This window comes from Pholcus phalangioides, unplaced genomic scaffold, assembly GCF_987345545.1.
Source record: "Pholcus phalangioides strain wild (caught in Gottingen) unplaced genomic scaffold, Ppha-v1.0 ptg000015l_1, whole genome shotgun sequence".
NCBI lineage: Eukaryota > Metazoa > Arthropoda > Arachnida > Araneae > Pholcidae > Pholcus > Pholcus phalangioides.
The window spans coordinates 53,650,044-53,710,991 of NW_028301608.1; the positions used below are offsets into that span (position 1 = coordinate 53,650,044).

The 60,948-nt window shown below is 34.6% G+C and overlaps 1 protein-coding gene across 3 annotated transcripts; it reads left to right on the plus strand.

Annotated features, from left to right (window-relative positions):
• The first annotated feature begins 10,947 nt into the window (after positions 1 to 10,947).
• On the plus strand, positions 10,948 to 59,774 carry LOC149076226 (carnitine O-palmitoyltransferase 1, liver isoform-like). Of its 3 annotated transcripts, none has more exons than XM_089243789.1 (22): positions 10,948 to 11,374; positions 39,294 to 39,464; positions 39,586 to 39,722; positions 40,628 to 40,802; positions 42,613 to 42,717; positions 42,951 to 43,088; positions 43,620 to 43,697; positions 43,799 to 43,903; positions 44,142 to 44,226; positions 46,190 to 46,304; positions 47,191 to 47,271; positions 47,383 to 47,458; positions 48,173 to 48,328; positions 48,845 to 48,870; positions 49,024 to 49,089; positions 51,571 to 51,655; positions 51,780 to 51,944; positions 53,353 to 53,487; positions 53,815 to 54,003; positions 54,949 to 55,026; positions 56,923 to 57,015; positions 58,755 to 59,774. In XM_089243789.1, the coding sequence occupies exons 2-22, from the start codon at positions 39,324 to 39,326 to the stop codon at positions 58,836 to 58,838; spliced, it is 2,313 nt and encodes a 770-aa protein (XP_089099915.1). In that variant the 5' UTR covers positions 10,948 to 11,374; positions 39,294 to 39,323; the 3' UTR covers positions 58,839 to 59,774. The 3 variants fall into 3 exon arrangements, with proteins under 3 accessions (XP_089099915.1, XP_089099913.1, XP_089099916.1); XM_089243787.1 differs by lacking the exon at positions 10,948 to 11,374 and adding an exon at positions 37,197 to 37,314 and having other exon boundaries at positions 58,755 to 59,773; XM_089243790.1 differs by lacking the exon at positions 10,948 to 11,374 and adding an exon at positions 37,235 to 37,260 and having other exon boundaries at positions 58,755 to 59,773.
• Positions 59,775 to 60,948: the final 1,174 nt, after the last annotated feature.

The following is a 60,948-nucleotide window of genomic DNA, read 5'->3' on the forward strand; positions in this document are numbered from 1 at the left end:
TCCTAAACACCAAACTAAACATCTTTGTTTACATAACGTAGTTTCTTTGTTACATTTACGTAAATGTTTAATATGGAATTACAATTTATTGGAATGAAAAAAACCGTTCATAATAGTACACTTACAGTGGACAATGAATTAATTGCAATGTTTTCTACGATAAATCAACTTATATATTGTGTCATACGGAAATAGATCTATATATATATATATGTAGATCTATTACAAACTATACATATATAGTTTGTTCGAGTTCATCAAGAACGTATTCATCAATATACAAGTCACATTTTGTATCAAACGCCCTTGGAGCAGCTTATATCGTTGCGAGGTTTCCGTCAGTTCTATAACCGTGTTTTATAGTGTCCTTCAGGGGATCGACATCATTTCATCCTTGAGAAATTCGATCAAAAGAAGGCAATGAAAATAGCCGTCTGTTTTGTTCCAGCAATAGATGATGATACTACTAAAGACTTTCTAGAAACTGTGATGAGAGAAAACGCGCACTTCTCTTTTTTTTGGGAAAGGTGGGTTGGAACATGGATGCTTTTAGAAGAGAGCAGCAAAAACAGGTCCAGCTTCTTCCACTATGAACCAGTTTTGTTTTTCTTATTAAAAAGACAAGTTCCAACTTACCTTCCCCGACAAAAAAGAATTTTCTAGAAAGTTTACAGTCACATACACGTACGTCATCCAGCGAGCTCTACCATCTTGTTTTCCCACTGGTTTAATTCAAGGGTTTTACCAATGTACTTTTTTTATGATACTCATAATTATAAAAGCAATGGAGTAACGATATTATGATTATCGTACGTGACGAAGAAAACAGCATAAACAGTGTCGTGTGAGTGTACGCAATTACTGGGAATTGATAAGACTCCTAATGGCAATCGAAGGATCAGTAGTGTATCGTGTTCTGGAAAACTTCAGCGTGACTATCAGCGGTAAATCCTCAAACTCTTATCATTACAAGATGAACTGAAACGTAAAATAAGTTTGGATTAGTTGGATTTAATCATCTTCGTGCTAATCAAATAATATATCGGCGTTTCTCAACTTATGGTCCGCGACGATGGCATAAGTGGTCAGGAAGCACACTTGATAAAATTATTCATTCGTTGTAATTGATATTAGTAATATTCACATGGGTTCAAATAAAATTTTACCTTCATACTCAGGTTAAATATCGTTGAAAAAATGGGACACAAATGTATAAAAAAAAAATACGAACAGCGAAAATTACACGAATGTCCCGTAATACGGGACACGAGTGGCCTGTCAAATTGTTTCAGACATTTCACTGGTCCTTGTTTTCAGAAAGATTGGGGAAACACTGATATAAATGACGTAGTGATAGCAAGATTATGTCCGTATTCCAAAAGAAATGTCCGAGTGTCACGAGACACTTTTTACTCTGTATTTTGATTTTTTTAATTAAGTATTGAAAATGTCTTATCGGAAAATTTCGACGCTACTACTAAGATATCCTACGGCAGCTTCCGAATAGGTCTGTAGTTGGTTTCTGCGGTTATCCAACTTCGAGGTGCGAATGAGAGCTGGTCTCCCGTTTTATTTGAAAAAAGTCAGCTGAATGAGAGAATTACTACACCGAGGTCTGTCCTCAAGACTATAACATCGGCTCAACCCTATGTCGAATCTACCTCGACATAGGATCGCATCAGGAAACAACGCTACTTCATTTATATAACGACCCCTTAAGATTAGGGAAGGCCGCGGTGTGTATTTCATAAGCTATACAAAAGAAGGGACTGACAGAGACCTTCCCAGTTGCGGGGGAGGTGCTATAAAGTACGAACTGCACCAACTAAGTGGCGAAAACCCCTCTTTTTTTAGGTTAAAGATGACCTATGGCAGGGAGACAATTTTTAAAAAAAATCTTTCCGCAGAGAGCAGGCAGACCTTCGACACGCGATACTTATATAACATGACAACACAATTCAATCATTCACCACCTTTACTTCAAAATGGGGAAGACAGATGACAGCAAATGCAACAACACGAATCAAGCACAATTTCAGCAACATAAATACGTTAAGGTCATTCATGCACTCGAAACACATTCCAACATGTATCGATTCGTAAGAAATTCCGCAGAGGAATGTGTACGAGATTCACGTGTGGTATGCAGTTAAGTAGCAGTTGTAGTAGAATTATCAATTATTGGAATCTAGTCTCTCCATAGCGACCAAGAGCAGACCCACAAACAACCAAATTTTTTTACAAACAGTATAATAGCGCATTTCTTGGCCTACGTACCACGCTCTTACATTTTAAAAACATAATTCTAGAGGCTTGGTGGTACCCACGTTAATTTTGTTTCATAAAACCTGTGATCTTCAAGGTAATAACTAGTAAAATTGTAGTATATAATACTTATCAAGAATATATAGATATATATCAATTGATATATATATAGATATATACAGCGCATTTCAAGTACGCGGAATCTGTTTCGAACATTGCCAAGAATTTTCTGCTGATAATTAGACTTAAATTAATTTGATATTCGACCGGCATCACAATATAAAAGTTTCATGAAAGTTCTTTTACAAAACTTGAAAATTCAACCAATTGGTTACATTCGAGCGAATTTAAGCAATAGGCTTATTGTTTGCTTTTCTTTCAATTTTTGTAAAACATTTTTATCAAACTTTTATAAAGTTTGAAAAATGCAACCAATAAGGTCACAGGTTGCATTTTCTAGAAAATAGCCAATAACCTTATTGGTTAGATTTTTCAAGTTTTATAAAAGAGATTTTATCAAACTTTTATAGTGTAATACCGGCCTTAGAGTAGAATACAAGGAAATAGGAATTATGAAATTTCATCCTGGAAAGGTGCGGCAGATACACAAACGTGGCGCTTACATTGAGAAGAATCTTTCCTCACCATTTCTTTCCCCACCCCTCGCAAATATATAATTTGAAGAATCGATAAATAGGATCATAATTATAAATATTTGTTCTATATTTTTTGATTGCAAGTAACTTGTAAGATCTAATGCTTTGCATTCGTATATAAAGGTGAAAATTAATGATCACCAAGTGGCGACTAAACGTTTTCAAATAGTGGAGACCGATACATTTTTTGCTCTAGTCGCCACTAATTTTCAACAGGTGAAAATCTACCAGAAAGAGCATCGTAATGAGCATAGAATTTTTTGAAATACATATATTTTAAAAGTCTATATTGGGCTAGAGAGTTCCAATAACTTTATTTGATAATCATAGACAGGGTAGGTAGCTACGTGGGATGTAGGGTAAATATAGTTAATGTTAATAATCAATAATTCGAGTTTGGATCGAATTTAATGAGTTAAAAAGCGCAGTGTCAGTACAAAATATCAGTCACAAGCGAATGCAACTGATAAAATTATTGGTTGCAATTGTCAAGTTTTATAAAAGAACTTTTATAAGTGTATACCGGTTTATAGTGTAACACCGGTTTAAGAACTGAAAAAATACCATTAATATATTTTGGAAAAGTAAAATCAGAATATGTAGAAAATTCACACACACACACACGCACGCGCGCGCACAAAGTTTTATTAATGAGGAGGTCATTGCGTCGGAATTAATTATTACGGCATCTAAATGTGTGTGTCTTTGTCTAAGGCTGGGATTACATTATAAAAGTTTCATACAAGTTCATTTATAAAACTCGAAAAATACAACCAATAAAATGATCGATTGCATTTGCTAGAATGTTACCAATGCTCTTATTGGTTACATTCGAGCAAATGTAACTAATGGTCTTATTGGTTGAATTTTTCAAGTTTTATAAAATAACTTTTTAAAAATTTTATAGTGTAATCTAGGCCTTAAACTAAGGTTACAGCTTAAAGTTTTTATGAAAGCCCTTTTACAAAACTTGAAAATTGCAACCAATTAATTTATCGGTTACATTCCCTTGAATGTAATCAATAACCTTATTGGTTGCATTTTTCAAGTTTTATAAAAGAACTTTCATAAAAATTTTATGCTGTAATGCCGTTGTAGACAGACACAGTAAGTATTTTTACATAGGCCGGGATTACACTATAAAAGTTTGATAAAAGTCGTTTTATAAAACTTGAAAAATGCTACCAATAAGATCATCGGTTGCATTTTCTAGAACGTAACCAATAACCTTATTAATGACATTTTTAAAGTTTTATAAAAGTACTTTTATTAAACTTTTATAGTGTAATCCCGGCCATACAGGTATAATACTATAAAAGTTTAATGAAAGATCTTTTACAAAACTTGAAAACCAACCAATAAACTATTGGTTAAATTCGCTAATGTAAAATATGAGCTTATTTTGCTTGCATTTTTCTAGTTTTATAAAAGAACTATTCTAAAACTTTCATAGTGCAATGCCGGTCATTAAGGCTACACTTTCATAAAAGTTTTATGAAACTGAAGACAACAGAAGTGATCTTTCGCAATTCGATGTTAGCAGACACGTGGGTTGAAATGGATTACAATACAATACAATAATAAAAGGGTTGAAATGGATTATCGTTTGGTGTAGCCAGAGTTACGAAGGTTGCTCGCATTGAAATTTGGTGGTTTCTCACGCAACGCATTATCGTAATAAACTTTAACTAAGCACTGTCTGTGTCGCATTTTATTCGTTATGTCGAGTTTCTGGTGATACAGCACCATCTGTGAGTGAAATTTTGAACTTTTTAAAATTCATCTAAAAAAAAAACTCGACCTAGGGTAGGCATTTTAGCTCAAACAGCACATTTTTATGTCAATTGGCAAATTTTTAATAACATTTTAAAAGTGCGTTCAGGAATTCTCGCCCACCCTACATAATTGCATCACTCACACATGATACATTGCCGCATAACATAAAAAAACTTGCATATACCTAAACGATTGTTACATTCCATAATTAGAGATGTAAATTTCGCAATAAAAAAAAGTTTTGAAATCGGTAATTTCGCATTTATTGGCAAAAAAACTTCAAATAACATACTTTGCATTATTTTCGCTAAAAACGGCACAATTTTTTTTTTCAAGTCCAATTATGGCTGTTTTTTAATTATGACATGTGTTTAATTTTAATTAACAGCTGCAACTTGAAAGTTTCAAGCATCAACATTTTTTTTTTACATTTGAAGTTTACTACTATTACTTAACCGCACCATGCAACTCGTAAACATTCCTCTGGGGAATTTCTAAATGAATTGGTACATGTAGGAACATGGTGTATGTGTGTCTATATGGGCGTTAATAACATTTATGTTGCCGAAGTTATGCATGTTTTCTGTTACATTGGTGGCATTTTAAGTTTGCATGACAAAGCAAAAAGTCTCTTGGTTTACCACTAGAAATAGCTGTCTGTTAACATGATCGTTTTCCAATTCCCGTGTCACGTTATTACAAAGCGTTCTTCAGAAAAGGAGTCCGGTAATAAATTTGTTTACGAAAACGAAGATGATGTTTTTTTTTAATTTTAAGCTTTGATTTTTTTTAATTTTAAGTGCTTTTTGCTTTTTTCAAGATTTTAAGCTTTGATTGTTTCAAGATTTTAAGTTTTTGTTTTTCAAGATTTTAAGCTTACTCCACAAATGGGAATGCACGAATGTGTAGTTTGATCGCTCCAAATTTGTCGAAAAGGCCACAAATTTCTGAACAGAGCTCAGAAGCGAAAGTCAATTGAGCTCGTATTTTATGAGCTAGAACTTCATTGCTTTTAAAAACTGGAGGAAGATTATTTAATCACAGGCGCATGCTTTTCAAAACAATCGCATGAAAAACAAAGCTATCTAGTTTATGCAAGAGACAATTCGCTTTGAAGCACAAAATAGGATGCAAGTACTGAGCAAAATTATCACCAATTTTTGCTTTTAAAACTGCAAATTATCGAGATTTCGCGAGAAAGTAGTAAAAAATCCAATTTTTGCATTTATCCGCCAAAATCCACAAATTTTGCATTTATCGCATCTATTCCATAAATATGAAATTCACGTATCCCCTATCCTTGACTAATGAAGACTTGACTCCTTCAATGGCCATTTTTAAATCCTCATCACTGAAATTGGGAACTGGTTACGTAATTTCGGAAAATAAAATGCGTATCAACAGGATATTAAGAAGAAAAAATATTCGCGAGCATAGGAAAATCTACATCCTAAATGACTTCGATCTTATCAGTCCAAATATAAAACATGCAATAGCCATAATTTAGTTTTTATGACATTCAAAATTTTCCTGTTGCATATTTCGTCGTCGTTAGATAAAACTAATTTTAATAAACAGCACAATTTTCCTGCTTTTAGGAAAGATTTCTTTGCAGCCATAAAAAAAATATGAATTATAAATCGATTACAATAATTGGAGTCAAAATACCAGATAACCATATTACAAAATAATTTTCCTCAATATAAATAAAAATTATCTTATTTATTTTCTTGTTTTTATTGTGACTGATTTCTTTTTGTTACAGGAATTTATTATCAAAACCATAGACATATTATCAAGGAAGTAATGAAAAACTGAACGAAATTTATTTTGAATTGGCTCAAAAAAAATAATTCAAATATTTATAAATTGATTTTTATTGATCAGAAAAAAATAGATTTTTAATAGGGAATATTAAAATTAAAATATTTAATTTATTTTGATTAATTATTAAAAATACAGATTTTTCAAATACAAAAATTATAATCAAAATATTTTTGTAATTGATTTTAATTAGTAGAAAAAATACAGATTTTGAATAGAGTATATCATAATTAAAGCATTAAATATTTTTAATTGCGTTTTATTGGATGGAAAGTAATTAAGATAGTAAATACATTAATATCGTAATTAAAACATTAAATATTTTTTTTAGTTGGCTAGAAAACATGTAGATTTTAAATACAGTGTAATACAGCGATACCTCGCCAAACTAATATAATTTGCTCTGGAATCACGCTCCTTAGCCGAGATCTTCGCTAGCCGAAACACGATTTCCTATAGCTTTCCATGGAAAATCGTTTCATTCGTTCCAGCTGCTGCACAAAATTTGAAGGAAAGTTTTTAAAACATCAAGAAGCTCTATAAAAAAAAACTGACCAAAGGCTAACATGAACCGCTTCAAAATTGGATAAACGAGAATTTACTGGAAATTACCATTTGCCATTTGGTCAGCTGATTTGTGTGTCCCATAGATGGAGATAGAAAAGATAAACTCCTAGAATCTACAGAATATTCAGTTCAATGCCAAGAGTCTTGCACTAAATGAGCACGTGCTTTGAAAACGTAGGCTCCTTTATTTTAATGCATTTTCAATTAGCTCAATCTTTCTGTTTACATGAAATAGTATAAAAAGTTTCAGAAAGAGAGTGATGATAGATCTGGAAAAATATTCCGAGGTAGACACACGAGTTAATCAGACTCAAGAGAAAAAGAGTGACAGTAATTCTTATGTATCGCTTCTCGGTCTTTTGGCTAAGATCAAAGTGTAGTCATTCTTATGTAATTATTTACGCAAAATTTCAGCTTATATATACACGACATGGCTGCTTTATGTAAACGCATGCATCCATATCAACGAAAATGATCGTTAGCCGAATCCGTATTCGTTATCCGAGGCTGAGAAATTCAAAAAAAAATTTCCGTCAGTCGAAAGCCGAGGTATCATTGTATAATAATTAACATTAATTTTTTAATTAATTTTGATTGGACAGTAAAAATACAGATTTTAAATAATGCATATTTATATCATAATTAAAATAATAAATATAAATTTTGATTGTTTAAATACTACCGCGCGTAAGCGCCGTTGAAAGTGCGGGAACATATATGGGACATTTTTATAAAATACAGTAGGGATGACCAAAATTTACGGAAAGTTGTGGATGACGCCATAGTTACTAATCACTCTTTTTTATTTTACATATTTCACAGATCTGTGATACATTCATATATATTATCTCTAAAATTTATTTTAGAAATAGTCCTTTGAAAGAGAAGGAAAATGAAAAATATCTAAATAAAAAGCATTTCATTCATACTATGAGTAAACACGTTCGTAAATACACACTCTGTGAATTATGATTGTAGTCACGCTACTTTCCCGAAATTTCTCCAACTTCAAATGCCATGCTCTTACCAATCTTAATATAATAATGTTGATTACTAAGACGAATACTATAATGATAAGTGACAATAACAATAGACAGATAAGTGACCGCAGGTTCGTATTTTTCCCCAATACATATTCGATTTCACGACGGAGTCGTAGTAGTGGATAATGGAGAGCGAAAAGAGTTTTACCGCCTCTGGATATATTTCTACACTTTTTTTTTAAATGACAAAATAAACACTACCACTATAAGAGCTTCGATAGTTATCTTTTTTTCCTCTCTCCGTTAAATAATGATGGTAATAACTAATAATGAACATATTCCATTGGCGTACTCACGTGTCTCTCCTAGGCATTTGTCTGTAATTTCTCAGTAAAGGTCGTTGCGGTTGATGTTTAAGGGCGGATAATATTTCAGAATGTGGCGCAATACTTCATGAAGTATTCAGAATAATGTTGAAGGGGAAGTTTTTTTTTTAACTCTGGGTTTTTTGTATAATTCGAAATAAATTAAAATATTTGTAAATCGAGTTATGTAGAAGTTATCATTAATTTACTTATTTTTTGTCTGGTGTTAGCGGAGGCTGATACTGTACGTCGAAATTCTTGTCTTCGAAATTGTAGCGTTTTCCCTGTGAAAGTCACCTCGTGAGTGTTTATGGAAACCTTTTCGCTTTCATTTCGGAAATTACTGTATTTCCTGGAGTTCGAGTTGATTTTCAAACTCGAAATTCCTATCTTCGCAACTGTAGTACCGAAACGGTTTCCCTCTTTTCATCGTCGATTGGAAACATCTTGTTAGGTTTCAGAAGTTCAAGCAGAATAACAAAAGATTCATACAGGAAATTTTAAGATTTCCCATCCGAAGACATACAACCGTCCTTACTCATCTTTCTCAGCACTCGAGGCACTTCAATAACGCTTCTTTTATTTTAGTTTAATAAGATCGACAAATCGAGCCGCCCCTTAGGGGTACATGGCAAGTGGGGTCGCACCGGGCCCCGCACTCACAGTTATTTGAGGCTTTCATCAATTCTGAAACTATTTCTTTCATTAATTCTGAAATTTGGTGCTTGAATTATTTCTTTCAATTATGTTTAATTCATCGTCTGAAATTTTAATTTTTTTTCCCCCCATTATTTCTCAATTTTCATCGATTCCGGAATTATCACTTCCATTAATTCCGAGTTTTCATCGATTCCGAAATTTTTTCTCCGTCAGTTCTGAATACAAATACAAATACAAATACGACGCCACAACAGGCAAATTGCCCAACGAGGTGGCTGACTTAAGAACATCATGGATCCCCGAGTTATTTTTTGGAGGCCCTACCTACTACTGCTACACCCCAAATGCACCCCCCCCCCGCGGAACACCCCAACGAATCGGTACATGCGGGAATGTGCGTGTACGTGTAGTGCAACCTGACGTAAAGTTTTGTTTCTGTGTAATGCTTGTTATGTGTAGTGCTGTCCCCAGTTTTTCAAACCATGAGTGAAGTGTTATGGTTGAATGATTTACCGTTGTAGGACTGTTGCTCTCTGTGGCGAGACTTTTTAACGGGGAGATCGGCTCGCATTTGCGCCTTGAAGTTGGGAACCACAGAAAACCAACTTCAGCCGACCACCACTGTGGGGTTCGGCTGAAGTTGGCATGAATACTGTATTCATGAATTCTGGAATCATTTCTTTCATTACGTACGGAATTATTTCTAATTCATCCAGTCTGAAATTTTCATTTTTTTCTACATCAATTCTGGAATTATCTTTTCATCAATTTTGGAATTATTATTTTCATAAATTCTGGAATTACCATTTTCATAAATTCTGGAATTACCATTTCCATTACTTCTGGAATTATTTTCATAAATTCTGAATTTTTCCATCGATTCTAGAATTTTTTTTCTTTCGTTAATTCTGAATGTTCAGGAATTCTGGGATCATTTCTTTCAAAAATTAACACCGGAATCATTTTTTTTCATTAATACTGAATTTTGATTTCTTCTCTGAATTTATTTCTTTCAATTATTTTCAATTCATCAAGTCTAAAATTTTCACTAGTTTCGGGAATTGTTTCACTCATTGATTTGAAATCAGTGTTGAATATTCTTCATTTTTTATGTGTTAAAAATTTTTCGTACTGATATTTCTCAGCGTTTCTCTGTTTATTCAAGAATAATTGTGATGTCGATTCTTCTCCTTCACAAAATATACAAAATCGAGACAAAGAAAGTCCTAAACATTTTTATTCCCAGAAATTGCTGACACGCACCTTCGCATCAAGCCCCGCGTCTCATAAGGGCGACCCTTGCGACAAAAATAAATACTTTAAGGATGATAAACTCATTGTAAATATAATGGCAACACAAATTTTGTTCCTCGATTAACCGAATTTCGGGTTATCTAAGGTACTTTTCATAAAATGCATTTTAAAAATTTGGTACATTAAAACGACGCGCAAAATGCCTATTTAGCACCGTGACAAAATTGTTCATACGGGAGCAGCTGGTTGGATACCTTATTTAACTATCTAAGTTTTGCCTGAAACTCGAATGTGTATCCTATTGAAACACATGTTGCAAAACATTTCAGGAAAATAACTTCCATAGAATAACATGAGTAGAGAGTATATATTCAAACGTCATTTCCCACGTTCTTTTTTTCCCAAGGACATTACACATTCGTGCTCCTGGAATGAGGGAGACGATATGTGTATGGCAAAATGTTATTTAGCCCTTGTCTTCCTTATTTCATCTCAGTTATCAGACATTAATTGCCCAATTTGATGATTCTTCCTCCTGTTAATCAATAGATATACATCGCTGCTGCAATTTTTTTTTTGCAGCTTTATAACTCTCTCGTGTTTTGGGTCACCGCCCCACTTACGCAAATTCAACTTCCTACTTCCTATCCCAAATAGTGATGATACCCCTGACATCTTGTAATGTTAGAACGAAGCCAAGTACAGAAAATAAAGAAGCCAATTTTCGCCAGACAAAGAAAATGTGGGCTCTGAACTGTATTAGTATTTTGTGTTTTTCCTTCAAAGTCTGAGAATTTTCTGAGTTAGTGTCTCTTTGGTCCTCCAGCTGTCTTCCATGTCTTGTATGTCTTGTTACTACTAACTATTCGGTTCTTTTTTTATATATAAGAAGGATAAGACATAGCTTTTGAGAGAGAAAGATTCAAAGCTTTATTTTTATCCCGAGAGAGGAAAATCAAAAAACTTCCCCGCCCCCCAAATCTAGACTTCCTACGTTCGTGACAGAGAAATAAAAGAGAAACAAGTAAGTAAACAAACTTGTTTATTATTATGGTGTTGTGTTTGTGCTAGCACATAAAGATGCTCTAAAACAGACACGAAATGCTTTTGGGTTTGAGACTTTTTTTTCCTTTAGAATAGAAATTGTAAATTGTGAAACTTTTTGAAATATGGCTATGTTTTATAAAACGAGGAGCAAAATACTACTAATCATATCCACTAATTTGAACAAAATTATTTTTCTTACTGTTAATGTTTCAAAATTAAGGTATCCGATTACGTTCAAAACGTCATTTTGTAAGAAAATTTCGATTTATATTTATTATGAAAAAACCCAATTTCTTATGATTCCAAAACAAGCATTGTTTTGTTTACATGCTGCTTAGAACCGATGTTACGTCCACTTCTGTGTTGGGTTTTTACACACAAGTAATCCGTGAATGAAATTTTTGAACGCGTTTTTACGAAGAATGCTGTATTTTTTACATTTTATTTGAGTTTGAAACATGATTTCTAAAAAATTATTCATTGTCTCATTACAAAATTTTAATATGATATTTTCATTATATTGTCAAGGTTTTGTGCCAAATTCTATCATATAATTATATTTGTCTAACTACAGCATTTTATACCCGATATGCGGATTGAATTTCAGAAAAATCACATGTACATCAACAGGTTAGGGCAGTGTTTCTGAAAGTGTGCTTCGCAGCCAGTTCGAGATATTGATTTATGTGCCTATTTATGCTTTGAAGTGGTTCTTTTATATGGAAAAATATCTTTTAAACTATTTTGGTGAGCCGCCGATGAACCATGAATTACGCAAGGGAACAGGTGACAAAAGTTTGAGAACCACTTTATCAGGGCGTATGAGCCTTTAAACTTTGCTACCAAACGTGCAGCATTACCAGCTTAATGCAATGTGAAAAAATAAAAAAAAGCATTTTATTTCACAATCGTGTTTCGAATATTGCACGAATTTTTCTTAAAATTTGACATAAAAACTACTTTTTCATGGGAAAGGACATATGTTGTCCAAGATTTAAAGTTAACTTCAGTACCATTTTATAAAAAAAGTGACAAGAAAGGTAAACATACCCTAAGGAGGCATTTCCAAATAAGACTTGGAAAAATATTGTTCTATAGGGATTTATCGTTATATTGAGTACCGTTGTAGTGAGGTTCCATTGTATATATTTTTTTAATGTTTACGTTCAGTGATCTGACAAAATATTCACGCGATTCTCTGTATTTTCAGATAGTCTTGTCTATGTTAAAATGCATTACCACACTGGTAGACTACAATATACAGGGTAATTACTTGATTCCCCTTGCCGCATTTTATGACGAACCGTTGATCCTAGAGGTACACTTCCAGTTAGAAAAAGTATCCAAATAAAGCGTAGAGCTCAAATACGTCATTCATATTGCTATTGAAATAAAATAAAAACAAACTTTTTTATACGACCACCCTGTCCTTAAAAACCAAATTAGAAAGTTGTTGCCCTGTCTCTCCTGAGGCCAAAAAAATCCACGTTTCCAAGTGAAGTATTCGCAGAGATATTTGAATTCAAAAAACGGAGAAAAGTTAGGAAAGAACAGCATAAATCGGGAAAGAAGCATTGTCCGTTCATTTCTTTTTTGTGCTGTTTTTTCCCTTCTTTCCGTCGATTATTTAATTTAAATACCTCTGCGAATATTGCACTTAGAAACGTGGAATTTTTTATGGCTTCAGGAAAGACAGGACAAAAACTTTCTAATTGAGTTTTTGAGGACAGGGTGCCGTATAATAAGCTAATTTTGTATTTTAATAATTATACAATCTGGGAATATTAAATTGCGTATCTGAGGTTCATACGTTATTTGGATTTTTTTTTTTCTAATTGGAAGTATATCTCTAGGATCAACAGTTCGCCAGTAATTTGCGGTGAGAGGAGTTAGTTATACACACTGTGTACTACTTGATTGCATCTGCTTATATTTCTCATACTTGAAAGTGACTTGAAAACATCAACCTCAGTTGTAACGACAGCTCCATAACTCGTATTTAAAATAATAAACAAAGGAAAGTAAATCTTAGGATAATTTTAGTAGCTGACGCGTTTGCAGAGAGGTTCCCATAAGTGATAAAAACTAAGCGTTCTCTATAATCTATGGAAACTACTATACGTGTAATGACAGTTAGTTATGTTTTCTCAGTTTTCACACAAGGGATTAACACCGTATTATAATCATTCAGCGTTAGTTTTCGAAAACGTGCTCGGGCATATTTAATGTTTTTAAAGTTTCTCTAACTCGAGCTTTTTTTAGATATTATTATTATATAATTTTTTTTAGATATTTTAAAAATGATCGATGTGCGTATTTCATATGCGATAATACTTAGTGATTTCGTTAAAAGAGATTTCAAGGAACCGAATATTTAGATAGTTTGAATGCTCGAAATATAAAAGTTTTGTCCACTCGTTGAGAATAATGAGTCAACACCAAAAAGTTAAACCGAAACAATAAGTGTGACAAAAAGTCTCGAAGCATGACGCACATAAGACTTTTATATATAATGGTGAATATTTCCACCCGGATCTTAATTGCCATCAGTTGAAACGCGCACCGATTTTATGATATCTACGGATCTATACATAAATTAGTGTCGCGAGATTTACGCAATGTCCGTGAAAACAATGGCGAGACGAAAGAAATAGAAGCCTATATTTACTTAAAATTTGTTTTTTTTCCTCTGTGACGAGCGAGATTCGGTGATGGCACGAGCCAAGCACTGGAAATCATGATATATACGAGGCATGACGAAAATTCGTTAAAAAAAATGATCTCACGTCGGATTAGAGTGCTTTTATTACCCGAATGTACAAACATTCTTATCACGAATACTTTTACTGCTTTCATATTTACTGGAGGAAATGATAGAAGTATCATTTCGTTCACTGAATTTCTGCAATGAATTTCAGTAGATTCTTCACTGCCGCTGTGGTGATCGAGTGGTTATAGTGACGGACTCGCATCACACGAGGACTCGGGTTCGAACTCCACCGGCGGCAGAGAGGTGGTCGGCTGAAGTTGGTTTTCCGTGGGTCTCAACTTTAAGACTTGAATGCGAGCTGATCTCACTATTAAGAAGTCTCGCCACAGAAAGCAATAGGTCAACAACAGTACGAATATTCAATCATTACACTTCACTTCAATTTGAAATATAGATGGCAGCTGTGAAAAAAAAATCAGGCACAACACTAGATACGCACTCAGATTGTTAGTTTCACATGCACACTTCCGCAGAGTTATTTTCGGTAGTAAATTTCCTATATCGATAGACCGGAGTTGTGCTCGGTTTGAAGGAAAGAAAGATTCTTTAGTTCAATTAATCGGGATCTTTCAATCACGGTTGCTCAACTGCTGTACAAAGAGTTTTGCGTGTGTCGTTCGAAATCACCCTGTATACACTTTTGTTCGTAAAATATGGCACCGAGACGACATCACACACACCATATGGCTGCTGTAAAAGTCCTATGTCAAGAGTATGTGGGAGAAAAGTTGTTCCGGTTGTTCTTAACCTTTTGTGTATCACGGACCCTTTTACAAAATAATGTTCAGTATATAATGTAAAAACATTAATTCAGTGGTTCGCAAAACTTTTGTCACACGCAGCTCAATTGCCCAATTCACGGTTCCCAAGAACAGTTCCATAGCAATTTTTCTATACAAAAAAAACGACAACTTCAAAGCATAAATAGGCACACAAATCAATATCTCCTGCTCGTGGCGACGCCCCTGAAAGCGGCGACGTACACTTTGAGAAATACTACATCAAGTTAATAGGTTTCTCCTCCAAGGTCAGAGACACGGAAATCCATCAAAGGACCCCTGGTTAAGAACTCCTTGAGCTATTCGGGACCATCTATAAACTGTAGTTGTCTTTTAATTATCCCTCGTTCACACAAAATGGCCAACATGCGGCGAAAATCATCAAATGCATATAAACACAAATTCATTTGGTACAAAAGCAGGCGAATTGCCGGACGATTTGGCTGATATAAATACATATAAAGGGTGCAAAATCATATCCTTATAACCTTTACCTTTTGAACAATTCGTTATACTAGAAACATACTTTTAATTGGAAAAAAAAACCATTCAAGTAATCTCATATTTTAGATTTTTCATTTATTTGATCTGGAGCCGTGTATGTACCGAGATACAAAATTTAATTTCTCGTACGGTTTCCCTCTGTCTTCTAGCCTCTAATTGGGGCCGCTGTGCGGTACTGTGGGCTGGACTCTCGTCCTGAGGATGCAGGTCCGAACCCCGTTGACGGCACAGTAGTGGCCGGCTGAAGTTGGTTTTCTGCGGTTTTCCGGCTTCGAGACGCGAATGCGCGCGAGCCGGTCTCCCATTTGATAAAGTCTCTCCGCAGACAGCAGGCCGCACCTACAACACGATACTGACATAACATGAAAATTCAAGCATTTCCATCTTTACATCAGAAAATGTTAGGCAGATGGCAGCATGGACACGAAACAACGACAACATAAATGAGTTAGGGCCACACACACCCAGAACACACATTCTCGAGCATTTGCCGATTCAAAAGAATTCCGTAGAGGAATGTGTACGAGGTGCATGTACGGTTAAGTAGTAGTAGTAGCCTCTAATTGGAAATATGTTGCCTTGTCTGTCCTGAGCACACCAAAAGAACAATTCGATGTTTCTAAGTGAAATATCAGTTGAGATATTGCTAATTAAACGTTAGGGGGGGGGGGAATCTCAGAATTTTGAAAAGTTTTAATAAATTGCGCCTTTACAGAATCTTTCGAATTTTCGCACTGTTTTTTCTCAAATTTGTCCGTTATTATATGTTGTTCTCTTTCACTTATTTTGTCTAGCCTGTGTTTACTACACTCAGAACATAATAAACACAAACATACTAATATAATAATAAACTTTCACTAATTTTGAACTCAAATATCTCGGAAAATATTGCACTTATAAATGAGTGTGGGTGAGTTTTTGAGAGAAGGAAAAACAATTTTTTTGATTGGAAGTTAGACGACAAGTGACTATACAAAAAATTAAATTTTTGTATCTCAACTACATATGATACTCTCTCTCTAATGGCTGTTGTGTTAAATAGTCCCTATTAGAAAGGAAAAAAAACGACATGTCTGAAATGAGCACATCATTTGAATTTTTTTTATAATTAAAAATACAAATTCGTACATTTTTTTCACTTGCTAACGGTTCAAAATATAAAATGTGTATATATAAGGATATGATTTTAATTTCAATTTGTTTTCGTACATGAAAATATTACAGTGGATTATAAAACTGGTATGAGATTATTGATACAAATGAAAGCATTAAACAATATAATAAAAAATTGTGCATGTACAGTCGAACCACGAGGAAAAGAGCATAGAAATGCCCTGACGAGCTCCGTGGCCGATAAGGAGGGTTGCCAAAAACAAGCAGGAAAATAAGATAAAAAAAAAAGTCGGAAAAAAAACAACATAAATTGATGCTATTATAATGAGGAAAAAAGAAAGAAACATACTAAATCTTCTCTCTAATGGTTGTTGTGTTAAATAGATTTTTAGACGGGTCTTAAACATGCTTAGGCCATTGATTTCTCTTAAAGCGGCAGGTAGCATATTCCAGCAGCGTGGGCCCGTAGTATTAATAATGTTGAAAAGCATATTAGTGCGAGCTGCAGCAGGGTAAAGTACATTACGTCTACGGTTATTATATTCGTGGTTAATAGAGAAGTCAGTTGTATAACATCTGAGAACATGTGTAGTTTTATTTCTCCTTGGAAATTGAAAGAAAATAATCGTGAAGTACATGAACAGGAAGGATCTTAAGTAGTGTGGAAGGGGGAATGATGAGCAATTGTTATCAGGAAGAATCTTTGGGTGGTAGATAGATTATTCAAGTTTTCGGACGATGTACGAGCCCATGTATATATATGTCGTAACAACTACATATGTTAAATGAGGAGCTTATTTTCAAAAGGATCCACTTTTTTTTTTGGAAATTAGCTTTTCAACGGTTTCTGAATCTTTGGGATGAGCTCTGTTGGATTATGCAACAGGGTTTATTCAAACGGGAATATTTTTGGTCGGAATCACAATGTAAAGTTGGTCGTTTCTACCAAAAGAGGGAATATATCCACCTTGTTCATCCGCTTCGGTATTTTTCAGTTACAAGTGAACATAATAAAGCGGTTATACTATTGGCGTTTAAGGGATTTTTTTTCAAAACGGCATATTTTTTTAGAAGCGCTTCCATAGTCGTATTCTGCAGTAGAACTTCTCGATAACGGATACCCATGAAACCGGAAATTTTGTCCGCTAACGAGGAGTGTCCGTTAAGGGATATTAAAATACACCGAATCCCGTCGATGTAATTCAAGAAAGTGTCCGTTAGTGGAGGTGTCCGCTATGGAAGGTTCCACTGTAGAATGATCGTGTTTTTTACGTTACTTCCAAGAGAGTAGTAAGGTAACTTCCTTGGCTGGGTGAATCTTGTGGTATCAACGGATGACGTTGAAGTTTTCAATTTTCTAATCTTAACCAGCTTCAGTTTTGATAAAAAAAAAAAGTAGCATTTCCACTGATTTTCCTTCAAAACGGAACATTTCCAAAATTTAAATGTGGGTAACTAACTCCCTTGAATATCGATCAAGAAACACAATATATAAATATTTTTATACCACTCCCATATACTGCCCGTTGAGCAATTTTCTATTTTTGTAAAGCAGTACATTCCGGTGAAAAAAGGTTTTTTACTTTTATTGCAAATTTAGTAATTATGGACACATGTTCCCTTTTGAAAATAATCTTCTCAAATATAATTATAGCAATGTCAAAATAGAAACAATAACTAAGGAACAAACGAATGAAGAAATGGTAACTGAAACTGGAAAAAGAACTATAAATAAAAAAAGAATATACACTGCCCATAAAAATATGTGCTCGATATATTATTTCCGTTTAATTTCACTAATATTTTTCCAGAAAATTCAAGACTAAACACTCATTTATAAGCACTTATTTTGCAGCGTTCATTCGCGTTATTAGGAGACAAAAAAAACAAAAAAAAATGCATTAATTTCATTCATTCTTAATCAAAATAAATAAATATATATTTGATTATAGATTATTGATCACTAATCATTTTTTTTTTATTTTACGTTCATCGAGAAGTTAAACTCGACACATCTTCACGATTTTTATACTGTAAATAATCATTTTCAGTATTTATGAATTATGCATCGGCATAGAAATACAGTTCTCGTTGGAAGTAATGTCGAAATTTCTAAATGATTAAATGCGCATTTAAAAGATATAAATCACTGTGAGTATGTCACTATTATGTGTATGATTATCCTAAATATAATAAAATTAAATTAACGATCGGAGCTTGGAAATTCAATAAAGCATACTTATTTTATGCTACGGAGATTATTCGAGGCTGAAATTATTACGTAATAATTTCCGGACTAGTCATGTCTCATAAAAGAAATTAACTACTCATTAAAAAAAGTAATTTCCCCGAAAAATTTAAAAAAAAAATTATTTTTTTTTTAAACGAGGAGTTAGTCACATTGAAAAAGAACTATCGCTGGAATTTTATATTTGTTCCCCGTCACGTTCTAGTTAACTTTACTCGTGAGGAATTGGATAGTAGTTTTTTTTTTTATATTTCATCAAAACCTCGTGTTTCGCCATCAAATTCACGCAAGGACGAGTACAGGTTGAAGTTCCATTAAAACCGTTAGTCACACATTTTTCTTGGTGAAATATTACCTTTTTTTTCAATACCCTGAGGAAAAGAAGGATTTGGCCAGTTTCCTACAATCACTCATCAACAACGAAGTAATGCTGTATCAACTCTGAAGATAACGTTGTTTCAAAGACATTAAAACAACCAAAAAAAAACACAAACGCCGAGCAACCCCAGAGATCTTGCTACAAATGCAGCAGCGTTGCGTGATCGATACTATTTTCTCAATAGTATTGATTCTGGATTCGATCATGTGGAAGTGGTGTTCTTTATGGTTGACTTATTATTATTTTCTTTTCTCTCATGTACTCTCTTCTGTTGTTTACCGTCTACACAAACTGCTGTGAAAGAACTTTCTTGACTTACTTTTTTTTATTTTGCTTTGCAAATGATGTATTTATTCATTTATTAACTATCAAAGAGAGTTCACATAGGAATCAGGATTCAACCAGGCATTAGTTCGCGTTAGCGAATTTATACAAAAAATCCGTAGACACTTGCTCATACAGACAGACCTGGTTTTTTTATGTATTCAGGGAAGGAATAAAATATTCCAAATTATACAATCGGTCCGATTAACGGATTGGTTTAAAAGTTTTGTTAATAGCAATTAAAAGTCTTAGTTGAATTAATCGCCTCGATTAATCCGACTAAAATTCGATTGAAATTTGCGTAAAAAGCTTGTAATTTAATATGATTTGTTTGGCAAAACCGATTAGATGTCTAAAATTATGCACCTATACAGTGCGGTTTTAAATTCGTGGGACAAACTTTAAGAGATGATATGACTCTTAAACAAGCATTTTTGGTCATAAAGTGCGTGGTCGAACGCAATAGCAAAGCCAATAAAGGGTGTTGTCAGAGATTGCACAACAGCTCTTCATCAAAAGCAAATATCATATTTTTCTGACAGATTTGCTTCGATAATCTGTCTTGAGTTTTTTCATTGTTGTGTTTGTTATTTATTTTTTTAATTAGTTTATTATCATCTACTATTCGTGTTTGAAAATTAACTCAATAATGATCGTGACCACCAGTATGGATCGACAACGATCCTTTGGATGGATTTTCTTCGTTTTGCGCAATGTAAGTTTGATGATGTGATGAATAAAATTGAATTGAATTGAATTAAATTGATAAGTGTAACTAACTATTCGAGGGTGCGGGGTATAGTAGTGTGGGAGGCCTGCTCACGGTGCACAACTTGGGCAACGCTAATTCTACCACAAATCATTTACCGCTTGGTCATCGTTTGTCGCAGGTCGCAGTATAACCTTGATGGTCCTTGCACCAATAAAAAACAAATCCCAATCCAGTCCGAAGGTGCATATACACTCTCGAATGATTGACAGCACATATCGCAGCAAATCTGTCGGAAAAATGTGATATTTATTTTTGGTGAAGTGCTGTTTAGCACTCTAAGAATACCCTCTACCGCTTTTGCTATTGCGTTTCGAACATACATTCTGTGACCAAAAATACTTATTTGAGGCTTAAATGTTAATTTTTAATAAGCATTTATTACCATAAATGTTTATTAAAAATTCTAACACATCTTAAAATTTGGCCCATGAATTTAGAATCACACTGTATAGGTGCATAATTTTAGACACTAATCGGTTTCATATATAATTTTCACATCTAATCCCCCTGTATACCGGATGTAAAGGGCAGGCACTACATCCATTTTCGTAAATATTGGGATAATTCTATTAATTTTCAATACTTTTCCCGTCAAACTACAAATAGGTATAGGGCACTCAGTATCCAGAGATGCTGCGAATACTGATTCGTGGAAATTCTGTGACGTGGAAATTTTACGTCATCTAATTTCAACGTCACCGAATTTCCACGAATCAGAATTCACAACGTCTATGGCGTGATGTGATTATCACGTCACGTTGGTGTAGTGTGTTTCGTCCTCAAATCCTGTATATATATATTTCAATAAAAATAACAGATATTCACTTTGTAAAACAAGCGAACTCCATAGAAAGACATGCTAAAAAAAGTTTTTGGACGGTTTTTCTATAAAATTTTTCTTTCGTGACATGGTGCTCTTAGACTCCAGCGCACAGATGTAACATTTTGGATAAGTACCATATTTAAAAATACAGCATTTGAATCAATATTTTGGTCAAATTTTTCGGCATGGAGAAATACGTACCAATTATTCAACAAAAACTGATTATTTCATTTTTGAAATGAGTTTGGTGAGAGTTTTAGCAGACAAGACCAAAATTAATTTTTTTTCCCCACTATGAACAGTAGTTTCTAGTATTGGTATTTTCTTGGAAGCGTAAGCTACTCTCTTCACCATTTGGTGGGGGGGGGGGGGGAGGGGAAGTGTTTCCAGGAAAATAAACAACAACGTGAACGAAAGTAGTTTCGAAAACAGTAACTAATCTAAAATAACCGATTTAAAAAATACAAAAAACGACGAGATCCAAGACGTGAATCTTGTCGTTTTTAGAGAAGTTCCATGTTTTGACAAAATACAAGGTATGTTCAGCATATTCAATTGCTTCAAGCGGGGAGTCTCAATCTATTTTTAATCTGTTCTTAATTTGTTTACACATTTGTCGAATTGGTGCGTGAGAAAACAAAGAGAGAGAGAATAAAATATATTTTTATATCATCAATATTATACATATAGTTACGAAAAATGTTCGATTAAATCAGTCGATTAATCAATCATGAATTTTTTATTAACCATGTAAATAAGAGAATTGCACCGAGCGTTCTGATTCAAACAACACGAAATTCGGATACTAGGCACTTCTGATAACGCGCTTACTGTTTCTTTACCCTTTCCACGGTTTTGTGAATACTTTACCGCACACCAACTCCGGTCACATGTGTACATACGGTAATTTCCAACCGGGGGGGGGGGGGAATAAAGGTGCCATCCATGGCCCCCACATCCTGAAGCAGGGCCCTTAGACTGGGATCTTTTACGGGCCCCCGACCAGACTTTCACGGGGCTCCTTTATGATGAATTTATAGTGTGAAAAAACAAAAAAATGATTAAAATCCTCCCGGGCCCCAGGGCTGGAGCCTTGTCAGCCCACCCCTTGTGGGGGCCATGGTGCCATCCATCGGTGGTCGTCCCAGACTCGGTAGGTAATGAACTTCTTTCAAATGATCTGTGTCCGGATTCGAACCCGCAGATCTTGTTATTTTTTGTTGAATAATCATATTCATTTTTTAAAAAAATCACAAACTATGATGTGCGTGAATAGTGTGCGGGGAAAGGTTTCAGTGGCGAATTGGGTGTACTCTGTTATACCAATACCATAAAACATTGTACTGTCCGAATCTTTGTTTCAGTAACGAGATAAAGTTACTTCAAGTTTGCGCTCTGTCTTGTCTAGCGAAGAATGGCGGATCATCTGAAGTGAAAGCGTTTTTTGATTAGCGAAAAAAACAGACAATTTTTCGACAGAATTTAGTAAAAAAATGTTGGAAGTACCAAACAAAATTCTATCACGCAAGCAATTTTTTCATGCAGCCCGAAATTTCGGTATTGGTCCACTTTATACCTTGATATCGTTCATGAACAGCCCTTACATAATGAAAAAATAAAAATGCGTTTGGTGCGCTATATTACGCTGTCGGATTGTAGAGCCTTCCTTTTTTTTTTTTAATTCCACTGTTGACGCCTAAGTATACACAGTCATCATTACTCAATTCATTTCACTGGTGAACAGAGATGAATGGTACTCCTGGTTTCAACAGGATAGTGCACCATGCCACACGTCACAAGAAAGTATATATACATGCTTCAACTGATTTTTTTGTCGATCGTAACATTACGCGTGGACTTAGGCCGCCTCTTTTACCGGACTTGTAACCCCAGGTTTTTTTTTCTTTGGGACCATCTTAAAAATGTGACGTACTGCAATAATATACAGCACAACAACTGCCACTAACGGGACCGTGAAAATGTGGCCGTTATTGGGAGTGGTGGTTTTATTTCTGGGAAAGAAAACAACTAAAATTTGAGATCTACATATATAGCATGTGAAATGACAATCCATTCTGTAGCTGATTACGATGTTATATAATTGATTATATTAAAATATATGATTATATTTTGGTAAATTGTAATAATTGTTTAATCGATCTCCAGCACTATTATGACACCCTAAAATTCCGGCCTGCAGTGCTCAGGTTTAGAACACAAGAGAGAAAAACTGATATGGACCAACAAACGGTGTACCCCCAAATAGTTCGTTGTTCACACTGGACCTTTAATTAGACCTTCTTTCCAGGGCCTTCCCAAGTCCAATCCAATATCTCAATTGCTGAAGACATAGGCGCTGACATACATTCTTGTTAAAAAAAAATTGACACATCCCTCTCAAAAAATTAATACCCTGGAAATTTCTAATCCTATTTGTGGCGCACCATTCTTAGGTACATTGATGTAGAAAGCATGCATCATCTTTTTTCCGCCCCATAAAGTTCGGGAAGCGAGAAAACTCACTTGAAAATAAGTTCGAAAATTATTTTTCTCATAGCTACAGTCGAATCCCGTTATAACGAACTCCAAGAGACCAGAGAAATCGCTTCATTGTAACGAAAAATTTCGTTATAAAGGAACTCCAGGTTTTTGCATTTTTTCTTACGTGAACTTATTTGAGGGATTACAAAAGTGTTCGTTAAAACGATATTTTCGCTATAACGGTATTCGTTAAAACGGGATTCGACTGCATATACGTATTTTTTTTCCCCCAACTCCATGTCCAAAGTGGATGTTGCTCGGAGGTAACGTTAAGTCTATGATAAGCGTTCGAAATGAAATTTGGCCATTACAAATACAAATACAACGCCACAACACGCAAAATGCCCAACGAGGTGGCTGAGAACATTGTTCGGAGGTGGCCGTTAGAGGAAGTTTTACCGCGAGGCGGTAAACTCAAGACAAAAATCATTAATGCAATAATATTAGATATTAATTCTCGCAGACTTCGTGAAGTTCCGAGCAATCTGGTAAAACGAATGTGCCTATGCGTCCGTACGAAAAAGGACAGCTTTTTCAACATTTATAGTAAAAAAAAAAATTCTGTTCTTTAAAACTTTTATTAAACGCAATGTTTATAAAAGGTATAAGTTAATTTATAAGTTTAGTCTGTTATTTTTGTTAAATAATCATATTCATTTTAAAAAAATTACAAACTATGATGTGCGTGAATTTAGAAACACCCCCGTAGCTTTTAAAATTTGCAGTTTCGAGTGCATTTATGCTCCTGATCAACTTGGCCCGATTTAAGGAATAAACTTGTGAGTTTCTTCCGATTTGTGTTAAATTGGAGTTCGACATTGCACACTTTAGCAAGATACCGAATGTTTTTGGCGGCATTAATCGTAAATTTTCTTCCCCTTTTAAGTACCTAATTAGTATCAGATTAACTAATTACTAACTTCAAGTTCGGGAGTTGCTGTCAGAGTTGCTCAAATAACTACGTACTTCCAGGAATAGGAAGCCTTGGTGGAAATTGGTATCGATTACATGTCAGATGTACAGTATATCGCTATCAAAGAATTTATATCGAGTGTGGATTCTCGTCTTTCGCTACTTTGAAGTATTATGTGGACAGAGCTGTCAGTAGCAGTATAAATCAATATTCTCTAAACTATTTCGGGAACTCCAGAGGATTTTGTTTAGTGAACGTCTGGTGGGAAATACCATTGAAATATGGAACATACAGTGTAAAACTCGGTTATAACCATATCGAAGATTCCCCGAAATGTTGTCGTTATAACCGAAGAGGATGTTTTCAAAGACATTTAAATGTGGAAAATATACTTTAATGCAATCAAATCGTTTGTGTGCATGAAGTTTCTTTATTATGATTGGGATGACCATATTTGATCGGGAAAAATAGGAGAAATTGAAATCACACTAATATAGGGCATCGCCTATTCTCGCTGAAAATTTTGTCAATCGTCTGTGAAATCACTAATTATTCTTTATAAATATTTCTTGGCGAGAAATGCAGTGCTACATAATAATTGAGGACCCGGATTCAAACCCCATTGCCGTCATAGTGTTGGTCGGCTGAAAGTGGTTTTCTGTGGTTACCAACTTGGAGACGCGAATGTCAGCCTATCTTTCCGTTAAACAGTCCCACCACAGAGAGCAACAGGCCTACAAGAGTACAAATCTTTAACCACAACACTTCACTCATATTTCTAAAAATAGATGGCAGCACTGTATCGAGCATTACACAGAAACATACGTCACATTAGGTTCACAACACGTGACACACATTTCAACATGTACCAATTCATTAGAAGTTCCGCAAAATAATATGGTCGAGTTGTTTGTGGGATTTAGTAGTAATAGTAGTGCTGCAGCGATAAAATCCGCAGCGATTTAAAATGTATGTCACAGAAAAAAGATTGAAAAACATGGCAAATGTCTGAGATTAATATTCATATTCATTGTCATAATTAGACAATGTAATTTATAAATTATGCAAATTATCTTCACCTTTTTCAATATATTTTTTAGTATTTTGGATTTTAGTAAGAATGAGCTTCTATTAGAAAACGGGACATTTTTATAATAAAAAAAAAGTCAAAGAGGGTGAAACTACAAAATGCTCCGTATTGTGTAATACTATCACCCCCCTAATTATGATAAATAATGCGTCATAACGACAAAAAATGTGTTGTTATATCCAAGATCGTTGCGTTTTCATTGACCGTCATAAGCAATGTTCACTAACAATATTCTCTGCGGGAATTAGTCGGACCCACCAATTATTCACGGTGTAACCAAGGTATCTTTACTACTGAGGTCGTTATAAGAGCGAATTCAACCAACACCAGCTATAGTACATATATCTACTATAGCTGGTATTGGTTCAACTTACACATGTAATATAACCAGTTAATCTGTTAATATTATAATAAATTAATCTTATGTCTACAGTTCAAGTACATTACATATCTAAGACGCATATTTAGGTAATTAGTCTTTTAAATAGCGACCCTTTGAAGTAAAAAAGAACTCGTATATGTTTACTATGGATAGTGGTTTTTTTTCTTTCCGTGTTGTTTTTTCTCTTTCTGGTTTTGGCAGCATTTCTGTTTCATCTCTCCCCATCATAATAATTGGTAGAATTACGCAAAACTCATGCCGAATGTTTGTTATGATCCTTCTGTTCTGTCAACGTCTTCCCCCCACCCCACCCACCCTGCTCCTTTGTTACGTACACGCTGTCATGACGTATTTAATTTTTCTTGAGTTAAACGTAGTTTGGCCTTGTTTCTTTTTCCTCGTCGCCTATGATGGGAATAATCTTTCACGACATGATAATTATCGTGCTGTAAATATTCAACGCTGGCGTCCATTCCCTCAGGCGTCAATACCGTAGTGACTGAATGAATTGTTCGTGATGACTATGCATATAACATCGGATAAAAAAATCTTTTCTCTACAGTATGCTTCGTATTGTCAGATTAACTAAAGATTTTTTTTTTCGCCCGAAATATATAGCTTCAATCAGATGGCGTATGAATGAAACTAATTTGGTTTTATGATTTTTTAATTCGATATACAATTTCCTTTAAATTTTAAAACAAAGGACAAACTGATAGAAAGGGAAAACGAAGTTTGAAAATACTATATCAATTATCTCAGTTCTATTTACACAGCTTCCTTTTGTTTTACATCGTGTTATATCATGACACTTAACCCATCAAGAAATCATTAAATATTGATAAAAATTTTCAAAAAAACAGTTTTTTCCCCTTCTTCAACGAAGTTCGATCCATTAGTTGATTGCTAACAGTCAGGATGCGTCTATGAAAAGTAAAAAAAAAACGAAAGAAATATACGGTCAAACTCGGTTATAAAGACACCTTGACCATATGGAATATTATATATCGGGTATATACTTTACAGATCATTTAAGCGGTCCATGGTACATTTAGAAATCACTTAAATGACATGTGGTGCAGTTTTAGAGCACTTCAGCTGCCCGCAAGGGCAGTTGTACTTCACTCAAGTTACCCGCGGCACATACCCAGATTACTTAAGTGATCCGCGGCATATTAATGGATCATTTGAGTGACGCGTCGCACCGCTCCAGAACACTTATGCAGCCCGCGACACATCTCTAGGGCACTTAGTGGCCGATCATTTGAAGGATCCGCGGAACATTTAGAACACTGAAGTGTCTCTATATAGAAGACTTATCAATAGGAGGAATGTCAGTTGACGTGACGTTCCCACAAACTAGGGAAAATTTTTCTTCGTTTTTTGGCACACTCAGTAAAGATGTCATTAAGAATATTTCATATTCCTTTTAAAGGGTGGTTGTAATTACGTAAGGATCGCAATAGATCTCTCCCCCCCCCCCCCCCGTCATCAAAGGTCAGCAAATCCGAAATCCCCCTCTACCTAGCGATGCTGACGTAATACTTGACTGACCCCTAAAAGAATAACTTCTTCGCAAACCGCGTTGAAATGTTTTCGCCAATTCCTGCACTTTTTATGAATTTTAAACTTAACCTATATTTACACAAACTTATGGGACACCCTGTACACAACGCAATATAACAGACATCACAAGTGAATAAGTGGCGCAACTCGTTGAGGAGGAAAAAAAAAACGTATTTATCTCTAACTTAAGTTTGAATTGGTTTAGATAGAGAGGGAGAAGAAAAAAAAATCAATTTTCGTAGACCGTTATATGTTTGTTTCGGTTCTCACAATGAACGGAAGTAAACACGGGCGGGCGATAAAAGCGATTCCGATACCGGTTGGTATTTCTTACTTTATCATTCATTCTCTTCCATTTGTTTTGGCCACACCCTTCACATGTGCTCATTTATTTACACGTGATCAAGTTGTATTGATAGTAAGGAGTAGTATTCTTTTTCCATCTTTGCTCTTTATTATTATAATATTCATTGTTTTTACGCCATCAAGCATCGAATTTATCAATGGATACAATCTATATGTATGTAAAATTTATTTTCTGTCTATCTGTGAGTTTTTGTTTGTTCTCTGTACGAATCTACAATTTTAGATCGATCGTCGCGAAATTTTGCATACATACCAAATGGGACCCAACTTCGATGGGCTACTTTAAAAGTTTGTCGGAGCTGGGCAAATGCCCGAAATGGTAAAAAAAACTGCCGGGCAACAATGGTTTTCCGAGCCTCGACAATAACTTTTAGAATGTTTACTTTGTTTACCGTGGTTCCTTAGTAATGCGTTTCAGGTATGCATATGCCTTTACAATGGTTTGTCACTTCTTCAATAGTTTACACCTTTATCAGGGCCGGAACTAGAGGGGGGGGGGCAACTGCACGGGTGTCAAAATTTAGGACGGTGGCAGTTTTAGGTGGGAACAAAGAACATCGTTATAAAACACTGTTATCCTCCCATTAATTGAAGAAAACACGCTTAATTGGTTGCATTTTCAGGTATTGTAAAAGATCTTTTACCAATATTTTATAGTGTAATTCCGGCCTTAGCCAGGGGTCCTAGTAAAAGTTTCTGGAGGTCCGTAAACTTGGATGAGAAAACAATCAACTTATCATTTTGACATTAATATGTGCTGAATCAGACGTCTTCAACCTGATGCACCATGGTGGTCCTTGAAGCACCCATATTGCTTATGTTTGTGTCAGATTTCTTTCCCTGAAGCACATGATGAACGTCCCAATTAAGCATCTTTTACAAATTGCATTCAAGGATTAAAATCATTATGATTTCATACTTTCGTATGTCAAACTGGCCGTAAGGGGGCTCTTCTTTCAATGATGGGAATAGTCGGTGCTCACACAACTAGAAGAAGATTGGAAACCTCTGTACTGAAGATATTCTGTAAAAGGATCCCTGGCCCTCATCTTATTGGCGCAAAGGATCTGTGAAACACAAAGCCTTAGAACTCCTGATTTTATTGAAAATGAGTATTTTTACTAATGATTCTACGATGTTTTTGCCCATAAAAACTGGATATTTGATTTAAAAAAATACCGCGAAAAACACACACAATGCATATATAAATTACTCATGTAGTAATATATTTTATATACGAGGGAGGGAGAGACAAAATTTCTTCCTTTTCAAAACGTAGCTTGTGATTCTGTTGCAAAAAATAATTGAAGGTGTTTTTCGTTTTGTTTTGTTTCACGCACACACAACAGCAATGCCCTGTTCCTTATCTTGTAACGGGAGCTTAATCGTTGGATATATTTATTTAATCTCATCGTCGAAAAATTTCCCACATCCACAGAAAAGAAAAATATTTTGAAGATGCTTTAGCCAGAGTTGACTCAGCGATTTTTCGATGGCCTCGCCTAAGCATTTTTTGGGGCCCTTTGAGCCCAATTTTCGCATACAAAAAAAAAAAAATCTTATACAGTGCACGACTGTTATTGTGATCACATCGGAACTCGAAGTTTCTAATAACGATAACCAATTAATATATTTATCCGAAGAAAATCGGAAAGCAAATAAGATGATCATACGTCCCGCTTGATCGAAAGGACGTATGAAAACGGGACAACTCAGTTCCCCCCCCCCCCCTTCATAAGTGATTTCAAAATATTCAACCGCGTGAAATTTCCCTTTTTCATTTTGTTCTGAAAGAGGGCATTTTTGCTTTAAGCTAGAATCCTTCTAATGAGCGGCGACTACCGTATATGTGTATCATGGGCGGAGATACGGGGGGGGGGGGGGCACTGTCCCTCCATCGTCAAAGGTGAAGTTGACTGATCTAATGTATATATGAATTCCAGACATAATGACCGTGCCGCCCCCTAATGCACAAATAATAATAAATAAGTATTCGACTCGGGAGCTTGAAAAGCAGCAAAACAAACTTTACATGAAGTCACACATTTCTTGCAAATCATATTGCTTCTTTTCTTCTTTGGTCATTGTGATTCAGAACGCACCGCTCCTGCATTTATCAATACGAATTGGTATATGTGATCCTACATCTGAACGACGCGATTTATTTTCGATCACAAGGCCGCCCATCAGGATTATTTCTCTTCTTTCGAAATCCATGTAAGGCTACGTAACCATCGAGTGTTTTGCTGTAAAGTGTGCATATCAATTACTTTCCTAAAACTGAACGGAACTGTAAATGACATGAGTTTCTAATGATTATGGGTTATAAATATACTTGTTTTCTGTTTGGTCTTTTTATAGAGCTTAATATAGGGCTCATGCATGGGGCAGATGCTTTTCGAGGAGCTAGAATCTATGCATGCAATGATAAAGGAATTACTACCTATAATATCTTTGCCATAACATTTGAACAAAATAAAAAACGCCAACGCTATTTATAAATTTATAAGGGTTACACATTCAATAATTCGAAAACAGCAAAAAAAAAATTCATAAATTATGACACATTGCTAACAAAAAAAAAAAAAGAAAGAAGAATGTAGAAATTAAGAATGTAGAATTAAAACTGCCATTATATTACTTTAAAACTCTCTTGTGAGCAAGGTTTCTGACGTCATCGAGAAATGTTTAACACCAAATTATACATTGAATCAGATTGAAACTGGTGACATATCTTTCAAATAAGTCACTGCTTTTGAATAAGGAAAATTTGAACTTTAACTCCACAGAACAACGACATCCAGCTAAGTACCGCTACCCAGTGAACCACTGGGAGATATATGTACATCCCACTTTCATGAAAAAACATTCATTGAAAGCAGGAAATGAATCTCATATGAATAAAATGCTTACGTCTATGAATCTCAACTTCATGTAAATTCACAAGAAAAAATAATAAATTTTAATAATGATTAACTTAATTTTTAGTGGTGAGAAATTATTATCCCAGAGACCTATAAAGGGTTAAGCGGCATTGACGAGATATCTCGCCTTCTTAAAGTCTTATTTAAGCATTGACAAGCCCAGATACAGGTTGGTTATAAATAAACTGACACTAGTCAGACATATGTAGTACCCATTATGATGGAGATATTTTGATGAAACTTGGTATATAGGATATACGGACCATGGGGGAAGAAAGATTCGATAAGAAGTCCAATTTTCAACCACAAGTGGAAAAAGTGGCGCTTTTTATCAAAGTTATCTTTTTGCCATGGTCCCGATAACGTACATATCAAGTTTCAATGAAATACGTCGACCACAACAGGCGCTACATAGGAAGGAGCGAGTTCACCAATACACATCTAGATGCGTGATTCATGCATCAAAATTCAATTTTACTTCCTCCGAATTTCGTTGAGGAGGGAAAATACTCCTCAATTAATCCTCCTAAATTTAAGATAATTTTTTGTAATAGAGTTATTTCTCACTAATAAAAAAAATGCCCCTCTACTTTTATAGAAAACTAGCTATAATAACCCGGCGCTGCCCGGGTTTTCTTCAATGAGGCTGTTTGGATCACGTGATACCTCCCTCTTTCTTTGAGGGACATGCAAACCGTGTCTAAGTTAACCAATATGACGACTTCCTGCGCGACTTCATGAAATAAACAAATCTAGATTTAAAGAAACATAGAAACGAATATATATATTTTTTCCTTTTTTTAAGGGGCGCTAGGTATTTTGATCCCCCCCCCCCGAACTTTGAGTTATCCATCTGCCTGTTTCAGCTTTCAAAAATGCTTAATTGAAGCTGTGGAATTTCTTCGATGTACTTTACGGGCCTATAATTAATTTTAAAACATCCTAAACTATGAATTTATGGAGTTGAATATCAAAGACAATACGGAGACATTAATTTTCATGCTTGAGAAGATATAAATAAAAAGTTGAAATCAATGTTATTACATGAATGTCCAACTCAAAAGTAGGTCCAGCTAATTACTTAATATTTAATTTCCCGGGCTTCGTATATCTCTAATCGAATTCAATATTTCAGAAATCTAGAATTCAATACAATTTTTAAAATTATTGATGTGACAGAAAACTCCACAAAATTTCAGCATTTCTACAGTAAAATCGTAAATTTTAACACTGATTTCTATGAGGATCACCCTTTTCTTGACCCTCAAAGCGATGCTGATGATGATTATGACGTCTATTCAAAAAGCCTCGTTACTGGCAGGATTGAAAATGTATCAAACCATTATAAAGGCATAAACTATTATACATATGCATATACTAACAGAATTAAAGAAGTGACAAACAGTTGTAAAGGCATACACACGTCTGAAACACATTGCTAGGGAACCACGGTAACCAAAGTAAATGTTCGGAAAGTGATTGTTGAGGCCCAAAAACCATTGTTGCCCGACAGTTTTTTGCCCGTTTGGGGTATTTGCCCTGCTCTGACGAAATTTTAAAATAGCCTATCGTTCAAGTCGGGTCCCATTTGGTATATATGCAAAATTTGGCGACGATTGATCTAAAATTGTAGATTTGTATAGAGAACATACACACAGACAGACAGACAGACAGAAAATCAGTTTTATGTATATAGATGTCCCTTACAATTTGGAGTGAAAAATTATTTCAAAATTACTTTTTTTCCGGAATTCAAGGCAAAGATTGAAATTAATTATTGTATAATGTTGAAAAAACACGAATTTAATCTTAAAAAATTCTTCGACGGTTTTATTTATACGTAAAAAGAGGAAGCTGAGTGAAAACACCGAACAAAAGAGGCATAGAGCCAGCCTAAGCTGGTTCAGCCTTGGCCTTGGCTGGAATTTTCCGCTTCGGATTCTCAAGGGAAGCGGAATTTCGCGTTATTCGCGCACAAGCTCTTTGGCGTTCCGTATACTACGTCACATACGTATGTCATGATAATAAACTTATTCGTATGGAAGTCTTTAATACAAAAGAACCGGTTGCATTCCTCTTTCTACTTTTTATTTTTTTCTATCGACCTGACAAGGACGGACTAAACGGTAAATAAAACTATAAAAGAAACTTTTTTCTAGAAAAAATAAGATACATAAGTATCCAATGTGTAATCGGGACGTATTTTAGAATTATGACCGTGATCATAATTAATGCTCGAATCATTCACTTGGTAATAAAGACGGGGGAAGAAAAGAAATATATAAAAAACCAGCGTGCGCTACAAGCATTACAATTACAAAGTTGAAAGACTGGAATGTCAACTTTGGATTGCACGACATCCCGTATGAACAGGATTGTCCCGTGCTTTTAAGATACTAATGTGATTTTAGGATTTTTCTGGGAATCGTTTGTCCTGTTGTCCAGTTTCTGGAGAAAGAAGCAACTTTTTTATTTTTAACACGCTAACTAGAGGGGGTTTTCGGCACACCAGTAAAGAGAAAAAAGTTCACTCGTGGGCTCTGGCCCAGGGGCGTAGCCAGAAATTTCGTCTTTTTTTCCCTTTTTCGGTCATTTTCTCACATTTCGGGGGGGGGGGGTAGTGTAATGATTCGTCATTCAGATTGCAAGAGGTTGTACAACTATTGAAATGAAAAAAATTACTTTTAATTTGATCATTCTGTCGTAAAAAACCCAAATGAAGAATCGTTGCCCTGTCTCTCCTGAGCTCAAAACAACCCCCCCCCCCGTTTTTAAGTGCAATTCTCTTGGATATTTGAATTCGAAAATCACTGTAAATGAGAGAAAAAAACAGCGTACGAAGCGCAGAATGAGCTTGTTTATCAGTCTATGTGGTTCTTTTCTTCATTTTCCAATTCAAATATCTCAGCGAATATAGCACTTGAAAGCATAAGGTTTTTCTTTCTTTTTTCTTTTTGCTAAAACAGGGCAACAGCTTTCTCTGATAAGGTATTTTAAGGCGGGGTGACCAAATAAAAAATTATTAATAACCTTACAACTCCTTGCAATATGTGAATGACGTATTAGAGGTCTACACGTTGTTAAGATACTTTTTTCCCAAATGGAAATGTGCTTCGCAAGTTAATGCATTGCAAGGGGTGCGAAAATATGTGGGTCCGCCACCTTTATCAGTTGGATATCAGTTCTATCGAAAATGCATCAGAGAGAGGATTAAGAAAAAATACATCAATCAAACAAATGAGATATCTGTATCGGTATTTCATCCGAGTATTATGATCTTCCCATGGATAAAATCTTTGTCATCGAGGCAAGCTCATAGTTCAAATGGCAATGCTTTGACCTTAGGGGCGTTTATCTTAAGATGCGTTTTTCTTTCGTCGGTTTGTATCTCCCTCCGTACTATCAAAACATTCTTACAGCTGATTATTCATCATTAATCACCGATTGAAAGTTTCTCCTCTTCTTCCCCCCCCCCCCCCCGTATAGCTTCTGTATAGACAGCCACAACTAGTACTCAGCTGATCAACCTTGATAAAACTCCTATGTAAACATTTGTTCTTTATCCGATCAAGAGTTCAACGTAAACTCTTTCAACTTCTATTTTATTTTTTCTTGAAAAATATACAAGAAATTAATATTTATATATTTTTTGCATGCAATTCAAACGTATATGAAAGGCTGGAAGTACCCCCCCCCCCCTCAGGTCATTAAATTGCCTGGCGGGATTTCATGATGTCCAGAGGTGTACACGGGGGGTGGGGAGAGGGGGCAAGTCAATGAAAAATCGAAAATATTTTTTCCAAAAAACGAATTAAAACATAAATGTGCTGTCACAATCGAATTCTGTCATTTTTAAATTGCTTTTTGAAGGTGGGAAACTCAAATTTCTCTAATTCTCAGATTTCCTTCCCCCCCCCCCCCCATAGGTTTATCCTGCGCTCATGCCCATGCTCCGATCTTATAGCCCCTGGGCAAAGATAGATGCTGTGGGACTTTTCACAACATAAAAAGTGACCTCAATTCCGTGTAGTATTAAAACATTATTACAGTACTCCTTTCGTTAACATGATCGGAGATACGGGTGGGGGGGGGGGGGGTAACAATGCCCATCCACTTAAGATAAAATATGTGTGCGTGTTTGAAATAATAAGTGTGAAATTTTTTTTTTCTGACGTAGTCATTGTCTCATTGTCGTGTATCACGGCCATAACTGAAATTTTTATGGGGGGGGGGGCGGACAAACGGACTGTCCACACCCCCGCCCCCGTAAAATTAGAAAATTTTATAATAGTATTTTTCACTGTCGGACGTGGGATTTTCTCGGGGGAGGGGGGGGGCAATTAGGTTTTTTCCCCTGCAAAATAACACAAAAATCTCGTCTCAATGGGAAGTGGGCTTATAGCCGCACCCCCATTCCATTTGCGTACGCCAATGGTGTTTTTTGTTCCTCCCTACAATTCGCGGTACTTTACCTTTTCAGACCCTCTGATCTGACTGATCTGACAAGACTCGCGCTCTGTCCCTTAAGGGATATAGGATCTAGGCCCTTTACCCTGTTGGGCTCCTTTTCAGACCTGGTGCCGCAAATGTATGGGTTGCTTTATTTCACTTCAGAATTTTTTCTTTTGACCTCAGGGAGTTAAACCGACATCCCTCCCCCCCACAAAGAAAGAGAAGAGGGAGAACACCCCTCTTTTTTAAGGGGTGTTGGTTAAACCCTGACTATGCGGATTGTGTAAGTTTGGAGTTAGAAATATGGTGAATATGAACTTTATATATAGAGAGAGGCTTTCATCAGTGGGCAGCACATAAAGTTGAACTTTCAGGGGTGGGATTTTAAGACGGCTTCCGGGACTCTTAAAAGCCTCCATTATGAACTTATAGTGTGAAAACAAAAATGATGAGAATATTCTCGGGCTCCGGGCTGGAGCTCTGCCAGCCCCATCCCCTTGCAGGGGACCACAATTGGTATTCTACGATAAAATCTGGCACAATGATTTATGACAATAAATATGTATATTAAGGATAGAGCCCCCCTACGCATGAGGGGGGGAAATAGGGGGACCGTGCCCCCCCCCCCCCTTCCCAAGCCGACCAAATATTAAAAAAGTTCAATATTTCGGTTAAAAAAATTAAAATATTTGAAAGAAAACACCTTTTAACTTTTAACCAATCTTCTTTTAATTTTAATGCTTTTTAAGGATAATAACCCAAACCTTTCAATGGTCGATCCTGATTATGCCCCTGATTAAGAGGTGGTGTAAGCCCTCTTTCATTATGCCTTTGGGCTATGATGCTGTTGAGACGGCAGAAGGGACAAACTTTTTTTGGATAAATATTCAAAAATTTGTTCCGCTGAACAGCCTCATTATCATCAAGGGTTCTGCGAGCAACTATACGTTGGAAACCCCTGCTCTAGGTCACACACCGACCAGGTAAATCATTCTACCGGCTCCCTCGATTTGTATATAGATCACTCCCATGCTCAAAACACACTCTCTAAATTTATTTTTCGATTACTCACATATACCTGCCTACTTCATTGGTCACTCTTTTGGCCGCTGATCAACCTGATCCTTCATACTCTAGATCACTTCTTTGGTAACTCACGCGCTCGCAAACTCTCTAGGTCTTTATTTTGGTCTCTCACTGACCTGGTCCCTCGCTAAGGTCACTCTTTCGGTCACTTACATGCTTGCAAATTCTATAGGTCACTCGTTTCGTCCATCACTGACTGCGTCCCTCAGCAGACGCGTATATTATGTAATTTTATACGGTTTCCTCTCCCCTCCAAATCTTTTGTGCTCCCCCTTCTAAGGCCGATCCTGCGCACACCCCCCTGTGTCCTCCTACCCCCTCCGTATTCCGCCTTCTAAATTAGACGAGAACAATCTATTTCTCAATTACTTCTTACAGATATCAAGAAAATTCAATATATTTTTTGTTTGTGATTATCTGTCACAGGCATTCCTATGTCCCCGAGAAGCATTGAAGCCTATACATGCCAATTCGTTTTTTTTTTGTATATGTAATAAACCTCTAGAATTTGTGTTTTTTTTTTAAATGTGCAAATAGCCTTGAACAAGACCGGAAAGTTCCTTTTTTTCCCCCATTTCTTCAGTAGTTTATGGCCTTGGATATACAGCCTTTCCTCCCTCTCCATTGGGATATTTATTATTATTTTTATAGCGTGTTATAACTTCTTTCCACCACGACAGCCATCGGAGGGCGTGTCCTAAAAGGCTTGTTCTGTAGGTGTGGCCGTGACGTCACGATCGACGTCATGCGCGGGGAAGACAAGATCGCGGTGAATGCATTGGCGCTGTTTTCTCTTGTCCATTGTCAAAACTGAGCATCACCCGATCCTTGGTAGGTGTGCGCTAAGAATCGATTGCCGGCACCGAATTTTCCAAGTCTCTATTAGTATGTATATAGATTAAGCTTATGAAAAATTTATTAATTTACCTAAATTATAAATTGTTATAAATGTCTTTATACTGATGTGAAAGTCCATTTGCTTTTTAAACGTTGTATTTGTTTGTTATTATTTTTTTTAATTGGGAACTCGTATAACATTGATCGATGTTTACAAATTTCTCGTGTTTTAAATTCCTTACTATGAAATTTAGTATATGATAAATTTATATCCTCCATATATATATGTGCTATAATTGGAAAAGTATCAATGGTGAAGGTGTGATATGTGCATGAGTATGACTATGCCCCCCACCCACATCCTGGAGCAGGGTCCCTAGGCTGGGATCTTGGGTGGGGGACAAGCTAAACATTTCGTGGCCCCTTCAGTTGTGAATTTATAACATGATAAAACATGAAATGATGGTGATTGCCCCGAAATACAGACCGGTTATATCCACCCTTTTGTGTGTGTGTGTGGGGGGGGGGGTGCATGACTGTAACCTACTACTAGGTTACTAGTATGACTATATTGGAAATTGGTAGTTCTAATAAAAGAGGTGGCATCTCCTAGGGGCATCTGAAAGGTTTAGAACTTGTGGGTGTCCATCGTGACCTTTACGTAGGAAATTTTGATTTTAGAATCAATTCATTGGCTATTCAGACCCATGGCAGAAATTAGTGATTGCTCTGGCACCACAGCCCTCTTTAGAGGTGGATTTATGGTTTTGTGGGCTGTATAAATTTTACCACTCTTTACATATTTTACTCTAATTTTTTCTTGACCGCTCATTTCTCAAATTTGCCGCCGTAGACTATAATCAGCTTAATCTTCCACTCCTTGAATATGCTTCTGTATCTAGGTCACGCTTTTGCTCATTCACATGCTTTCTCGCCCTCGTAGTCTCTTCATCTCTGGCTTTCTTTTAGTTCACTCACCATGCTTACTCTCTATAGGCTGAGATAGACTTGAAAGTCTTTCTCAGTCTTTGATTATGATGTTAAGTCATATGTACAAATATACATTAGATCAGTCAACTCCACCTTTGACGCTGGGGGGGGGGGGGAAGCAATGCCTCTCCATGGCCCCATATTTCCACCCATGTTGCTCTCTAGGTCACATGATTGCTCGCTGATGTGGTTTCTTGCTGTCTAGGTCGCCCCCATGCTCGCATCAGGACCATCTTAAGCACATGGGTCCCCCAACTGTCCATAAATGCCTGCTTACAATGTGATCGTAGGTTCGATTTTAATCCTGAAAAAAAACTTGTAAAATTAGAGGTATGATATAATTAAATAATTAAAATGACAAAGTCCATTGGATTTGTTGATGTGGGTGAGACAAATATGGAAGAAACTCTCAAATCCATCTCACAGAATCTCGCTAATGAGCGTCATTTGGATTTCCAATTAGGAACTTTAATAATAAAACTTTCATTGACTTCATAAGGAATATCCACAGCAACACTTAAATAAAAGACTACTTCAAATGTTTTCCAGAGCTGGGTAAATGTCCGATATGGTCAAGTTGAAGAAAACGAAAATTTATTTGCATTTTTAAAATCATGGGGGTCAAGAATTTGTGGAAAATCTCTCAAGTTGGTGAACTACAGAGAGTCTTGGTTCTAAGGTTGGCATGTACGTGTAGCCTAAATTGACAAGATTTATAAGTTTGAATAATTGATTTCATTCAAAAAAATTATTTTGCTTCTGGAAGTTGGGATTAATTTTTCTTAGCCTTCTAAAAAAATCCCTATTTCTATGTGTTATGCTTGTTAAATTTCATTCGTTATATGTGATTCTGTTTCTCACGATTATTTTGTGGAACCAACTAATCACATAAAGTGAAGGATGCCTGTATTTTAGCTTGTATTAAATAACTTTGATGTGACAAATTAAAAACATGTCATTAATTGTGTATGTTATGTTAATGTTTTTTATTATAAAATATGCTTTTGATTGATAGCGTTAATGTTAAATTTTCATAGGCAGCTGAGGTCTGCTTGGAGTGTCGAGGTATGGCTGAGGCTCACGTGGCTGTTGCATTCAGCTTTGCCATCACCCATGAAGGTGTCAACATAAACTATGATCACGAAGTCATAAAACTTGTTTGGGCAAGTGGTCTGCGTTCATACCGGAAGCGCTTCGCAAGATTTCTGGTATTTATGCATTTCATTTTTTCGATATTTGCACATTTTACATCAAATGTATAACAAATTTGATTTACAAGAATGTCTGAGAAATTGATGTTTAAAAAATGTGATTATTTGAAATTTTCAGAACAACGTGCATTGCGGGATATATCCGGCATCTCTTTCAAGTCTCTTCATTCTGATCTCTGTGTTGACAGCTCTTCAGTTTATGAAAATTGATGTTTCATTTGGAGCTATCAGTTATGTGGACAAACTCATTCCTGGGTGAGTATTGGTGCCAGTGAGCTATGAATTTTTGATATTTTTTAAATGTTGCAAATGCCTGGCAGTCAAATTGTTATGGCTTTCCAACTTTGAAGCCTGAATGCAAGCTGTTCTGTGATTTGAAAGCACATCTCCACAGAGAGCAGGCACTTACCCGATACTCACAAACATGGAAAATTCAGACATTTGTTACTTTCACTTCAAGATATGAAGTTATAGATGGCAGCAGCATAACACGAAACAAGCATAACTCTGACAACATAAATACAATAGAGCCAGGCATGTATATAATACATCATAACATGTTCCTGCTTATACCACTTTGTAAAAATTGCTTAGAGGAATGTTTATGAAATGCATGTGTGTATTCATCAAAAATCAGGTCTTGGCAAATACCAGGTGTTAGGTTGCCATGACAACTGGAAAATTGATATTGGCACCTAAAATTTTCTATGTGTGATTACTAAAAATTAGAGTCTGAGAACAGCACAAAAAAAAACTTCTGCAATTTTATCAGTATATCTGCCTACATGAAAGCGGGGTTCACTGTCAGGTGGCTCTTGGGTAGAGCAACCTGTGCAGCTGCACTGGGTGTAAAATTTGAGTTGAAAGTGCAAAAAAAGGCTTTGTTTACCAATGAAACATTATCGAGCGGGGGAGAGCCAAAAATGTTTCGGCATGGTTAGATTTTTTCTTGAGCCACTCTTGGTGGTCACCATGTCCTGGGTAAGTTGATAGAAACATTTTTAGACCTGTTTTTCTTGAGGAAAATTTTTGGCTCTTAAAAAATTGTTCTGACGCCTAGATTTTTTTGTGATTTGCCAAGCCGTGTCAGAAATATTTGTATGTAATTTCTTATCTTCATTCTTTTTCAGATAGTGATTGGTCTAATTTTTTTTTTCCAGTGAACGTTTCGCACCATTTACCGCTCTGTTGATGACATGTACTGTCTTTGGTTTCTGTGTGTGGATCGCTGTGATTTTGATGTTCCGTTATACCCTGAAACTGCTACTGATGTACAAAGGTTGGCTTTTTGAAGGAAGAGGTGCCTCAAAGTCTTGGAAAACTATGCTTTGGGCGGTAAGCATCAGATTATTTATAAACAGTATGTCTGTATGTGATGTGCATATGTGTGCTCGTTGTGAAAAGTGATATGAAAAGATGTGTGTAGGCAAAGAGTAGTTTAAATGACAGATTTAAAAGTTGCAAAAGTTAAGTTTTTTTTCTTCAAAATCTTGTGAAAACTTAGGATCTCTTATGAAAAAACCTAATGAAAGTGTCCTTGCAAAGCTCCTCAAAATAGCTGAACCAGGTATTTATTTTATGAGAGTTGAAAATTTAGTTAGTTTTACTGTGAGATTTATGTAGCTTATATCAGGGCTTGACAAATTGCTGTAGGTGACTAGAAAATTGGTTTCAGCACCTAAAATCTTTGATATTTAAACTGTGGATCTGATCGGTAGTTAAACTGTGGTCAAAAGACAAAATTTGCCGTCAAATTGTATCTAATATTAAAAGAGGGTCATAAAAAGTCCTAAAAAATCAAGAAAATTTTTATTCGGTACCTCTTTTTTTTTGAAGAAAAAAAAAAACATGTTTGGTGCTTCATTTTTTTATATGTCAAGCCCTGGCCTACATGTATGTTTGGTCTCCAAAATTTAGTTTTGTTGACAAAATCGTACAAAAGATAAGTGCAGTTTTGTGGATGAAAATTCATTTTAGCAATCGCTGAAAACTAATTAGGGAAGACATATTTAAAAGAAGAGAAATATTAAATGTGTATAATTCTAAAATGTATCGTTGTTTCAAGTGTTTTATAAGATTTAATTTATCCATTTCCATCAGGACATGCCAGCCAGGTAAGTTTGTAGTAAAGTTAGTGTTTGTAGTCTCTTAAGCTTTTAAGTGCTGATCAAATAAAACATATTATATATATTAGATCTCTCGAGTTAAAATGAGATGAGGGTGGCAAAAATCATAAATTTTCTTCTATCCCTTGCGCTTATGTGAATTGCTGGCTTCAGCGAGTTGGCAGGGTGTTTCAACTCGTGGGCTTGCCCATGCACAGTACAAAGACCTCAGATTCATGAGCCCCCCACCCTATGATAATAGGATCTGGTTCACTAGGAATTTTAAAAATGTTCTTTATTTTTCAAATTCTCAATTTTTCATTTATTTTGTGTGAAGAAATAATTTATTTTGTTCAAATTTCTTCAGCCGAGATAAAGCATATATTCATTTTCACATACAATTTTTTTCCCAGAATTTTATGTAATCACTTTTTCCTCAGGCACTTTCTCCTGGAAGCCATCTTAAAAAACCCCTGAAAGTTCAACTATAAGTCTGAAGGCCCCTAAAATTCATATTTGCCATATTTCTAACTCAAAACTTACACAATCTTTTAATTCAGAGCTTAACTCCGTGAGGTCAAAAGAAAAAAATTCTGACGTGAAAAAAAAAGCAACCCACATATTTGTGGCACCAGGGTCTGAAAAGAATATATATATTGCCCCCCACCCCTGCATGTTAGAAGCACAAATGTGCGAATTTTCTCTTTTTTATTAGCTGGTTAGATGTATCTCATTTTGCTAAGTTTTATCTGAAACGCAAATGTGTTTTCTTATTAAAGCACGTTACAAAGCATTTTAGGAAAATAACTTCTATAGTCCTATATGGGTAGAGTAAACATTCAAACATTATTTCCCACATGTTTTTTCCTCCCTAAGGACATAGCACATTCGTGCTTCTAATATGAGGGGGGGATGACATAAAGGCAGAATATATAGATGTTTCATATTCATTAGCTTGTTAAATATGTTTTGGTTTTGAATGGAATTTTTTTCTACATTTCAAATGTTTTTTTTATTTAAATTTCACTGATATCTTGCAGGCTGTTGTCAGAGTTCTAACGATGAAGAAAAAACCTATGCTGTATTCATTCCAGAGCTCATTACCAAAACTGCCAGTTCCACGGTTGGAAGATACAATGAAAAGAGTAAGTTTTCCTTGTGTTAATTCCATTGTGTTAAAATATTGATTGAATATTTTGGCAAACCAAGATCTATCAAGATTGTCATTTGATTCTGGTCAGCTTTTTATGTTTTTGAAAGATTAGCAAAACACAAGCTTTTATTTATTTTTAGTTTGATGCTGAGGATATTTTTAGTAAGCAGTATAAAATAAATGAAAACTTGTGTCTAATTTTGTGGTTATTGGATTCTGTTATAGTATCTAGAATCTGTACATCCTTTGATGGATGAAGAGAAATTCAAGCGGATGCAGGCCATGACCAAAGAGTTTCAGAATGGTGTAGGAAAGAAATTGCAGTGGTATCTTTGGCTCAAATCTTGGTGGGCCTCAAATTACGTAAGACTTTGATTATATTTTGTCAGTATTTCATATATATTGAAATTGAATAAATCAACATAACTCGACATATGAATTGAAGGGAGGAAATTTTATCACTCATTTTAGACACATTTAAAAATTAGTTGTGCATAGATAAGTTACTGTGACTGCCAGGATGCAAGATGCTCCTTTTTTTTTGCAAACAATCAAACTTTCAGTACTGGTGTATGAAACTCACCTGCTTTTATAAATCTATTTTTCAAAAGAATTGCATTTGAAATATTTACTCCCCAAGTCTCATACATGCTAGCTAATGCTGTATTTAGTTTCATACTGGTAAAATTTTCAAATGCATATGTTAATTATATTTTGCCACATTTTCTTAGAAGACTAACTGCCCTAATTAGGAAGGTTATTCTCCGCTTAGAATTTAACTTGGTGCTGAGTTTGTGGTAATTAAAACATTGAGTGATTTTTCTGTGTATTATTAGATATTCTTTAAAATGTCACCAATAATATAAAAATCAAATTTTATTTTTATGTTTATAGGTCAGTGATTGGTGGGAAGAATATGTGTACTTGAGTAGTCGTTCTCCTTTGTTGGTATATAGCAACTGCTATGGACTGGTATGTGTGTAATTTTTTTATCATTTAAATATTTCCATGTGCCATCACAAATATTTGCAGTGATTGTATGTTTCAAATGAAATTTATTAATATCTTCACAGGATTACATACCACTGCCGACGACCAAACAGGCTGCTCGAGCTGCTAATTTTGTCCATGCTGCCATGATATTTAGGAAATTCTTAAATAAACAAACTTTACAACCTGTAAGTTATGAGAAAGTTTTGTTTATTTCCAAATTCTTAGTGTTTTTTTTTAAATTTTGATAAGCGATTCATTCATCTCAAAACTTATCCAATCTTGTATTAAATCACTGTCTTGCATTGAAATTTAGTCTAATTTTCAATGTCAAGTTGCAATTTTTGAGCTGCTATCACTTTATGTGGAATTTTTTTTAATTTTGTATTCTTAAAACTTGCTCTAAAAATTGTGTTCTTGTGCCAGGTGACAGTACAAAATTTCATTCCCCTCTGTGCCTGGCAGTATGAGAGAATGTTCAACACAACAAGAATTCCTGATGCTGAAAAAGGTTTTATAAATCAGAATTTTAATTCTATTCATTTAAAATGTTTCATAAATATGGTCTTCAATAAAAAACAAATACAATCAAACCTTGCTATAAAAAGAACCAGCTTATAATGAACCTATGAATACAATGAGCAAAATCTTTAATCCGGTCTCATAGAATGTTCATCATGCTTTATATATAGACAATTCTTAATGATTTATTATGACTTAGGCATACGCGATTCTTATTTTTTCAAATTTTTATGTGAGCAATTAAATAAAGAGAAATTAAATGTGAGGATTAAATGATAGGAAATTTTTATACTTATTGCTTCCATTACTGAAAATATATCGTGGGTCTAAAGCACAAAGGTATAAAAGACTGTTTAATATTGCGCTTATACCCCCCCCCCTTCCGTGTGTTACAAATATACAAATACACACCACAACAGGCAAAAAGCCCAACGAGGTGGCTGAGAAAAAGATGCCCATAAAAATATGGATGTCACATTTAAAAAATACAGCAACCCAATTAAAAATGCAATTAACAAAAATCATAAGCAACATATAAACATGATAAAATATTATACATGCCCATAAAGAATATTATGGTTGTCTTATTCCAAGTATGGATAGCTTCTCGATTTACCCCAACATGTTTATTGTATTTCTTTTCAAACGTGTCAATTGTGTTACAATTTACTACCTCCGGGGGTAAACTTACGGCGGGGTATTTAACATGCATTTTATGTATATTATGGTGCTGCACACAGAAATGCTAGGCCTACAGAAGCTCAAACACTACACTGGGAATGTTTTACAAACAAAAAATGTGCCAACTTCACTAGGCCTAGTATCAGTGAAAAATGGGCTCTTTTTCATCAATGGCATGCACGGTATAGGGCATGACAGGAATGTGAGATCACAAAAAACCTGTTTTGAACAGATTGATATCCGCTCAGACATTTTTCAATTTTACACACACCTTGTTGGGAAACATTCCCTGTAGGTTCGTGATTATATGAAGGGGTCGTGTTAGACCCCTTCATATAAAATGCAAAAAATAAACTTTTATACTGCAGTGAAAATCTTATGTAAAGATAACCTCTATAATTATAATCGCCTAGGTATTGATTGATATTACTCTTGTGTGTCTATGCATTTTTTATAGTGTTAATATATTCCATCTCTACATTTCTCCAGTCCATCAAGTATAGTTTTTAGGCATTTCACTGTATTTATTTTAACACCAAAAAGTTCTGAAATTTTTACTAATATAAATAAACAGTACGTATATACAAACACATGGGAAGCGACTACACAGCAGAGCGCTTCAACCTTTTTCTAACAGCGAACACTGCCATTTCCCATCATCAAAAGAAGAGTACCCTTACGGCAAGTTCGATGTTCGATATACGTATGTCTGAAATCAGTATGATCTTAATCCTTGAATGCAATTTATAGTGTTCGGTTGGGACGTTGATCAAGTACTCATGAGCACAAAATCTGACATGAGCATCAAGCACTTTGGTGCTTCAGGAACAACAGATTGAAGATACCCTATCTAGAGCCATTAATCTCAACATGTCTGCATGCTCATTTTAATAATGCTTTAATATAGAGATGCTTCTCTTATGGGGATACTGAATTTTAGATTATGGTTTAGATCATTAGTTTGTTATATTCATGGGTTCTAGTACTTTTTCAAAACATTTTTGCTCATCAAAAATTAGTTTTAGTTGCTTCCTAGATATTAACACTCCTATCAAATATGCAAATATTGTGATGCACAAGTTTGATAAAATGTACGAAATTAAAATGTGCTCATGTTGTTGGAAAGATTAGTGTTAATCTTCTTAGGGTTTTTAATCCGTGATTATGAACTAACATGCTGAATACACTTTTTAAAGTTATGAATATTTATTTCTCATTTCTCCAAATTAACCATTACAGATGGCTTATTGCTTTACTTATTTTACTTTCAGATAAAATTGTGCATTTAGCCGATAGTGATCACATCATTGTTTATTGCAATGGTAAATACTTCAAATTATTTGTTTATAACAATGGCCGCCTCTTGAAGCCTGCAGAGCTTCAAGTGTAAGTAATTCTCATGTTTTATAACTTTCATTGTTCCTGAGCTATTTGAATTAGCTCTTACCTAAAATATGTCTGGAATTTTATATAATATGTGTCCAGCAAATAAGATTGAGGCAGATGGTTTTTAATTAATATATATTTTATTTTCATGATTAGACAAATCATTTTTAAGTTTTTGTCTTTACATTTCACCTCAAATGACAAGTTAAAATAAAAAAATTAAGTTTTTGAAGTAAAAGGATGTCGAATAGTACAATTACTTTTAGACTGTAGAGCCAGGAGGTACAGAGACCACATAGCCTTCAAATTACTATTACTACTAAGCCACCCACCCACCTAGTCCATATTCCTCTACGGAACTTCTAACAATTGGTACATGTTGGAATGTGTGTGTATATGTTGTAAACCTAACTGGTAATTTTGTTTTTGTGTAGTGCTCTCATCTGCCATATTCCAAATTGCTGTTAATGTTTAATGACTTTTGTGCTAGATTTTTTGATAATACAACTATTTTTCATATGCATGTAAAGACCCATTTGAAAGACTCGTTAAACTGTATATAAACTGGAGGATTTCCAGTTGGGTTAATCAGTAAACAGTGTATGACGTTCTTATGCCACCTTGTACTTGTTTATAAATAAAAATATTTTAAGTAATGGATAAGATTGTTGGTCTATAAGGTCTATTAAAAATGTTTGTCCCTTTACTCACGCCTTTTTCTTCACAGGGCAAAATTGTTAATTATTTTTTAAAACATTCATTTTTATTCCAACCTCACAAAGACATCTGCAGATTATACACAGCCACACTGGGAAATCTAGATGCTTTGGAAGTCTGAATTATATGTAGGAAATTACTGCAGTTACTTTCATTATTTATGTTACAGGCAGCTGGAAAGAATAATCTCTGACCGATCAATGCCACTGGAAGGGGAGGCATATCTTGGTGCTCTAACAGCAAATAACCGGTACTTTATTTTCTATTTTGGTGTTGAAACCTTCATTTCCCCCCCCCCCCCCCCCATGTATAAATATTTTAATATCCTTATACATTATTTGTTTCATTTTTTCTTTTGCAGGACAACCTGGGCTAATGTGCGAAAGACATATTTTTCTGAAGGCATAAACAAGATATCGTTACAGGCCATTGAGACTGTAATTAGATTTTACTCTTATATATTTTCCACAATCTATTGGTCATAAGCTATGTAGAAAAATCATGTATTTGCTGAAGAGATTTATTTTAATGTTAACACTACAATATGAAGCTTTTTTAAAAATATACTTGTTAGTCTCAACCAATCTAGTTTTTTTAAATATATAAGTAATTTATCATTTTTCAGCTCAGGGAAATGTTACCACACAACTTTAAAAAAAAGAAAAGAAAATTTATATAAATATTTTATTGTGATTTTGGGCAATTTGCTTTATCAATGCTTTGTTCTAATTACTATGCTGGAGAATTTATGTGATTGAAAGTGCTATACAGTCATACATGATTTACGCTATCCCAATTTTGGAGTTGTATTTTGTTGTTGCAATTTTTTTAGACTTGTTTTTTCAAGAAATTCTTGGTTAATATTGGTTTTAATTAACCAGTTTTTAATGTATTTGTATGAAAAATTGTATCCATACTTACGGGAATTCGACCTACATGCTCAGTGTCTGTCCCATCTATCATGTAATTTTTGGGGTTATTACTGTATTTTTATCTTAATGAGGAATCGTACTTTTGGAATATACTTGAGCTGTGTATAGTGATTTATTTTGATAAGTAATTATAAGTTAATTTTTTTTGTTTATTGTGTGTGAATAAACTGAAAAACATTCTGATAAAATTGATTGTCTTCCATTTTTTTGCATTTTAAGGCGGCTTTTTCTCTCGTCCTGGATGATGAAGAGTACGACTATGATCCTGCTGATCCTTCACAGCTCACAAAATATGCCCAGAATGTTCTTTATGGTAAAGGTTACAACATCTGGTTGGACAAATCTTTCAATATCGTAGTGTCCAAGAATGGCAGGGTAAACTGATCAGACTTATAATGATTGATGTAGTTTCCTTATAGATTATAAATCAAATTATTAGGTTTTTGTAGTAGTTTACGAAAATTCTATATATTTTTGAAATCTTATATTTTCTGCCACACACACATATCTTACATTGATTTTCAGTGGACCATAATTAGAGTCCCCCCCCCCCCCATCTCTAATATTGAGATGGCTGGAAAATGTATCGCAACATCAATACAATTATTACAATTATATAACTTGGTTGTCGTTAGTTTTAGAACTTGTGAAGTTCAGTACATACCTTCTCATTTTGATGGAAATAGTGTTTTTCAAATTTACTATCAAGCTCAAAATTTATTCATGGAAAAAAATTTATTTCTTTCAAACTCGTTATTCTTTTATGATGAAAAAAAAGCCTTCAAAAAAGTTTAGATTCAAAGTTTTAAAAATGTTGCTTATTTATTAAGTAAACTTCTATTATTCAAGATAAAATTCATCTCACAATTAATTGATATTTTTTCTTTGCAGCTGGGATGCCATTGTGAACATTCATGGTGAGTTTTATTAAATGGATCATCTCTTTATTCATATTGTGTACAAATTTTAATGTTTTATGGTGAAAGCATATTTAAATGTTTCTTAAATACATATGTCAAAAATCAGATGTAGTTATTTGTTTATGAAATCATTGTTTATCTGTTTTGCAGGTGTGATTCCCCAATTATGTCTCATTTCTGGGAATGGGTCATTGGCAAAGAATTCTTGGAGCTGAAGTGAGTGTTATGTTTCTATATAAATTATAGTTAATCTTCTCAAAATTAATGGAGTGTGAAAATAAATGTGAGAAACCTTTCGCCAGTTCATGCAGCCTCTATATAATTTTAAATTTAATAAATAAAAAAAATATATAGCCAAACATTGAAACTTTCACATTTCTAAAATTTTAAGTTTGAAGTCAAACATAAATGAATGCAAGTATGTGAAAGATTTATTATCAGTTCAATTGTAAGTTTAACTTCTATTCAAGTAAGTTATTAAAAAACTAATTTTTTTCGGGAATAGTATTTAATGCAGTTAAGCCGGCTTATAATGAAATTGGATATTATGAGGCATAATTTGGTTATAGCAATTTTTTTTTTCTATCCCAAGTGAATTTTCAGTACCGAAATAATGTTAAAAATATTGCTTGGAACGAATTGCCATATTCATGAATACCAGATATAGCAAAGTTTTCGGCAAGAATAGAATTTTTTATAAAGGATTAAGTTTCATAAAATCACAAGTTCTTTTTTAAAAATAAAATCAGATTAAACTCGCGTAAAGTTCTACCATACTATTCTGAGAGGCACTACGGGTGTGTTCTCTCGACACTGACTATAGCTAGATAACAATCTCTATAGGTAGTGCTGCTTCTGTTTTTTCCTAGAACTAGAATCAGGAGGGGATCGGCATGACTATAGTTTTTTTTTTTATGCCAATGTGTCTCAGCTTTTGTAAACTTCAGGACCATTAAAATGTCTAACAGTTCAACGGACTATTTACAGCAGTGATTCTTCAAGTTTCTATCACCCACAGCCCTTTGTTTCAGTCAGTGTTTAAGAAGTATTGGTTATAGCATTTATATAGGCTACTAGCTGTAATACCCGACGCTGCCCGGATTTTCTTTAATGAGGCTTTTCGGATCACGTGACATCTCCCTTGCTTTCTTTGAGGGACATGCAAACCGTGTCTAAGTTAACCAATATGGCGACTTCCTGCGCGAGTCATGAAAGAAAGAAAAAAAATCTAGATTTAAAGAAACGTAGAAATGAATATATATTCCCCCCCTTTTTTAATGGTCGCTTAGTATTTCGATTCCACACCCCCCCCCCCCAAACTTCAAGTTATCCATCTGCCAGTCTCAGCTTTCAAAAATGTTTAATTAAAACGTGGAATTTTTTCGATGTACTTTTTACAGGCCAATAATTAATTTTAAAATATCTTACCCCACATGAATTTATGCAACTTGAATATCAAAAGACGATACATTAATTTTTTTCATGCTTGAGGAGATATAAATAAAAAGTTGAAATCAATGTTATTGCATGAATACCCAACTCAAAAGTATAGGTCCGGCTAATTACTTCATATTTTATCTCCTGGGCTTCGTATATCTCTCTAAGCGAACTCAATATTTCAAAAATCGAGAATTCAATACAATTTTTAAAATTATTGATGTGACAGAAAACACCAAATTCTCGCATTTCTACAGTAAAATCGGCAATTTTAACACTGATTTCTATGAGGATCACCCTTTTCCTGACCCTCAAAGCGATGCTGATGATGATTATGACGTCTATTCAAAAAGCCTCATTACTGGGAGCATTGGAAATGTGGCAAACCATTATAAAGGCATAAACTATTATACATATAGTAACAGGATTAGAGAAGTAACAAACCATTGTAAAGGCATATACACGTCTGAAACGCATTGCTAGGGAACCACGGTAACCAAAATAAACGTTCGAAAAGTGATTGTTGAGGCCCAAAAACCATTGTTGCCCGACAGTTTTTTGCCCATTTGGAACATTTGCCCTGCTCTGACGAAGTTTTAAAGTAGCCTATCATTCAAGTCGGGTCCCATTTGATATATATGCAAAATTTGGCGAGGATCGATGTAAAATTGTACATTTGTATAGAGAACATACACACACACACAGAAAATGAATTTTATATATATAGATATTAAGATTTCTCAGAATAGTGTAATAAAGAATTATTTCAAAGCACTGAACAGGCACACACCAATATCAGTTGCTTTGTCTCTGACATAGGTTGGCGATGCCCCCTAAGAGCAGGGATATTTATGACACATTAATGTTAATATTATGGCACACTGTGGATCACATCTAGTCCATGGACCATAGGTTGAGAAACGCTGCTCCAAGCAGATTCCTCTCATTAAACTCTAGTATTTATCATGTATTGTTTATAATGGATATTGGATATGTTTCCTTAACTTCCGAAGAGACTTTATTACATCTGGGTGCAACAACCCTGCATACGACCCAGACTTGACTGTATTTTATATATTCAAAATAAAACCCAGAAAAATGTATTGAAAGTTTCCTAATGAAATAACTTTTTATCATCTTAATGTTTATATTCAGTTTGATGTACTTTTTTTAACTTCTTTTTATGAAATACTTGGCAAATTTATTGCATAATCCTTACACAGTTAAAGCAATTATTATTTGTAATTCATCTAATTTTAGGTACACAGAAGATGGGAATACAGTAGGAATAGTGGAAACACAGCCCCCAATGCCAACACGATTAAAATGGGATTTCCAATTAGAGGTAAATACTTTTAAGCCTCTGTGCTTTTTTTGTAGAATAATTTGGTAGCGGCTTAGTTGCATTTTAGTACCTATTCCAATCTTTTAACAACTCTGAATTTCAATGAAATCTGCTTTTTGACTAGTGTGTGAACATCATAAAGGAGTCAAAGTTAGCTGCTCAGAGTATCATTGAAGAAGTTGATCTAAAGGTGTATTGCCATTCAGAATATGGCAAGCGTTTTATCAAGAAATGCAAAGTTAGCCCTGATGCATACCTTCAGATGGTGCTGCAACTTGCCTATTATAGGGTAATAATTTTACAAATATATATATACAACTTGACCTCGTTAATGCAGAACTACTACACCGTACATGCACCTCCAAAGTATTCATCTGGAGAATTTCTAATGAATTGGTTGCATGTAGAAAAGTGTTGTGTGTATCATGTGTGGCCCAAACAAATTTACAATTTCAAAGTTTCTAAAATTGAAATCCAACAGCGTCTAGCCTTAACAGTTACATTATAATAAATAAATTGACCGTTGTTGTGCAGAATATATGTGCTAAAGCCAGTATTCAATGATATTACACACAAGTTAGTCATAATTGTCAATTAAGATTGGAATCTTGAATTTGAATATAAACTGTTCATCCCTGTAAGCATCAGCCATCTGTTTCATCATCTCTCTAACAATGATGCATGCGGGCACTGCCTAATTCATGGGGGGGGGGGGGATCTTCAGCTTGTTCCTGTGAAGCTGTCATTCTTGATCAAAGCACATATTTGGTCTCGTAGACCGAGTACCGGGGTGACCATCTGGATAAAATCCTAATACCTATTTTGTTCTGGTATGAAAAGAATAATCTGCATGTCTCGTTCCCCTTTAGTGTGCGTAGTATGCTAGTTCATTTCTAGGAATCTCATTAGGAGCTGTAATCACCTGAAATTTTATTGGATATCAATCATACGCTTCTTCCAATGGTATTTATTCTGCTCCACTATTCATCCAAAATGATACTTCATCGTTCGATGGCATTGCATAATGCAACAGAGAACTGTCGGTTGCATATACATCTATCATTGCTTGACTAGTGGAAGTGGAAAAGGTAGCTCAGAAAAAGATCATGCTCAATGACTATGATAATCTTTTCTTTAGACCCCAAATCTCTTTGTGATGTTAATGCAGAGCTGCATAAGATGAAATACAAAGCATGCATGTGGTCCTGTCAGAATAAAAGCATGTCTAAATTTTTATCAGATTACCTGAAATTGATTAATGTTAAATAATTGCTTGTCTCCATGGTTTCATATTAAATTAGGTTTGACTGTACATATAATCAATGATTAATTGATTTTTGTAGGTTATTCATTACAATCTATATTAATTGATGGGTAACAGGCATATTAATTCCCAATCGAAATGATGGGACTTGGAACCAGAGGCGGAAACATAATCATTTTGAATTAGTGTCAAAGTGTAGGTCATGGTCTGATTAGCCTTTGCACGTGCAAGACCAAGGCGCAACAAAAAAATAACAATATTGATTTTTACAAGTTTCTTTTATTCAGACTTATTTAAAACTTTCAAATCAAATTTGGAATCTCTGTAGATGTTGCTTTTGATTGTCGAATTTTTTTAAATTTGTTTTCTTAAAATTTTGTAGATTTATGATGAAAAAAATTATTGAAGTGATAATTTTAAATTGTGAATTTAGGAAAAAGGTAAATTTGATTTGACCTATGAAGCTTCCATGATGAGGCTATTCAGAGAGGGACGAACAGAAACGGTCCGTCCTGTCACTGTCGAGTCCTGTGCATTTGTAAGAAGTGTGGATGATCCTACCATACCTGTGAGTATAATTTAACTATTTATAGTTTAAATAAGCATGAGATATGACATTTCTAATATTTTTTGTGTGTATGTATATTTTCCATAAAATCTCATGGTTTTTCTTTTCTTAATCATGTGTTACAAATCCTCACACCTATTTTTTTTCAGAAAATTTAGTCTCAAATTTGTAAACTTGTTCCCCATACATTATGTATTAGTTTAAATTGGCTGTTAAGAATTAGTATTATAGATAAGAATTGCATAGGAAATAGCTATATTTTTGTTTTTCTCTTGATCTTCATCTGATACTTAACTTTTTTTTGTATTTGTGTCTCCATCCACCTAGCCGCAAGATAAGGTGAAACTTCTTCAAAAAGCCTGTGAGCGACATCAGCTTGCCTACCTCAAATGCATGATCGGAGAAGGCATAGATCGTCATATATTCTGCTTATATGTCCTCTCAAAATATCTTGGTATTGAATCCCCTTTTCTCAAGGAAGTCTTAGGAGAGCCCTGGAGACTCTCTACTAGTCAAGTAAGTACAATAACCATTCCTTTGATTATTTAGAAAAAAAATTAGCATGTGTTATAAATATTTATTTGCAATTGCTGGGGAAAACTATGACAAGATTGTGTTTTGGTATAGACTGCATTTACTCAATACTATAACTTGACTCCAAAATGTATGATTTTTACGTTATTTCAAAAAATTATACATTTTAGATATACTGCAACTAGAAAATGTAACAAGTCTAAGCAAAGTTATTCTTGTTTATTCTATTTTTATGTAATGCAATGTTAAATATATACACCTCATTCAGTGTTAAAACATTTTTTCCCTCAAAACATCTGAAATAGTTATCTAGTTGTAGTTATTGATGCAGTGATGTTACTAATAAATACAGATTACCCTTTTAAAATGATGGGCCCGTGGTAGACCAGGTTGATTAGATACTCACCTAAAGTATCAAGAGGAGAGAAAAGGATATTTAGAGGTGTCGCGAGTTCAATACCTGGTTTGTCCTTGTCAGAAACTTTCCTGATACGGGTACAGCAAAAACTGTGACATGACCACAGAAAAAGATTGCTACCACAGGGAGTCCCACATCAAGGGGTTAGTGCACCAACCTCTGTGAGTATAAAAACAAGGCTGCCATTTAGAATCTGCAATAAATTGTAGGTCCCCCCTGTCTCTGTAGCCCCCTCAAAAGCAGAAAATAACCATGGTACAACAAAAATGATCAAATGACGAAATGGTTGGGATGTGTTAGTGATACTAAAAGCATGGGGAAAGTTGATGTTTTTATTATGCTCTTTAATCCTTGAACTATTGTAAATAGATGGGTGAGCACCATAGTATACTGTGTTATAGTCATTACGCGAGATTACAAATATTTGCTTGTACAAGGTGTTTTTTTTAACAAAGATGAAAATTTTTATGTATTTTGCATATGTGACAGTCGAAAACATTTATTTTTAGACGCCGCACAATCAAGCTGGCATCTTAGACATTAGGAAGTATCCAGAATATATTTGTCTAGGTGGAGGTTTTGGACCAGTAAGTATTTTATTCATGTTTTAATATTATTTGATTTGTTATGAATCCCAATTTAACAAATCAGTTTTAGTTGGTGCAGTAAGTGCCACTTATTAAATTCACAGATAATGTTATCACTTTTGTTAAGTATGAAATGGACCAAAAAAGAAATTGGTTTGTAGTTATCAGAACTTAGGTTTGTTTTTTTTTTATCAAAAGTTTTTTCCCCTTTTTTGTATATTTTGAAGTCACGGTTAAACCAGACTCTTTTTTTTCCCCTAAAATTTAGCAATATCAACCTGCAACACTGTAGGATGCCATAAGGCTCCCTTATCGAAAAAAATTTCCAACGTCAGTTCACCTGTTCAAATCTGGTCATAATAGCTGCTATGATCCATGTGCATGTAGCATTTCTTTTCTATAGTGAAGGCATGTGTAAGGTTAGTAAAAATGCCCCTTTCTTCAGTTCAGGGTTAATTTCTTTCAACTGACCACATTCATAGTTTCACAGCCAGAAGTCTCACAAGGGAATCTATAGAATGTACCGGACATTATAAAAAGTATTGTAATTTGTAATGCACATTAGACAGTTCCAAACACTAAATAATCCAAACTTTTCATGATTTTTTAACAAAAATTTTTTTTATCTTAAATGGAGGAAAAAATCTTTGTTTTAAAAGACCATGAGGAAAAAAACCAGCAAGATTTTTAACATGGAAAAAAAAGTTGTTTCGTTCGACAAAATGAGACATAGTTATCATGCTACTAGGATTTTTTTAGATAGTTATAGATTTATTATCAGAAGTCCCAATGTGATCACATTAAATGGCATGCACTGTGAAAGTCAATTTTTTCTTTGAGTTATTGATTATACAGGATGATTCTCAAATTGTTCATCCATAAGATTATCTTCGCAACTGTTACCCTTAGACGTACATTGCGATTGCCACTTTCTTAATGATGTGCAGAAAATTAAGAATAACTTTTTATTCAGGGTGTATAGGAAAGTTCCTTTTGTCCTAGAATAACTCTCAAACCGTTGATCTTAGAAAAAACTTCTAATTGAGAAAAGTCAAAATCTTTTAATTGGGAAAATCCAAATAGCGTGTAGACCTCAAGCAAGTCATAATTTCAGGGATTGTATAGTTATGAAAAGGATGTCACACTCTGCTACTGTACAAAGTTTTAATTACTGGCTGTTGTGAAGTTGTTGTTTCTTTTTGGAAAAAGAAAATTCAATTGCCTTTGCAGGGAAACGAACCCATCTCCTTTCACTTTCCGGGTGAACGCCTTAAACCACTAGACTACAAAGGCAACAAATCTCTATCTTTCCTTGGAGCTCGTGTACATGGACGGTCAGACACAATTCAGGCCAAAGCTATATTTTTTTGAATTCATATATCTCGGTGAATGTTGCACTTAAAAACGTGGAATCTTTTATTGGTCTTGGGAGTCAGGGCAATCAACTTTCTAATTTGGTTTTTATGGACAAGGTGTCCATATACGTTTTTTTCCTTCTAATTTTTAACAACCCTACAACCTTTTGCAACATGAATGACATATCTGAGTTCTACACGTTATTTAGATAATTTTTTTAAATTAAAAAATATACCTCGGAGATCAATGGTTCACCAGTAAAATGTGGCAAGGAGAATTAAGTAATAACCCTGTGTGTAAGCAGAGGTTTTATTTGCGCATTCAAAAAATTTTCTGAAATGGAGGATGGCTTATATATGAGTCAGTTTTTGAGGAGGAAAAATTCAATACAAATTTTACAGATGACGCTATGCCCTTACAGCAAGAGTGCTCCAAGTTTGTCCTGCAAAGGGGATTTTCGAAATTCAGACAGTTTTAGTTTCCAGTCATAAATTGCATAGATAAACAGAACTGAGTTTTCTTGTTCATTTTCTTTCTCAGGTTGCTGACGATGGCTATGGAGTTTCGTACGACATAGCTTCAGAAGACTTGATGTTTTTCCATGTGTCCAGCAAATCATCATCACCTGAAACTGTGAGTGTTTTGAATAGTGAATCTATCTTTATTACATTGCTGAACCCTGTAAAAATGCTAATTCTATTCTGGGTTTTCAGATTAAAATTACTTTCCATTTTTCTATGTATTTTTTGGGAATTAGGGGTAGCAGAAACATAGATGTTGATGCTTCCGATTATTTAGTCTCATTAAAGTTTTCTGGCCAGAAGCAACATTCTTCCCATTTTTTAAACCTTTATATAAAAATCCTCAGTCGTGCTTCACTTGAATGAAAAATCTCTGAAGAAAATATTTTTTTACTCCTTGCAATCTCAGGCTGACTGTGTTTTCTTAGAAAAAATATGGGAACTAGGATTTTTTTTTCGAGTACAGGGGAATTGGTAATTGTTACCCAAAATGAGCAGAGTTGCCAATTACCAATGGTAGGAAATGAAGTGATGCGAAAATATGAAATTTGGTCAATAGTTTTATTTTATAATTTAGAGACACACTAACGAGGGATTTTTTCAAAATTCAGCCCTTATGGGGGAGGGAGGTTATAAGCGGATTTAAAGGTTTTATAGAGAAATCATTGCTGAACCAAAACCGCTGAAGTTACGAATATCAAAATTTCGTCAATTCCATTTCATGATGCAAAGACTCATTAAAAATGTTTTTAATTCCACCCCTAAGGGGGGTTCAAGGGTTGTATGGAGAAAATCATTGCTTAGCCGAAACCTCTGAAGCTATAAATGTAAAATTTGATCAGTAGTTTTATTTTGTAATGCAGACTTACTAAGAAGGGATTTTTTGAAATTCAACACCTACCGTGATAATAAGAGGAAATTTTCAGATTACAAAATCCATATGAGTGAAGCCGCAGGTGACAGCTAGTAAAAAATGAAATTTATCTTTCATGCATGCGTACTTAAAAATTATTTCCTTTAAATGCTCATTTCATGAAATACCAAATTATTTTATTTTGCATTTCAGTATAATATGATTTTCACGTCAAAAGTTCTGGAAGTTTTGTAAAATTTAGTTTAAACTTCACTTGTTATAAGCAAAAACATTTAATGAAATTTAGAATTTTTGGAAAAAACATTCATATCTTCGTAAAAATGTGTGTAATTTTCATGAAAATACACACAAACATAGAAAATAGCAAGTAAAATATTTTTGAGAAAGTTACAAATCATTTTGCTCAAAATTTTTTTTCTCATTTAATTTTTTGTCAGTCACCTAAATACGCTTGTGACCAAGTTTTGACAGGTAAGAGGGTCACATGACTGAAATTTCAGAACAATTCATCAAATATTTTTCTAAAAATTTGAAAAAAATCTCGGCAGAGTAGACACACACTCCAAAGTGTCCATTAACTTGAAGCTATATAGCCTCCAGAAAAAAAAATTCCTTATTTCATTAATATCAATCTCGTGCATTTTGTAAAGCTGATTTCATCTTTACATCTTTTTCATTTATATCTTTTTTCATAAAGCAGGTTTTCGTAAAGTTTTCAGCAGGAAGAATAAAGAAAAACTAATTTTATCGATAAAATGAATTTTTCTTTATTCTTCCCGCTGAAAACTTTAAGAAAACCTGCTTTACGAAAAAAGATGTAGAATTTCACAGGGTTCAGTGATTTTTAATACAGACCTTTATGAAATGTGAATTGTGCATAGAAAAGGGGATACTTGTAATTTGCTAAAATGATTTCATTTCTGAAGCATTTCATATTTGGACTTCCAGACTTTCTAATTTATTTCTTATTTCCTCAGGACACTCAGAGATTCATCGAGTGCATCCAAAAATCACTGAGGGACATTAAGTCAATATTCGATGAAGTTTCAAGCGATCAGTGAAACTATCAAGTCATTTTCTTTTATTTTTTGTGTGTGGCGAGAGCATTTATCATTGTCATTTCAAGTATATCACTGTAATATCATTTTTCAAGCGGGAAAACTATTGTCAATCATGTGTTAGATTTTTTTAAAACCAATTTTTCTTGTAAAGATTGCATTTAATCAGATTTTTTTCAATTCCAAATTACTTAGCTTTGAATAGTTTTTAGGATAGTGTTTTTTTTTAATATTATCCACATTTCTTTTCCAAGAAAAATTAGCTTTTGAATTGATTTATTGGCTTATATATATGTATCAGATATATTGTTTTATTTTCTTTGACAGCCCTCTTTGCACAATTTAGTAACACTATTCTGTTTGTAATCTAAATTTCATTAACAGTATTGTATTTGAGCGTCTATTGAATACTTGTTTAGAAACATATCTTTTGATGTGTTTTGTACAGTATGTTATTTTTTATTATCACTATTTTTCATTTCGACATTGGTATGAATCTCGTACAGCTTTATCTCTGTTGTGGTACGAACTTTTTGGATATTATTCTGATAAAGTTTTTTTTTCTGCATTCATTCGATCAAATGACTCATCTATGTCAGTTTCAAGAGAGATATGCTATGTATAATGTATGCGTGTGGAGAGATTACAAATGTTTTAATTTCTTGTGCTGTCTTTAAATCTTGTAGATCTTTTGAGATTTTTTTTGATAAGCTGTATCAGTTCTAGATTTTTTTTTTTCAGATTTATTCCATTTTTATCTATTTTTTTTATATGTGCCTTAATGGTTGCTTTTATCGCAAAAAAATTCTTTGTTTTCTAAGAGTTGAAAAATTTCTAATATTGTGAAAAGAACCAAAAAATACATAAGATGTTGAAAAGCTGATTTCCATTTTATGTGATATTTCTTTTTTTGCAATAAATGAATTCCACATAAGCGACATGAAATTTGTGTTATTTTTCAAAATAGTCTGTGATATAACAAACTAATGAACTTCAACAAATTCCTTGATGCAATTAATTTTATCCTGAATTTCTTTAAATAAGGTCAATCCACTATTTAACAAATACAAACCCTCAATTTAACAAGCACACACAGATGCCATTGGTTAGCCTAGATCTGCAATATCACGAACTCCAAGAGATAGGAGAAATCACTTTGTTTTAAAGAAATTCCAGGTGTTTTTCATTTTTCCTATGTAAGCTTGTTTGGGGGATTAGAAAAGTGTTTGTTAAAACAAGATTTTTGCTATAATGGTATTCGTTAAAACAGGATTCGACTGTAGTATCAGTTGATATTTTCACGTTTGCTTTCTAAATAATACACAGCATGGGTCCTATTTTTCTGTTTTATTCATTGATGTTCTTCATAGGTCTGTCTGGGTCCATTTGCAATTCAAACATCAGCCCTTAAAGCTGGGTACTGGAATAAAAGTTTGATGCTGGTCTGGAGTGAAGTTCTTAATTTTCTGGTTAAATGTGCTGCAGAACTTATACAACGCCACAACAGGCAAATTGCCCAACGAGGTGGCTGCATCATGGATCCCCGAGCCCCTACCTACTACTGCTACACCACACCCCCCCCCCCGGAACCCCCCAACGAATCGTTACATGCGGGAATGTGCGTGTACGTGTAGTGCAACCTGACGTAAAGTTTTTGTTTTCTGTGTAATGCTTGTTATGTGTAGTGCTGTCATCTGCCCCCAGTTTTACTAACTATGAGTGAAGTGTTATGGTTGAATGATTTACCGTTGTAGGACTGTTGCTCTCTGTGGCGAGACTTTTTAACGGGGAGATCGGCTCGCATTTGCGCCTTGAAGTTGGGAACCACAGAAAACCAACTTCAGCCGACCACCACTGTGGGGTTCGAACCCGGATCCTCGCATCACGAGTCCGGCACTATAACCACTCGACCACCACAGCGGCAAATGCGACTTCGACATAGACAGTAGTACTCAAATATTCCAAATTGCAGTATCCCTACTGCCAAAGGTGAACAAAATCGCTAATTACAACAAATATCCAAAAAATTACCAAACAGCAGAAAATGAAGTGCTCGTAGGCAGAGATGCATTTGAAAAGGTCTGGGGAAAGGCACGAGTGTGTGTGTGTGTCA

What these genes read in the sequence shown, in the direction of transcription:
- LOC149076226 (XM_089243789.1), top strand. Translation starts at nt 39,324, where the DNA reads ATGGCTGAGGCTCACGTGGCTGTTGCATTCAGCTTTGCCATCACCCAT. An exon ending in GTGGACAAACTCATTCCTGG is followed by an intron (nt 39,723 to 40,627) that starts GTGAGTATTGGT and finishes TTTTTTTTCCAG; the next exon opens with TGAACGTTTCGCACCATTTA. An exon ending in GGAAAACTATGCTTTGGGCG is followed by an intron (nt 40,803 to 42,612) that starts GTAAGCATCAGA and finishes GATATCTTGCAG; the next exon opens with GCTGTTGTCAGAGTTCTAAC.